The 72,089-nt window shown below is 37.7% G+C and overlaps 2 protein-coding genes and 1 pseudogene across 2 annotated transcripts; 2 read left to right on the forward strand and 1 right to left on the reverse strand.

Annotated features, from left to right (window-relative positions):
* Positions 1 to 18,498: 18,498 nt before the first annotated feature.
* On the reverse strand, positions 18,499 to 19,750 carry LOC136827919 (rhodopsin-like; annotated as a pseudogene).
* Positions 19,751 to 28,366: 8,616 nt separating this feature from the next.
* On the forward strand, positions 28,367 to 29,565 carry LOC136827610 (rhodopsin-like). The gene has a single exon (XM_067085086.1). The coding sequence runs from the start codon at positions 28,483 to 28,485 to the stop codon at positions 29,452 to 29,454; it is 972 nt and encodes a 323-aa protein (XP_066941187.1). The 5' UTR covers positions 28,367 to 28,482; the 3' UTR covers positions 29,455 to 29,565.
* Positions 29,566 to 69,490: 39,925 nt separating this feature from the next.
* LOC136827729 (uncharacterized) lies at positions 69,491 to 70,451 on the forward strand. The gene is made up of 2 exons (XM_067085192.1): positions 69,491 to 69,962; positions 70,117 to 70,451. The coding sequence occupies exons 1-2, from the start codon at positions 69,491 to 69,493 to the stop codon at positions 70,449 to 70,451; spliced, it is 807 nt and encodes a 268-aa protein (XP_066941293.1).
* The last annotated feature ends 1,638 nt before the right edge of the window (positions 70,452 to 72,089 follow it).

Raw genomic sequence — 72,089 nt, forward strand, 5'->3', positions numbered from 1 at the left:
ATGTTTGCTCTTCTTGAAGAAGAGGAACAGTTTCAGATAAACTTGATCACTTTACCTGAGACAGCCTCATCTGAAGAAGTAGACATCCAACAGATAGAAATGGAATATAATGCTAACCCCCGGGTAGGACAGTGTGTAGAAATTCAATGATAGAAGAAATAGGAGAAGATAGTCAAACTGCTTTTCAAAGCCTAGAAGCCACTCAGGATGAATTCTCAGATAGCAGGTATGAACCTGATGACTCAAGTGCACAACAAGTAGATACCTCCGAAGAACTGGAGTTCTTTTTTCCCAACCTGATGATCCTGACACGCTAATAGAAGGTAGTCACCTAATAATAAGAGAAGATACAGAAGAGAAGTATCTCAATGAGGTGTTCTGTTAGGCAACCTGAAAATGACAGAGATAAGTTCTGTGATACCACAAGATGAAAGTTCAGATGATACTGATGTCTGTTACACTGCCGATGTACAGAATGCAGAAGAAATCTGCTTAGTTAGTACTGCCGATGATAATCTTGTAAAATTTAGATTAAATAATAGCGTTATGCTGCATCCACAAGGTCTGACAAAGGTTTGTCTTAGAATTGTAACAGATAAAAACCTAGGTGATACAGATGTGTTATTAGTTAATGAAGACTTACCAGACTTTGTGAAAATGGACAATTCCCCAGTAAGACTTAATGGTGGAAATTGCACGACTTATGTGTATAATTATTCTGACAAGAGACTAGAATTGCATGCCGGCATAGAATTCTGTAAGGAAATTGTGATTACTAACCCTTTACTAACCCTAAGTGAAAAAGCATTTGTCTCTGTAGCTGACACAAGAGTTAGATTAGAAGGGAAGTAAATAATACAGATTTTCCTCATTGTAGGGACAGGTTAATACAGATATTAGAGAAATATAGGAGTGTTGTAGCGGTAACAGGAGATAAGTTAGGAAGGACAGATGTCCTGCAGCACAAAATAGTCATAGAAGAAGGTGCTAGACCCTTTTATGTACCTAACTACAAACTTCCAATAAGTCAAAGACCCATCATAGACGAGATGGTTGAAGAGATGAAGGAAGATGGAGTCGTAATTCCTTCTAAGTCACCTTATAATTCACCTTTACTGCTAGTTCCAAAGAAAGACGGTAGTTGGAGGATGGTAATAGATTACCGGAAATTGAATTCCCACACCGTCCCTGATCGAATGCCAATGCCAGTCATTAATGACATATTAGCTCAATTAGGAGGTGCCAAGGTATTTTCTAGCCTCGATCTACTAAGTGGATATTGGCAAGTTCCTCTCGATGAAGAATCCAAGCATCTCACGGCATTCAGTACTCACAAAGAACATTTGCAATTCGAGGTAATGCCGTTTGGTCTTACTTCGGCTCCTATAACGTTTGTACGTTTAATGCTGCAAATCTTAGGAGATGTTGAAGACGTATCGGTTTATCTTGATGATGTAATAATTGCTAGTAAGGATGTAGAGAGTCATTTCAAGACAATAGAATTAGTATTAGATAGGCTCAGAAAGGCCGGTTTAAAGGTAAAAATTAAGAAATGTCAGTTCATGAAGAAATCTTTAGAATATCTAGGACATGTTATCAGTAAACATGGTTTGAAAATGCAAGAAGGAACGATTAAGGCTATTGTAGACTATCCAGCCCCAAGAAATTTGAAGGCACTAAGAAGATTCCTAGGTATGGTAGGATATTATCGACCTTTCATAAAGGGATTTGCTACCATAGCAAAACCATTAACTGAGTTAACTAGGAAAGATGCTAACTATGAGTGGAAAGATGAACAGGAAACAGCGTTCAAAACACTAAAGGATATGTTGATAACAGATCCTATCCTAGTTTATCCAGACTTCGAGGAGGAATTCTACTTAGCCTGTGATGCTTCAAGTACAGGACTAGGTACCGTCTTGATGCAAAAGGATAAAACAAGGATGAGGACTGTATACTATGCCAGTAGAGTTTTGAATGCAGCTGAAAGAAATTACAGTACAACAGAAAGAGAATGTTTAGCCTTAGTCTGGGGATTACAGAAATTTAGGCACATTTTGCTAGGACATAAAATTAATGTTCTTACAGATAATAAACCCATTTGTGATCTTTTCAAAACAAGGGCTTTTACCAATAATATGAAGTTCAATAGATGGTTCGTTAGCGTATTAGAATTTGCCCCAGAATTTAGATATATACCTGGTAGATATAACACATTAGCTGACGCCTTATCTAGATCACAAGAAGAGAACGAGAAACAAATTACCACTCATAATTTCGCCTTCAGTTGTCAAATCACAGACTTAGATTTAGACAAAGTTCGTCAGGAACAACAAAAGGATTCTAGAATAAGGGAAGTAATTGGTAACCTCTTGCAAGATGAGAAAATTCAGAGTTTCAATTGATAGATGGATTATTGTACAAAACTTCAGACAAACCAAATGCTTGTTCACGTTTGTACATTCCTAATACACTAATACAAGACGTTTTAGAACTAACCCATTCATACAAGTTATCAGGACATCCTGGAATTAAGAAAACATGTAGAACAATCACTAGAAACTATTTTTGGCCTCGATGTAGTGAAGATGCTAGTCGATTTGTTCAGAACTGTACCATATGTAATATACATAAAAAAGAATGTCAACGTCAAGGCTCCTCTGGAAATGTATCCTTCAGAATTAAATCCTTTTCAAGTAGTCACAATGGATTTCTTAGGTCCATTCCTGAACACCATCAGAGGAAATAAACAGATTTTAGTTTTCATTGACTATTTGACCAGATACGTAGAAATTGTTCCAACCAGAAACAGAGAAGCATCGACGGTGGCAGAAGCCTTTAAGTCTAGAATCATAACCAGACATTCATGTCCTCAAGTTTTGCTCTCAGACAATGCTGCTGAATTTACTGGTGCCATTCTAAAGAAACTGTGTGACTTTTATGAGATACAGAAATGTCAAATAACAGCACATAAGCCAAGCTCAAATGGAGCATTAGAAAGAACAAATCGCAAAATAAAGGATGTTCTGAAAACATTGGTAACCCCAAACACTGAAGACTGGGACTTGACTCTCGAAGACATACAATTTACTCTAAACAACACAGTAAATGAATCAATAGGAGAAACTCCTCATTTCCTATTGTATGGCTACCAAAAGAGAATGCCAAATTCACTTTTGGATGATGCTAGACCACCCAGACGTACGTACAACTATGAGGATTATATTGCTTGGAAGACAAGACGTACGTATGAGACTATAAAGGTTACCAGGACTAGATTAAAGGAGTTACATAAAAAATCTAGTAAGTATTACAATAACAGGTCCACCATACCCTCGTTAAAGGTAGGACAACAAGTTTATGTACTCAATCATGTTCTTGAAGGACCTAATACTAAAATATCACCTAAATTCCGAGGTCCATATAGAGTTTTAGAAGTTTTGAAGTTGAATAAATTCAAGTTAATGCATGAGATTACCTTGAGAGAATCTATTGTACATTGGAACCACATTAAAGTAGTTCATTCAGAACCTTGGTCGTCTACCCAGTTGACAGATTTGTCTAATAAAGATAAGATAGATAATAAAATAGAATCTTCAATGACCCCAAGGTATAATTTGAGAAGAAGGTAATGGCAAGTGCAATGGTAAACAAATGTAGTTGATAAGATTTTTACTGCTTAATAACATTATTTCAGCAAATGGATTGTTTGGTGGTTGGCAGTGAGTAAAATTGTCAACTCACTCGTACAACTGAGGAAGGGAGCCATCATCAAGGAACATGGCAAGGTTAAGATGATACAGGACCTAGCCATTGTTAAGATCCAGACGGAGTCCATTATCGATCAGAGAGAGCAGTTAGTCCAGCTGAGCAATCAGATATAGGCAGGATTACACAGTGTCCAAGATAGAAATTTGTACGACATGCTCTCCAAGTTGCAGAGTGACATTGATAGTGTTATGCCAAGGAAAGTAGTAAAGCGATCACTCATACCCTTTATAGGCGTCGCTTTACATAATCTCTTTGGAGTGGCGACCGATGGTAATGTTGAAAGGCTAAAGGAAAGAGTGGCTCAACTTGAAAATTGGGCTTCTGAGCAGGGCACTGTCTATAATAAAGTAATAGGAAATGTCAATCAAAATCAGAAAATGATCACAGTGCTGAAAGAATTTGTGAATAGTGCACTCCATAATGTTTCATCAGAAATTGCTAGAATCCATCAAACAGAAATGATGGAGCAACTGCTCATAGAAACAAGTAATTTCCTTCTGGAATACAAAAGAATTACTCAATGCAATCATGATGGCAGGTAAAACCTGCTGTCGCCTTTTCTGATAACCCTACTGAAATTGAAGCCATTATTCAGAAGTGTGTTGTGAACAACCATTTGAAGCCACTAGTAGAAAATATAGTGGACTATTATGGCATGATCACAGTGAAAGTGATAGCCAATCAAATCATACTAGTGATCCCTTTCAACAATCCAGACATCAAATCATTGATGTCAGTTTATCCATTCCCAATGGTAGTAGATAATAAGTCCATTGTACTAGAAGGAACAGTTCGACACTTTGCCTTGCAGCATGATTCGTTCCTAGTGACAGAAATTCCCGAACATAAATTCAGGGAATGTGTCATGCTTAACGATGGTGTATATGTTTGTAACATTGTGAATTTCTATGAACCCTTGAGTGCTCTTCATTGTCTAGATGATCTTGTAAACAACAAGAATGGTAAGAACCATTGTAAATATATACCGTTTACAGAAACTTTCAAGGCTCAAATCATTGATGATGAAATTTTTGTGTTCTCAGCAAACAGATTGAATGCTAAGATTGACTGTAAGTCAAACAAAACAGAAGTAGTTTTCAATAATGTACACTCATTTTCATCTGCTTGTGAATTGGTCATTCTACATAATTTGTATTACAAACCTACAGTCTTCACGACATACAGTTTGAATTTCACTAAAAGTGTACATCAGTTTGAAGTTATTAACGAATTTCAACTTTCAGAACTGGAATTGGAGACATTCACAAAGCTAGAAGAGATTCATACTTTCTTTCATACATATAAGACAGAGATTTCTCCTATCATGTCATTCATAAATGTCATTCTTTTGGTACTGTTTGCTTTCATTTCCTTTATAATTGTCAGGAAATTAATATTGAATAAGCTTACCATAATCAAAGACATGATGGACAGAATCCTTCCTAGAGAGTGATAGCGTTTACTATTGACTTGCACTTGAACATTTTGATGATTTTTTTTTATTCACAATCTATGATTTCTTTTAATAACAATCAGATATGTTTATGATGTGTGAATTTTTTACCAAGTTATCATGATTGATAACCAGAGAGTAATAAGCATTTGATATATTTACTTTGCCATAATTTTCTGCATTTAGTTTGAGTATTTGATATATAAACTCATACTTGTCTTGTTTGTGTTTAGCACTATGATGCATTATATTTCTTGCATTTATTGCTTATTAATGGAAATTATTGACATTGAAGTAATTGACTATAGTCAAGTTTTTTCTTTGAATGCATATTATAGGCATTCATATGATTTTATTTCCATGCACCTGCTTACATGACTACTTTATTCATTTTTTTTGCATTACATTATTATTGCTGGGTTTACCTTAGTTGGTTGGCTTAGAGTTAAATTTTGTAATGGTTTTGTATAGTGTTGAGATGGTTAATCCTCTTACATTAGTTGACTCAATTTATAATTTTGTACATTGTAGTCAATGTAGGTATGTGGCAGTGATGTTATGCAATGAGTTTGAAAGTATTTCTACAGTGAATAAGTTGAAATTCACTGATCGGGATTATGAGAAGAGAGAGCTAGAAGAGAGAGAGACAGTGTTGATAATTTGAAATGATGAGCCATGAGATCAAGTAAATTTGAGTTGAATAAACAACCAACCTCAAGATATGGGAAAGTAAGGAGGAGCTAAAGGAATGATTATGAAGTGAAAAGGTCAGCAAAATTGACCCCTGATTTGTCCTTGCCAAAAGTGGGAGTTGAAATTGAACCATTAAGAATAGAGTACACTTCCTCAAAGAGGCGGAGTTTTATTCAACATAGGTCCAGAGTTCATTCTGATCAATTTTTAGTTAGAGTTAACTTGAATCCCTTTAGGGTAAGATCTGTGTCACTCTCCTCTCTGACATCAAGAGAAATTTCTAAGTCCAGTGTGGCTGGCCGTGTGAACGATTAGTGTTATAAGAATAAAAATGTAGAAAGTGCCCGGTGAAATCACTAACCCCCTCCTGAAATTAGATAAACAGTGTGAGAAGAATTATTTACCAAGTATCCTGCGTTCCTATGAGTAATGGAGTTCTCGGCTATTGCAGAACATCAACACAATAAAAAAGAAGCAGAGTCATTCAAACATTGGGAACGCACAACACAACATAAAAAGTGCATATGCATAATATACTATCTGTCACAGTTAACCAGTATTACTGTTCTATCTGTCCCTTTTATTGAAGTATTACTGTGGTGACTGTCCCTTTTATCCAGGTATTGCTATACTAGGTATTACTGTGCTGTCTGTCACCTTTAATCAGGTATTACTGTGCTGTCTGCCCCTTTTATCAAGGTATTACTGTGGTGTGAGGTATGATAAACACAGAGTTTATTTACAAAAAGGAAGAGGGGAAGGGCGATGAGGGAAGGGGAAGGGGGTTGTTATGGGTTTGAAACTTGTCCTGTTATCTAAGTTGGGTCAAATGACAGCCATGTGCCCAATTTTGTCTACATCAGTCAAGCAGTTCAATTACTACAGAGCACTAAGTTAATAGCTTATATACAAATATACAAATACTCACTTTTATATATAAGATATATATATGTATATATATATATATATATATATATATATATATATATATATATATATATATATATATATATATATATATATATATATATTTAGGTTAAAATACTAAAGAATGTGTGAGTGTGTGAGTACCATTCCATTGTCATTTCTCATAACATAGTTTAGCTGTCAAAACAAGAAAGGAAAGATAATGATAACTACTACATTCACAGCTAAAAGTAATGTATCATGGATGAATCAAATGAAAATTACACCATTTTTGTTGAGTCTTGCCGTGCCATGAATAGACCTTACCTTCCGAGAGAAATTAAAATAATTCCTTGAAGAGGAACCTTGAAGGAATTAATCAGCCTTATCTGTGGTGAACTGTTTCATCAAGCTTTTGAAGTGAAGCAATCAGCTGCAGAGATACCTCTGCCTGATACTTGACATCCTGAAACTCTTCTTATTCAAAATTTTCTTAATATCCCAGAGAAAAACTGTCTGGGAATATTAAGAAAACTCTTGAAAATCTGGATAGCGGGGGGTGGAGAACACCTTGATGGTTTCTTCCCTTTGTTTTTTAAAAAAAATTCTAGTACGCTGTTTCTCAAGATTAGTAGATTCTTAAGGTTTTTATGACAATGTAGTATCTTTGCAGATTAGGTAAGTTTAGTAATACAGTACCTGTTACAAAGAGTGGCATACCCGCAAACTGCAGTACCTGAAGACCAATCTCTACTCTCTCTGTGCTCTCCAAAGTTGCTGAAAGGCTTGTTTTTAAACAACTATATAGTATGTTGAATCTAATGTATTGTTAGCTGATAGTCAATATTCATATAGGAAGCAGCTAGGTACTATGCGATGCTCTTTCAGACTTGAAATGCCATTTGCAAGGGATCCTTGGTAAGGGTTTTGAGTGGAGAGTAATTTAGTGCTGCTTTCGATTTAGTAATTCACGAGGCATTTATTGTAAACTTCAGAATCTTGGAGCGAGTGAATATGTTTTAAGATTACTTCAAGATTTCCTTACAGGTAGGCAGCAGTGAGTTGCTGTGGAAAGGATCTTTAGTGAACCAAGGGAGTGTTCTTGATCCACCATTATTTTTAGCGTATACAAGTGGCATGGTTGTTGGCTTGGAAACTAAGATAGTTCAGTAAGCTTATGATAAACACTTGTGGGTGTAATAAAGTCCCCACTTTTGAGAAATGAAGCTGCCCTCGGCCTCAGTCGGGACATGGACTGGATCAGGGATTGGTGTATTCGGTAGGGTATGAGGCTGAACTCCAGTAAAACGAAAACATTATTGATTAACAGATCTCATACAGATTACCCACCCCATCCTCCCCTTCAGTAAAGAATTTGAGATGTTAAGAGGGCATTATAGTAATTACAGTTACATATGCATCTGGTAAAAATGACCAGAAGATTCTACAATTAATACATACACACACATATATGTATGTATACACACACACACACAAATGTATATATATATATATATATAATTATATATATATATATATATATATATATATATATATATATATATATATATATATATACACCCACACCCACACACACACACACACACACACACACACACATATATATATATATATATATATATATATATATATATGTAACGAGGACAGAATTAACACCCTTTTGAAGGTGTACGTAACGTGCTCCAACGATCTTTAATCATGAAACGGAGGCGTATGAACGTTCGCTCACGGCAACACTTACATCTATTTTTCTCCTCTTTCTCTCTCTTTTCTCTCTCTCTCTCTCTCTCTCTCTCTCTCTCTCTCTCTCACCGTGTATCACCTCTCTCTCTCTCTCTCTGTATCGCCTCTCTCTCTCTCTCTCATCGTTTTCCGAAGTTCACCCACCCGAATCGCACTCATTCTCACCAAAACAACTAAATGGACCATTTAAAGAAACGCAATAGTTTCTACAAAAATAGGTTTATTATTCAAATAACCCAACAAGAAATGAATAAAACAAAGCAAAAGATTAAAATGCATAATAAATGAAATATCGAGTTAGATAACTAAACTCTGAACTGCAAAACACTTCTGATTAAAGAAGTCTCACTATGGCTAATAGCCTGAAAATATCCAAACTCACACATACTCCCCAAATCAATAATTAGTCATGTCAAAACCAGTCTACCACATGTTATTCAAACCAGTCCACACTGTCCACCGACATCTGTCCACAGACATCTGTCGGAAGAATCAAACATGATAGAAAACTCCCAAAAACATATGAAATGCAAAACACAATAATGGAAAGTGTAAAATGCATAGCCAAGATATGGCAAACGTAACATGACAAAACAATAATATGAAAGAGGTATGAATATTCATATTAAATCTCCCACACCAGTTCAAAAGTTCATAATGATTATAAAATCATGGTAAAAAAATCACAAGTTCAATTTCCTCCCATAAAAACAGAGATTTCAAACTCTACCTTATCTGCCGTTCAAAGCCTGGATCCTCTCCAAAGCTACGTCTAGACAACTGCAGGTCTATCACGTTAATGAACGATCAAACTCACTTTTAGGGCAGATTTTGGCGTAATCTAGATCAAATTAACGCACGTACTCACGAATATACATAACACTTCGGAAGATCACCTGACTGACAATATTGCTGAGGAATCAAACTATTTGTTGAACACAAAGATTTTACCTCGAGTCTCTCGACCTACTTCCATCTGACTCCATAAATTCTTTCATCACATCTTAAAGCATTGAAGCTATGAAATGCATATATGTGTCCTTTAAAACTTTAGCAGCCATCTTTTCTGAAATAGAGCTCACCACCACATAAGAGCGTCTCGCTCTCCTTAACGGCAAACTAAAACAAAAGCATATGTATAAAACATAACAGAATAGAGCTATGCTCAATTAGCAATGTCTACTGCACTGCAGCTTTAAGGACTGCTCTCATGACGCACTTCCAAAGTCACTGGGGTTGAGTTCTTAGAGCCTTTACATGTAATCTTACAAACACGAATAAGCTTTACTACCCCCACAACAAGAATTATCAGTAAAATAGCTATTAAGACAATTAAAATTGTCGGCATAATATATTCCTGATACTGGAACATCACGGAATCGTCAATGTCTTCCAACGGTGGAACCGTCATTGGCACCTTGGTTGTAGGTACCTCCACTGCAAATGCTCGTTCTGCGTATGACGCATAATTATCTTCTCGGAACTGTTGAATACAGCACGGCTAAGTACGAAAATTCCGTAGACAGGATTCTGCAGGATGAATCAAACAGTTTGGATCCTCGAGAACGAATGATGTCGACTTGTTGCTCTGGCACATCATTGTAACTGCATACTCCTTGTAAAAACACAGCAGGAAGAGTACTGGTGGACTCAATGTGGTAATCTCGCAGGAACTGTCTAAAGTCACATTCTGTCGGAGTCTGTCTATGAACTAATGATAACTCACAACCACCCACAGACACAACTCGCAACTGGAAAATACCACTGTCGCACACATACTTCTCTCTAACCAAAGCACAACTTGTCTTATAATCAACTCCCGAACCTCGACATCGATCTCCCAAAATGAACATGGTCTCTAATCTATCCCATGTCACTACTGAGTCTCCCAAAAAACACTCGAAAAAGGTCTAATAACAAAAAGGTTTCATGTTACTGAACCAAACCAAAACTACTAATGCAAAAACCAAACACTCACAATGTGAACTAATTCCAAGTTTGTATCTCAGAATAATCAGTCAACTCACCACTAAACACAACAACTCTACGGAACTCACTCACAAAAAAAAATTCTATCCAAACACTAAAAGGTATCATATCTCGTAAAAGACATGAAAGTTCTACTCTGGTTAGCAAATATTTCGCAACACCTAACTAACTCTCAACAAAATAGCAATTGACGTAATGGCAATCGCTCCCATGATCATAACAATTACAATTACTCACAATACAGCTCCCTTTATTTAAAAAAAAGAAACTGAAAAAAAAATCCAAACACTCAAACACGATCTCCCAACCCGGAAAAAAAGGATCAGACTTGTTCGGTCCGATATACTAAGTATCTCCCAAAAAAAAAATCCTAAACAACAAAGATATTGCGTCAGATGACGAAATACATCATAACACAACAACACACTAACACACGAGTCAAATCTCGTATGAAACCAGCCCATGTCTCAACTTCTAAAATCATTCGAAAGCAAATGACTAAGAACTTCAACATCTAAAATGAACAAGAGACAAAAAAAAATAAAAAAATATCATATATATACAAATATTAACCCATCTATCCCTCTAACTATATACAAACGTTCCATTACATCCCAACTTTCTTTAACTTCGAAATATGGGTCAATTTCGTCACTCCAGTGTTTACATCTTTAACTACAAATCTATTCCCTCTTTTGATCTCTACAATCTCAAAAGGTCCGTGGAACTTCGGACTTAATTTATAATTCAGATCATTCCGAACATTCACTTTAACAAACACTCTATCACCCATCGAAAAAGCCACTCCCCTCGATTTCGCGTTACTTTTCTCTACCATTGCACGCGAACTAAGTTCAAGTTCTTTACTGATACGTGCAAATCTTTCTCTCGCTGTATTTATCAATGAAGTGACCGTAACATCACCCTGAACACACTCTGGTAACAAATCAAAAGGTCCTTTCAACTTGTATCCATACAAAGCTTCTGCTGGAGATATCTTAATTGTGTCATTCATCATAGTATTGATACTATATCGCACTTCATCCAAAGATCTGTCCCAATGTGTATCGGAACCTCCCACCGTCATGCGCAAAGCTTCGATTACTTTCCGATTCGCCCTCTCACACAACCCATTCGCTTCAGGTCTATACGGGATTATAGATACTTTCTTTATCCCCAACAAATTAGCAAGACCGTCTAAAGTCTTATTAATAAACTCCCTACCATTGTCTGTGATCAGACATTCAGGAACACCATATCGACAAATTATCCCCTTAAAAACGCTATAGCAACTTCCTCAGCTGATTTGTATTTCAGTGGGAAAATCTCGACAAAGCGAGTCAACTCATCAACAACTACTAATAAATGTCTATAACCATAAGCGGACTCTGAGAAGTTACCCAGAATATCCATATGCACTCTCTGAAACGGCCTATGTGGTATGGGATATGAACCCAAACGACACGACACTGTCGTCGCGCTGGCTTATTCGCATTGCAAATAGCGCACTTCTTCACAAAGGCTTCTACTGCGGAAAACATATTTTTCCAAAAGAACTTTGACCTGACGTTTTCATACGTCTTGTCTACACCCAAATGAGGAGAACCAAATTTACAATGTACAATGTCTAGAACTTGTGGTACTAGACTCTCTGGCACGATGATTTGTGTAATCTCACCCATGCTTCAGTACTTCGCAAGTTATACTTAACTTTTCTCACCAATAAATTATTCTCCAACTCTAGACCAGAAAAAGGCAACTTATACCCTTTCTTCGGTGAAACTCCCTTAAGAAATGCCTTAGCATCTGACAACAATTTATCTTCATCTTGCTTTTGTTCCAGCAAGCCTATGTCCCAAGTGACATTTTCACCCGTAATATAACACACTGCGTTACTCTCACTATCACGAATAACAATCTCTCCCGAGACTGCCGACTCACTATTTCTCCCGAAGTATGCACTGTAGGAACGTGTATGTCCTCTACATGCGATCTCTCAGAACTACTAATATCAGAGACATTAGACACCAAATATTTACTCTCTTCTCCCACACAGGATTCGGTGTGTATTTCCTCATCCTCGACCGGAAAATATCTGCTCAATGCATCTGCAACTACATTATGCTTACCTTCAATGTATTTGAGGTTTGCATCAAAATCTCTCAATGTTAGGAACCAACGTGCTCTCTTGGGCGACAAATTTGGCTTATTAAAAGCTCTAACAACGGTTGATGATCTGTAAAAATCTCAACTTTATTTCCCAACAACAACATCTTAAAATGAACAAGGCTAGAGACGACTGCGAAAGCCTCCTTGTCCACAACTGACATCAGCCTTTCGTTACTACCACGTGTTTTGAACTTTCTGCTATAAAAAGCAATTGGGTGTAATTTCCCCTCAAATTTCTGCATCAAACACGCACCTATACCTTCCTGACTCGCGTCAGTCACTAAGGTGAACGGTTGACTAAAATCTGGAAACTTCAAAACTGGTGGGTTCACCAAAGCGTTCTTAAGCTTCTCAAAAGCTAATTGTTGACTATCACCCCAAACAAACTTAACGTCTTCTCGTAACAAATCTGTCAATGGAGACGCTATTGTAGAAAAATTCCGCACAAAACGGCGAAAGAAACCCGACATACCTAGGAACGAACGAATCTGTTTCCTGGTTTTGGGAACTGGAAAATTCACAATGGCTTTAACTTTCTCATCATTCACTCTAACTCCCTCTTTAGAGATAACATGTCCTAAATAGACAATTTTTCTCTTCAGAAACTCACATTTGGCCAATTTGACTTTTAACCCAGCGAACCGTAATCGCTTGAGGACTTCTTTAACACCTTTAGATGTTCTTCAATTGTATCTGTGCATATGAGAATGTCATCCATGTACACAAACACCGACTTTCCTAACAAGCCATGAAGTACTGTGTTAACCAGTCTAGTAAATGTTATTGGGACCCTTGTAATCCAAAAAGGCATCCTATTAAACTCGTAATGTCCCTTTGGTACCGAAAATGCTGTATATTTACGGCTTCTCTCACAAAGGGGAACCTGTAAAAACCCTTGCATAAGATCTATAGATGAATATATATTCTTGCCACCGATTTCAACAAACAAATCAGGCAAACAAGCTACCGGATATCTATCTGGGCATGTTTTTTCATTCAATTTACGAAAATCTACACAAACTCTGATACTACCGTCTTTCTTAGGAACTGCAAGCAAAGGAAAATTAAACGGAGAATTGGACGGTCTAATAATGCCTTCCGACTCCCACTTCTGAACTTCTTTTTTCTACTTCTTCCTGATCTTAAAAGGAATTCGATATGCTGGAATATATATGGGATTTGTACCCTTTTCTAGGCGGATTGAATGTTCTAAAACATCTGTAACTCCTAATTTATCTCCCTTCAAAGCAATGATATCTAGATATTCTTTCAACACTTTCTCTACTTTATCTGAATATTCAGGATAATCAACTTTAGCCAAATGTTCATGTAGAACCTGACTTCGGAACTGTTGCTCCTCGTTAGGAAACATATTCCCGTCTCCACAAAAACTCACTAATTTATGCTCTTCATTAAACTCTTCAAAATCAATTACATAAGTACCCTTGTGATATTTTTCACTGAGTCTTGATAGCTAACTAATTCTACTGAAGTCACGCCTGCGACTGAAATTTCATTCACTGACACCGTACTCACAACGTTTTTGAATTTCTCGGTTCCCTCAACAACGCACACTTGAGAAGGAAAATTTTTCTCTTTCAGCGACACTTTAACCAATGTAGGAACTCGCGGTTGCAATTCAATATCTTCCAACAAAAATCCTTTGAAAGATCTCTGCGGAATATCTTCACTCTCTAATGACTGTGTTACACATGTCTCAGACTGTGTCTTAGGTTTCTCACAAGTTTTTTTCCTGTGTATATATGGAACAAAACAACCCGACTCACCTATTGTAATCCCCTGAACTCCCGTAAGAATGTTGATGTTATGTCGCATACAAGAAGGGTGTCCTAGCAAAACCATTTCACCTAAGGCTAATCCTTCTATGACCAAAAATGATTCTACTATTGTCTTTCCACCGATACAAAGCGTAAGAAATGACGAACCTAAAATATTCAGTTTCCTCGCTTGTACATCACACACTGTCTCACTAGAAGGGACTAATTTGCACTCTGGAAACCTCGAGTGAAAAAGGTCAGCATTTACTAAGTTAACTGAGCTACCAGAATCAATGAAAATAGAAATTTCATTGCCATTAGAGAATCCACGTACAATCGGCCTAGGTTCTAGTGACTCTAAGACCTGATTAGTCATTATCCTGTGTCTGTTTTCGAACTTATCTTGTGAAAATTCTGCTGTTCCTTTGTGTATCTAGAACTTGCATCATGTGGAATTCTCCTGTCATATCTAGAAAAACCTCCCCGGGACTTCCTGAATAATCTCTACTCTTTTTGTGGCTGGGCAAAATCTCCATCCATGATCTGAAGATTTGCAAACTGAACAATATCTCACTCTGCAATTTGATTTACTATGGCCTATTTTATCACAATTAAAACAACGTATCGTTGTGACTGATCTCTCTGGAATTTTCTTCGATTCTACTCGTGCACATGTCTTCGCTGTTGCATCATTTCCCGAATGCGAGCGACTATCATTATTCTGTGGTTTGGAAACCGCAGCTGACATCTTTGCACCTCCTGTACAAAACTACTGTCCAGTGTCGGGCATTTTGCTAGATTTTTGTTAATCTGTGCAAACAAAAAGGATTCGTCTGTATCCTGATCAATTTTCTTATCAAAACTATCTACAATTACATCTGGGACTGACGTTAAAAGGCAAGCAAAGTGTAACAATCTTTCAAAATTATCTAAGGAGATATTATTTCCAGTTACCCATGGAGAACCTGTTATAGATTTCTTTAACTCAACTACTGCATCAAATAAATTCGCACTGTATGTGACTAGTGAATCATTGCCCTTCTTTATTTTGAGAAACTCTCGCAAATTCCGAACTGCGCATTCACGTTGAACTCCGCCATAAGTAGCTCGTAGAAATTTCTGCAGTTCATTCCAAGTTTTACACCTTCTGAACCCGAAACTGCGTGCTCGTTTCCCAATATCTCCTTTATCTAAATCCAGAAATGATTTAGCCTCTGTTAAAGCTTCAGCGCCATTCGTAATTTTCTTGGAATTCAGATAATTGTTCACTGACTCAATGAAAGTTTCTATATTTTGGGTTGGCTTTCCATCAACTAACCCCTTTAAAATTTGTAATTCCCGCGCAAATGTTCGTCACTTTATGCACCACAATTGATTGGGATGTGCTTGCTGCATCGTCCGGCATTTTGTGAGTAATCACACGCCCTGAGCGTAACAACATAAAAAGAGAAACCAAAAAGAACACTAGAGAAAGGCACAAGTTACCCCCTCTAAAAGAAGAACAGAAAACGGCGTTCTGCGCAACTTACGAGAATGGGGTACTTACCAATTTTGAAACAGAAAACGAAGTACCTATCTCTCAACAGAGCTGTGTGCAGCCTGTGACGTCACCCACTCGACGGCGAAGCAAAAAAAAACACCCAGCGCGTTTCTAGTTGAATCATCACTTTGCGTAATTAACTCACAATCGCCACTATTCACACTTATTTGGGTATTTTGTTAACCCCAAAATTGCTCTAGAGATCATCCAGATCTATTTCACAACTCCCACTCCCAGTACTCGAATAGAAACGGAAAAAAAAGGAAAGGTTCCCCGTGTTTCACACAGTAATCACGACCTACTATGAACTCATTCAACACTGACCCGTCGCCTTAGCTCTTAGGTGAAGTCGCCTATGCCTTGGGCATCAACGTTACCAATTAGTCTATTAGCAATCTCCTTCTTTCGCCATCACTAAAGACGTTAAAATCATGCTGCCACCAATTTTTCTGTAACCCGCTGGACAGAATTAACACCCTTTGAATTGTACAGACACCGCTCCAACGATCTTTAATCTGAAACGGAGGCAGAATTAACGTTTTTTGAAAGTGTACGGCAACACTTAACTATTTTCTTCTCCTCTTTCTCTCCTCTCTCTCTCTTTCTCTCTCTCTCTCTCTCTCTCTCTCTCTCTCTCACCGTGTATCACCTCTCTCTCTCTCTCTCTGTATCGCCTCTCTCTCTCTCTCTCATCGTTTTCCAAGTTCACCCACCCGAATCGCACTCATTCTCACCAAAACAATTAAATGGACCATTTAAAGAAACGCAATAGTTTCTACAAAAATAGGTTTATTATTCAAATAACCCAACAAGAAATGAATAAAACAAAGCAAAAGATTAAAATGCATAATAAATGAAATATCGAGTTAGATAACTAAACTCTGAACTGCAAAACACTTCTGATTAAAGAAGTCTCACTATGGCTAATAGCCTGAAAATATCCAAACTCACACATACTCCCAAATCAATAATTAGTCATGTCAAAACCAGTCTACCACATGTTATTCAAACCAGTCCACACTGTCCACCGATATCTGTCCACAGACATCTGTCGGAAGAATCAAACATGATAGAAAACTCCCAAAAATATATGAAATGCAAAACACAATAATGGAAAGTGTAAAATGCATAGCCAAGATATGGCAAACGTAACATGACAAAACAATAATATGAAAGAGGTATGAATATTCATATTAAATCTCCCACACCAGTTCAAAAGTTCATAATGATTATAAAATCATGGTAAAAAATCACAAGTTCAATTTCCTCCCCATAAAAACAGAGATTTCAAACTCTACCTTATCTGCCGTTCAAAGCCTGGATCCTCTCCAAAGCTACGTCTAGACAACTGCAGGTCTGTCACGTTAATGAACGATCAAACTCACTTTTTAGGGCAGATTTTGGCGTAATCTAGATCAAATTAACGCACGTACTCACGAATATACATAACACTTCGGAAGATCACCTGACTGACAATATTGCTGAGGAATCAAACTATTTGTTGAACACAAAGATTTTACCTCGAGTCTCTCGACCTACTTCCATCTGACTCCATAAATTCTTTCATCACATCTTAAAGCATTGAAGCTATGAAATGCATATATGTGTCCTTTAAAACTTTAGCGGCCATCTTTTCTGAAATATATATATATATATATATATATATATATATATATGTATGTATATATATATATATATATATATATATATGTGTGTGTGTGTGTGTGTGTGTGTGTGTGTGTATGTATATATATATATATATAAGGTATTTTGTTATATGGTTTCTGTAGCACTGAATTTATGCAATAAATAAACTTTTCCGAATGAGTTATTTATTTGAAGAAAGTAATACTATGAGGTATCTGTATTATATCAGCTTGTGATTAGTAATATTTGAAGTCAAAGGAACATGTGAAAAACATGTTTACAAGAAGGGAAGCAGCAAGTGTACATGTTTCGAGTGGGGTGTGGTACAAATTTCGGATATAACATCTGGAAAAAGTGCGGGCAACTTTATGATACTCTCAGGTATTTATCAAATCATTGCTTTTAAGCTTATGTTGTATTTATTTAAAGTATATTTAAGTCACCAGAGCTCATACATTTTTCTCTTAGCTTTGTAGAAATAAGAGTAATAACTATGCTTTCAATGGCAATACAAGAAAATAATTTTTCTGTTATGCTCTGTCATGAACCACTTCTCCAACTTGTGCGTGACGTCTCTTTCCATATAACATCTTATAACTATTTTTTTATATTTATAATGTGTGAGTATAAATAATTGCATATGCTTATTTACTGTATATCCAAGCTCGTTTATATTTAATCAAACAAAATAATAAACAATATTACTTCGTTGCAGTTATGTGTATTGTGAAAAATACAAATACAAGAAGATAAATCTTATAAATGAAAGGTTCTAATAAAAGAATATAATAATGCAAAGGATTTATTCAGAGGAATTATTTGAGAAAGTTCAGAAAAATATTTCGAAGGATAAGTTAGGTCTCGTCAAGTTCTGTTTACAGTCTGCCACATTCCATAAAGTATTTAGCACTTCTCATTGGGTTCAGTGGTTGATGCATTCTCAGACACAGCTGAGTCCTCATCCCTCTCAGTCTGGCAAGAAAGGCATGGCAGTTTCTTCTCCATAGCAGCTCGGTACTTGGGATGACTGATGGCATAAACGATGGGGTTGTACACAGCATTGGCCTTGGCGAAAAAAAAGAACCCCAGATGGTGAAGAGAGGGGTGATGAAAGGCTTGTGATTCATGCCTACCATATTGATGACAAAGTAAGGAGTCCATGCCATGAACCACAGTGAAACAGTCATGAGAGCAACTTTAGCAAGGCGGCATTCATTAGATGTCTTTCTGGCTTCTGGGTCATTTCTCAGGGACTTCACTCCCATCTTCTTGGCCTGTTCACGCATCTGTTTCTCGTGAGTAGCAACAGCCTTCAAGATGAATGTGTAACAATAAATGATGATGAAGAGTGGAAGGACATAGCAATCAAGAGCATAGAAATACAGGTAAAGGTGGCCCGTCAGATCATCACTGAGGTAGTCGGTACCACAGGCAGTCATGTTGCCTTCAGGGACATATCTGTTGATTCCAAACAATGGAAGAGCGCACCAAATGATAGTTTGAGTCCAAGCAAACAAAATTCTCATCAAAGCACCATTAGTTGTTAAAGGCTTTGCTGCAATACCCTTCACAATGACGTTGTAACGATCGAGAGTAATGAAAACCATGGACCAAATAGAAGCGCATCCACAGACAGAACCTACGGCAGCGTAGATTTCGCAGAAGAAACCGCTGAAGGCCCACATCTGATAGTAACAGTTCACCAAAGTTGGGGCAACATGAATGACATCATGATGAAATCTGAGAAGGCCAGACTTACAACAAACATATTTGATGGGGTCCTGAGAGACTTGGTGTTCATGAAGACCCAGATAACAACAAAGTTACCACAAACAGAAAGCATTCCCATTACAAACATCCAGAAACCAACTAAGCTATACCAAAGTGGGTTCATGGGAGGGTACTGGTACCAGTGTTCGTGGATGTAACTTAGAAGCTCTCTTTGGGAACCCTGTCGACAACAGTGTAGTTACCGTATGGGTTCGTAGAGGAAAGGAGGTCACTGCCACCCATGTTAGAAGGATCTTCCCAGTAACCCATCTGCAAGAAACCAAGAGTGCAAAGTTCCAGTGATGCTGAGGTTTATTGGTTACTACTTCTGATACAGCTTTATAATCTATCGTGGAAAAAAAATGTCATGTTCTTTGTTGTTAGCATTGATATTCATCTACATATATTTTTAATGACCACCCCTAAATATTTTCCTAATTTTGAATGGTAACGAGCATATTATCTGCTATTAATATTGATAAAAAAAAAATAAGTTAGACCTGTGATTGCCTCAGTCTTTTAAGGAATATCTTAATATCTTCCTAGAAACCAAACGACTGGTTGTAGAAATTAATGGAATTCTCGCTTGTGTCAGTCATTCAAGGATTAGGAAAAGTGTAGAGTGATTGGATTGTTTTTCACCAATATCAGGCAAATTATTTTGAAAACTTCAGATTACCAAGCAGGTCTTCAGTGGTCTTCATTCAGTTAGCTTAAATATTATTTATCAACTAGTTTTAGTTTTATGATATTTCTGAAATTTACTCTTCACTGTTTTACATGTTCATTTCCCAAATGCGTTTCACTATTGTATAAAAATGTAATTCAAATCTTTGGTAGAAATATAAAAAACATGAGGTCAACATTTTTCAATTTATATTTATGAATTACGAGTGACTAATCCTAAGACGCAAGGGAACATGGTTAAACTAAGTAATTTTTCAACTTCTTAACGAATACACTTTGAAGTTAAAAGTGACGCGAGTGAAATAATACAGAAGTCAGAATATGATATACAATATTTGAGTAATAATAATAATAATAATAATAATAATAATAATTTCTATACTTGAGGTACCTTCGTTGAGGAAGTTTTTCGAGACGATAGACAAAGCAGCAGCCGTCAGGAACAGATGTCCGGGATTCCGTTCCTCGCGCTGCCGAAGCTGGAATGCCTCTCTCCGCCAAGGAAGCACTTTATATACCTCACTTGCATGGTTGGCTGACTCAACTATAGAGTTAATTGTATTTGAGGATCAGCGACGGTAAGTACGTTTACCTACAAGTTTAATGAAAATGTTTAAGCCTTCTTTTACAAATAGAAATTGGAATCCATAAGTCCTTTTAAACTCACTGAAGCAACATAAATAGACATGGTTTTTATCAGTTGAGGATAATCGTCAATCTCTGTAAAAATGAATTGTTAAAAGAATATATATATGTATATAGATATATATATATATATATATATATATATATATATATATATATATATATATATATATATAAATATATATTATATATATATATATATATATACATATATATATATATATATATATATATATATATATATATATATATATATATATATATATATATATATATATATATATATATATATATATATATATATATATATATATATATATATATATATATATATATATATATATATATATATATATATATATATATATATATATATATATATATATATATATATATATATATATATATATATATACAGTATATATATATATATATATATATATATATATATATATATATATATATATATATATATATATTACTAAAAGGACTTCATTCAAACTGGATGGTATCTAATGGAGTATTTATTCAGAAAAATTTGCAAGTTTGGATGTAACTTCCTGTTCACTAACGTACCAGTCAAGACAACGATGGAAATAATAAGAAAGAATATGGAGGAGGGGGTTTATACATCCTACATAGATCAAGACGTTTTAATAAAACTGCTAACAGCGGCGCTAAGCGTTAATGTTTTTAAGCAAGGGCGAAAACCATTATATACAAAAAAATGGCGTGGCCATGGGTTCAAGTCTTTCACCAATTCTAGCTAATATCTTTATGGAATGGTTTGAAAAGGAAGAGGTGGGCAAAGTAAATAAAGGGAACTTAAATATCGTAAAATGGGTAAGATACATGGATGGCATCTTGATTATTTACAAGGGAGAAAGGGAAGATATACAAAAGTTCCTAGGAAACATAAATAAACTAAATGAACAAATCAAGTTCACAATAGAAGAAGAGAAGAAGGGAGAAATTCCTTTATTGGATGTCCTGGTTAAGAGGGAAGGGGAAAATTTATAATTCAAGGTATATAGGAAGAAGTCACACACAATTCATACATACATAGGTTCTCCAGTCATAGGAAAGAAATAAAAATAGGAGTAATGACAGGGTTGGCCATCAGGGCTTATAGGATTTTCAGTCCCGAATTTTTAGACGAAGAGCTGGATTACCTGAGGGAGAGTTTTAGGAGATTAGGCTACCCTAAGTATTGGTGGGAGTGGGCACACATCAAAGCAAGGAAAAACTATTTTGGGGAGAGGCAAAGGATAGAAAAGGAACATTTGGTAGGGAAGAAAATAATTACAGTCCCGGACAACAACTCTATTGCACCCATCAACAGAAAGCTAGATAATTTCAAATTGATAGGCAGCTACAAAAACACCATTAGGAATAAAATAGAAACAAAAAGTCGGTAGAGGGGGAAAAGATTAGAGGGGGGTTATATATGGCAGCATGTCTAGACTGTGAAGAAGGGTACTATGGCGAAACTGACAAATCATGCAAAGAGCAAAGCAAACAACATCTGCAGAACATAAGGCATTATAATCAGAAGTCGGCAGTTGCCAAACACTGTTGGGAAAATGATCATAATATAGACTGGGAAAATATGAGTTTTCTGTACAGGAACACCAACAAAACGGCTAGACTGGTTGTAGAGAACGCCTTCATAACTTGCGGCAACAATACAATGGCAGGGAGCACCTGAAACGGCTTTGAAGAGAGCATATCTAGAAAAATCGTATACTCCACAGTACCAAGGAAACGAAGGAAAAATGCAAGAGAACGCACGGAAAACGGACGCCTGAAAGAAGGGAGCAAAGAAAGACCAAGATCACGTGCGGGTGGGGATCACACAGGAGGAGCTAGGCAATTATAGGATTAAAAGTACCCAGCACACAGATATAAATACAGATCATTGTACGGATACTTGATAATGTGGACTGTTTGTCAAAGAAAGTTTGTAGCTCTTTCTTAATAAATACTCCATTAGATACCATCCAGTTTGAATGAGGTCCTTTTAGTAATTCTACTAATGCACAGAACAATTGTGTATGAGATAAAGTTTATATATATATATATATATATATATATATATATATATATATATATATATATATATATATATATATATATATATATATATTACAGTATATATATTGCACACATATATTGGTAATAATAATGTCCTGCTCATTCAATAACCCATCCTAAATATATGAATAAACAGTGGTCATAAGTAAATTACATTAGATGTAACAGATGTTAAATCTGGCTCTTCACTTTGCTACTTGGTGAGGAGTCCAGTATACTGATAATCTTTTCCATTCCAATTACCCAGAGTCAGGTTGGATCAGTGAACGGGCTAAGTGGCTTTTCTCGTTGGAAGCATATTCTTGTTGCTATGTAAACACCTACTGTAGATGCCGAATAAATATAACCTTATTGTGGAGTATGATCTATATTACAACGGAGGGCTAATTTATGTTGTATTCTTGATTGTTATTATCATCGAATACATATTACAAGTTTATACTACTGCTATTATTATTATTATTATTATTATTATTATTATTATTATTATTATTATTATTATTATTATTAAAAACAAACATACACATGAAAGAAAATCAAAGGATAATAACTTTCAAACCAGAATTCCACAGAATACGTTATGGTTTTTGTATAAAATAAAAAGTATCGAATATAATTACAAAAGGTAACAATAGAGGTATCGAAAGATACTTAAATTTATGCATGTGTAAAAAAACATAAAGATCGGAAAAACTAGTTTGACGATGCATAGCCTTTAAAAGTAGCATTACTGATCACTGCCGGATCTAGGAGGTGAGGGGCCCGGATCTAGGAATTGGGGCTTGGAGGTTTTCATAGCCAAATTTTATTTTTTCTTACAACTGTGCCATATTTACCTTACAATTTTACGGGCTTTGCTAAAAGTACATACTATGACAGAATATAATGAAAAAAATTTACCCATATATCGGATCTTTATGATTTCTTGCGCAAAAAATTATATAAAATATTTTCATTTCTCCGTACAGCAAGTATTAACCCATGGCTTATAATTTTCCCCATGCTTAATTAGCTGTTTTGAATCAGCCATAAACAACTGTTCTTCAAATGGGCACAGTAGGATGGAAGAGTTGCAGGTAATCCTACAGAAAGTTAAAAGGAGTCTCCGTGCTAATGGCTGACGCCAGGCTGCAGAATGGTTGGTTTGATGACTAGATATCACCACTCCCTTTCCTCAAACTCTTATCTATTACCGGGTAGCAACTGAAGAAACATGCAGTTATAGAGCGAACAGTTGCTGCTGACTCATCCACGATCATACCCAAAATAAATAGACCGTACTATTATTCTACGCAAATATAAGTATCGTTTTAATTTGGAAAGTCTATAACTTTGTAAGGGAATATATTGTTTTATGTAATGATTCAAAACTACTTTTACCAACTCAACCCTGATTCTTCTTTTTGGTCTCTAAGTAACAGCAGTGGTATCTTATCAAAGGCACCAAATTAAGATATGATCTTAAACACATGCTTACACAGATCAAGTAGACAACAAATAAATAAATAAGTAACCCACAACTATTCCCACCTCCCTCATAGTGCAAGTCTCAGGAACGTAACAATAGTAACAACGATAAAAGAATATGCCGTAGCTCAAGCTTAAAACCCTTGGAAATACCTGGAATTACCTGTAAGAGGGTCTTACTCTCTGATTCTACAAAAATAAGTTATTTAATTTTGAAGTGGAAACACGGGCCATACAAACATCAAACATTTTACAATTAGAATTATATGAGTTTTCCAGTATTTTACTTATAAAACAAGAAACAACATAAGCTTATGAGCACCCTCACCACTTGCTAAGATACTGTACTTAGGTAATCCATTTTCTTGCTCAGATAATTACAAGTATGGTGCGCAGCCTCTGGGCATGAATGTTTGTCGAATGAAGTGAATAGTTCAGGTACTTTTCTTGACTTTCTAAATGTAAAGTCCCTTATTACGTCCTTAATACGTAATAAGTATAGGATATCTAATTCAGTGCTCATGATGGTGAAATTTAAAGTTGCTCCTGTATCAAGCTTGTTCATAAGGCAATTCTCAAATCGATTTCAACTTGGAAAGCGAATGTTCGGTACTGTAATTGCTCATCATTGCAACCAGGTACATCCTCAAGGCTGCTTCCAAGTTCGAAAAAATATCAATCATATTTTCATCGTGGAAAAGTTTGTAAAGGAAAAGATCAGTGCTAAAGTTATTTGGCTCTTTGTCAGCATAACACTTAAAAAAAATTGGATGACCCCATCAGGGAGTGAAGTTTCCATATTTTTGGGATAAACATCCAATAATTTCTTTTCTGCTTTAGACAGCTCTTCAGAGGACAGCTTCATTAGTCGTCTAAAGCAGTCGAACCGACCTGACTTCAGTCATATACCCTCATGTGTTCCTCAAGGGAAGTGATGATGACAGGAATGCAACATTCTGCTTTAGATTTTTCAGATCGGCTGAGCTGTGCTCTTTTTGTCTGGTCATAGGCCAGTGCATTCAAACAAATATTGCGCTGCCACTTTCGAGTGTGAACATATTCTGCAGAATCTGAAAGTTTTTGACCTTGCTCCTCCTAACTGTCGAAAGAATAGAGCTGAGATGCCAAGAGGTCTTTCAGGCTGGCCAGTGATGTAACAGCGACATTCAGACCAAGATTTTGACTTTGAGACATTCGTTGATTGCACTGACTCTCTGAAGAACATCATCCATGAAGGCAATGTAAGTGCCTGTCTCCAGTAAACAGATATTCGATGCCAGCCATTGTGCCTCACAGCATACACAAGACCTTTCATTTGGAGTCACTTCTAATATCCTGCAATATATTCATGATTTCACTGTAGCTTGACTTGAGTGCTTTTGTAGCATCAGCTCTAGAAGGCTAGTGCAGTATGGTGATGCACTTCATCACCCCTCTCTTCACCATCTGGGGTTCCGTTTTCGCCAAGGCCAATGCTGTGTACAACCCAATCGTTTATGCCATCAGTCATCCCAAGTACCGAACTGCTATGGAGAAGAAACTGCCATGCCTTTCTTGCCAGACTGGGAGGGATGAGGACTCAGCTGTGTCTGAGAATGCATCAACCACTGAAACCAATGAGAAGTGCTAAATACTTTATGGCGGCAGACTGTAAACAGAACTTGACGAGACCTAACTTATCCTTCAAAATATTTTTCTGAACTTTCTCAAATAATTCCTCTGAATAAATCCTTTGCATTATTATATTTTTTTATTAGAACCTTTTATTTATAAGATTTATCTTCTTGTATTTGTATTTTTCACAATACACATAACTGCAACAAGTAATATTGTTTATTATTTTGTTTGATTAAATATAAACGAGCATGGTTACAAATAAGCATATGCAAGTATTTAAACACACATTATATATATATATATATATATATATATATATATATATATATATATATATATATATATATATATATATATATATATATATATATATATATATATTAAATCAATTATAAGATGATATATACATAGAGACATCATGCAAATGTTGGAGAAGTGGTTCATGACAGAGCATAACAGAAAAATTATTTTCTTGTATTGCCATTGAAAGCATAGTTATTACTCTTATTTCTACAAAGCTAGGAGAAAAATGTATGAGCTCTGGTGACTTAAATATACTTTAAATAAATACTACATAAACTTAAAAGCAATGATATGATAAATACCTGAGAGTATCGTAAAGTTAGCCCGCACTTTTTCCAGATGTTATATCCGAAATTTGTACCAGACCCCACTTGAAACATGTACACTTGCTGCTTCCCTTCTTCTAAACATGTTTTTCACTAGTTCCTATGTATAATATATATATCCATATATATATATATATATATATATATATATATATATATATATATATATATATATATATATATATATATATATATATATATATATATATATATATATATATATATATATATGTATGTATATATATATATATATATATATATATATATATATATATATATATATATATATATATATATATATATATATATATATATATATATATATATATATATATATATATATATATATATATATATATATATATATACATATATATATATATATATATATATATATATATATATATACATGTGTGTGTGTACAGTATATATCTATCTATCTATATATATACATATATATATATATATATATATATATATATATATATATATATATATATATATATGTGTGTGTGTGTATATGTGTTGTTACAGTTATATCTATCTATCTATATATATACATACATATATATATATATATATATATATATATATATATATATATATATATATTTTATATAACTCCATATATATATATATATATATATATATATATATATATATATATATATATATATATATATATGTATACAGACATTCTTTTAGTAATTAATTATTACAAACAGATGAGTATCCTGAATACATAAAAACCATATGTCTATCTAAGGGCGTTTGCAAGATTTTAGGGATTTAGGGATTCCAATTCCTGTATGTAGAAGATGGCTTTAACATTTTCATTAAACTTGAAGGTAGAAGACCAACGTACTTGCTGTTGCTACTCTCAAATACAATTAACTCTATCGTCTCGAAAAACTTCCTCAACGAAGGTACCTCAAGCATAGAAATTATTATTATTATTATTATTATTATTATTATTATTATTATTATTATTATTATTATTATTATTATTATTATTATTATTATTATTATTATTATTATTACTCAAATGTTGTATATCATATTCTGACTTCTGTATTATTTCACTCGTGTCACTTTTAACTTCAAAATATATTCGTTAAGAAGTTGAAAAATGACTTAGTTTAACCATGTTCCCTTGCGTCTTAGGATTAGAGTCACTCGTAATTTATAAATATAAATTGAAAAATGTTCACCTCATGTTTTTTTATATTTTTACCAAAGATTTGAATTACATTTTTATACTATAGTGAAAGGCATTTGGGAAATGAACATGTAAAACAGTGAAGAGTAAGTTTCAGAAATATCATAAAACTAAAACTAATTGATAAATAATATTTAAGCTAACTGAATGAAGCCCACTGAAGACCTGCGGTAATCTGAAGTTTTCAAAATAATTTGCCTGATATTGGTGAAAAACAATCCAATCACTCTACACTTTTCCTAATCCTTGAATGACTGACACAAGCGAGAATTCCATTAATTTCTGCAACCATTCGTTTGGTTTCTAGGAAGATATTAAGATATTCCTTAAAAGACTGAGGCAATCACAGGTCTAAGTTATTTTTTTTTTCATCAATATTAATAGCAGATAATATGCTCGTTACCATTCATAATTAGGAAAATATTTAGGGGTGGTCGTTAAAAAATATATGTAGGTGAATATCAATGCTAACAACAAAGAACATGACATATTTTTTTTCCACGATAGTTCATAAAGCTGTATCTAACATGGGTGGCAGTGACCTCCTGCCCTCTACGAACCCATACGGTAACTACACTGTTGTCGACAGGGTTCCCCGAGAGCTTCTAAGTTACATCCACGAACACTGGTACCAGTACCCTCCCATGAACCCACTTTGGTATAGCTTAGTTGGTTTCTGGTTGTTTGTAATGGGGATGCTTTCTGTTTGTGGTAACTTTGTTGTCATCTGGGTCTTCATGAACACAAAGTCTCTCAGGACCCCATCAAATATGTTTGTTGTAAGTCTGGCCTTCTCAGATTTCATCATGATGTCTTTGGTGAACTGTTACTATCAGATGTGGGCCTTCAGCGGTTTCTTCTGCGAAATCTACGCTGCCGTAGGTTCTGCCTGTGGATGCGCTTCTATTTGGTCCATGATTTTCATTACTCTCGATCGTTACAACGTCATTGTGAAGGGTATTGCAGCAAAGCCTTTAACAACTAATGGTGCTTTGATGAGAATTTTGTTTGCTTGGACTCAAACTATCATTTGGTGCGCTCTTCCATTGTTTGGAATCAACAGATATGTCCCTGAAGGCAACATGACTGCCTGTGGTACCGACTACCTCAGTGATGATCTGACGGGCCACCTTTACCTGTATTTCTATGCTCTTGATTGCTATGTCCTTCCACTCTTCATCATCATTTATTGTTACACATTCATCTTGAAGGCTGTTGCTACTCACGAGAAACAGATGCGTGAACAGGCCAAGAAGATGGGAGTCAAGTCCCTGAGAAATTACCCAGAAGCCAGAAAGACATCTAATGTATGCCGCCTTGCTAAAGTTGCTCTCATGACTGTTTCACTGTGGTTCATGGCATGGACTCCTTACTTTGTCATCAATATGGTAGGCATGAATCACAAGCCTTTCATCACCCCTCTCTTCACCATCTGGGGTTCCGTTTTCACCAAGGCCAATGCTGTGTACAACCTCATCGTTTATGCCATCAGTCATCCCAAGTACCGAGCTGCTATGGAGAAGAAAATGCCATGCCTTTCTTGCCAGACTGAGAGGGATGGTGACTCAGCTGTGTCTGAGAATGCATCAACCACTGAACCCAATGAGAAGTGCTAAATACTTTATGGCGGCAGACTGTAAACAGAACTTGACGAGACCTAACTTATCCTTCGAAATATTTTTCTGAACTTTCTCAAATAATTCCTCTGAATAAATCCTTTGCATTATTATATTCTTTTATTAGAACCCTTCATTTATAAGATTTATCTTCTTGTATTTGTATTTTTTACAATACACATAACTGCAACGAAGTAATATTGTTTATTATTTTGTTTGATTAAATATAAACGAGCGTGGATACAAATAAGCATATGCAAGTATTTAAACACACACATTGTAGATATATTAAATAAATTATAAGATGATATATACATAGAGACATCATGCAAATGTTGGAGAAGTGGTTCATGACAGAGCATAATAGAAAAATTATTTTCTTGTATTGCCATTGAAAGAATAGTTATTACTCTTATTTCTACAAAGCTAAGAGAGAAATGTATGAGCTCTGGTGAGATGAATACTTTATATAAATACAGCATAAGCTTAAAAGCAATGGTATGATAAATACCTGAGAATATTGTAATGAACTTTTCCGTCGAAATAATTTTCTTAACTTTCCCAAATAATTCCTCTGAATAAACCCCTTGCATTATTATATTCTTTTATTAGAACCTTTCAAGTATAACATTTGTCTTTTTGTACCTATATTTTGCTCTATATACATTAAATGCACGTGCATACAAATAAGCATACGCATGTATTTATACACACATACACTCACTGCAGGTATATTAAATCAAATATGTGATTGTATATACAGAGACATCATTCACAATGTGGAGTTGGTGGTTTTTGAATAAGTACTGTACAAAAAAAACTAAATATTTTCGTGTACTGCCACTAAAAGCGTAGGTAGTACTTATATATCTACAAAGCTAAGAGCAAAAAGGAACGACCTTTAGTGACATACATATATATACTATCAATAATTGCGGGAAGAGCGTAAGTAATGGTATGATAAATACCAGAGAGTATCACAATGTTATCCCTTTTTCCAAATGCTGAATCCAAAATTCGTACCACACCCCATATGAAATATGTAAATTATTTTTTTCTTATAAAATTTTCAACAGTATATTGAATCACAAATAAACATTCTGCTTCTATTCTTGCAAAACATATTTATCGTAATGGTTCTTTGAAGACGTGATACTGACGGCTAGCTGATAAAACAGGTTTTTTTAAATTTAACTTTTTTATAACGAATTATTATTAGTACTTTTGCAAAATAATTTCATAAAGTTACATGAACCATATAACAAAATACCATACACATACTCATAAACATAATATATATATATATATATATATATATATATATATATATATATATATATATATATATATATATATATATATATATATATATATATATAATATATATATATAATATATATATATATATATATATATATATATATATATATATATATAAAGTTTCAGTAAAAGGCCGACTACCTGGAAATCTTAATTTCATTTTGAATAATACTGCCAATGCTAGGTAGTACCGCACATTTCATGGTGCTGCCTTTCGAGGTATATAGCTTCAGCATCAGGCTGAAATTATGATAAAGCATGAAATATTTGAAAGTGCAATAAAATTTATTGTCTAAATAAAATTTAATATCGGTAAATTAAATAAAAACAGCTACAAGAACTTAGAATATAAATGGAACCTAAAGTTAAAAAGTTACTAAACCACAAAAAAAGGAGAAAATACAATCTAACAATACAAACATAATGATACAAACATAAAAAGACGAGAAAATGCAAAATAAAACTAAAAAATACAGAGTAAAATGGCTGTTGACCTGTTGCCTACCTTTTAAAATCAAATTATAAGATTGCTGATTGCATACTTGATAAGTGGTTGCTCTGTTCCTGTTTTGTATTGATGAGTAAAGACTGAAATTAGGAGTACTGTCTGGTTGAACAGAAAGACCCTACTTTAAAGTACAGGTTAGTGAACGAATGGCCTTGTGCTAAATTGTACTCGCTTAAGGCTGAAAAAGATGAGAGACCTCAGTTCCAAAATTCTGTATCTGAGCAATATTTAAGAACTAGTTCTCGGTAGCTCACGCATAGAATGTTGGATCACACAGGTCTCTCTTTTAGAAAAAGATGTCCACTTTCAAAACCATCTTTTTCAGCCTTCAGAGATTACAGTTAGCACAAGGCCATCCATTCACTAGCCTGCCTTGAAAGAATGGTCTTTCTCTTCAAACAGATAGGGGCCCCTAATTTTAGTTTTTGCTCATAAAGTTGAAACTGGAACAAAATAACAACTACTCCGGTATACAATTAGCAGTCATTTAATTGTTTTTATAAGGTATGCAACAGATCAATAGATATTTTACTTTGTATTTGATAGTTTTAGTTTGTATTTCCTATTTCTTTTAATTTTGCATTTTTACGGTTAATTTTGTATGTTTTTATTTGTTTTCCTCATGTTTTAGTAGAAAATCCATTTTGTGGCACTTACAGCAGTTTTATGTTTTGTCAGTTATTGCAGCCTGTTGAGGTTATTTACCTGGAAAGCTTGCATAATATGTTCTACCTAGCCCTGGCAATATTATTCATTTTCAAGTAACATTATATATATATATATATATATATATATATATATATATATATATATATATATATATATATATATATATATATATATATATATAGTCTCAGTAGAGGGTGGCTACTTGGAATTCTTAGCCTGATGATAAATAATATTGCCAAGGACAAGTAGAACATTCTTTATTTCGCGAGCTTTCGAGGTATATAACCTCATCATCAGGCTGAAAAACTGACAGAGGTAAAAATCACTAAAATTGCAGTAAAATTAATAAATTGTCATACTAAAATCTTAGGTAAAAAGCTAACCAGAAATGGAAAGAGTAGAAGTACAAACTAAAAATGAATGATAAAAATATGAAAATAAAAAAACTCAAACATGAAAAAGATCAAAAGTCAACAAACTACCACACACAAAGTAAAATGTCTAACATCGTTGGAAATTTTACTTTGCATGTGGTAGTTTGTTTACATTTTACCTTTTTTATGTTTGAGTCTTATTTGCAATATATATACACGAAATCATTGTCATAGAATCCATATATATATATATCCATATTATCCGTATGTGTAGTAGCAGCTAGCAAGCCCAACATGCAAGGTATATGGTATTTCCCTTTTTTTTTTTTTTTTTGTTCATTCAAATGCGAATTTCTTCTTTTTACCTTTGGAATTCACTATAGCAACTGCTTTGTGACTCTACGGTAATGTATTTCTTTATAAAGTTGTTTTAAATGAGGTCTGAAATTAATTATCAGGTAGTCTGACAACACCGCCACCACGCACACCAACACTATCAAGATCGCACAACCACCACCAAACTCTCTCTCTCTCTCTCTCTCTCTCTCTCTCTCTCTCTCTCTCTCTCTCTCTCTTCAAAGCCTCACTTAAACAGTTCGTATTGAAATCTATCTACGAGGTTTTTAACTATTGCAGATAAATTCATGCTTGCAGTCTCTCTCTCTCTCTCTCTCTCTCTCTCTCTCTCTCTCTCTCTCTCTCTCTCTCTCTCTCTCATTTATGAATTTCCTTCATGAATGGGATTAAACATCAAGTCATACTAGAAAACAACCCAAGAATGTTTGCCCCTGCAAGTCAGTCTCTCTCTCTCTCTCTCTCTCTCTCTCTCTCTCTCCTTCTCACCATTTTAATCAGGTAAGTACCCAGATATATGTATATATCAAGTTTATTCAAAGCAATGAATTCAAGAGAGAATTATTAATCACATTAAAGAAAAGCATTTTCAACGATAGTACATATACTTTACATGACAAAACAATTCAAAAGAGATGTAGGAAAATTTTTCTGAGTTCTTCAAAGTTTTCCAGGGCAGAACCAGGAACTGCTCAACAGACCCAGACAAAATTTGGCGCACTGCCCCTGTGTGACCCCAGGAAGGTTATAACCCTAAAATCAAACACAGACAAATTTACTGAAATTTTTGTTCTTACCAATTCTGTTAGGATTAATGGTCACTTTTCTTCCAGGCGCTGTCAGACGTATGATTAATCAATTTTTTATCAGATATTATGTGAATTTTGATCATAATTTATGATAATTATTAATATATATATATATATATATATATATATATATATATATATATATATATATATATATATATATATCTCTCGATAAAATCAACATTTGAAAACCTATATGGACAATTTCTATAATAGACCATTCAGACTTCGGCATACACTTTCCCCGAGAAACGCCACAGGGAACTGAAACACGTTCGTTAACATGCACGGGAAACCAAAAACAGTTGCAGCTCTCTTTACAGTGATAATAATTTAACATTTTTACAGCCACTGGAGATTTTATCTTAATAACTTATGGATATTCTGAAGCTATTTGTCAAGCTGACAGCCTACCATCTTGGTTTTATGCAATAACGATGGCATACCAGTCTTGAAAACGAGATAATAATAAGGCAACTGAGCGGTCCCTGGTTAATTGAAGTTGTGGGCGTGCCCAAACCACATTTCGTCCCCATAGACCTACTGACATGTCTTTCATCAGTTGCGGTTGCTTTTTCGTTATTGCTGTGTAACCATACTGTTAAAGTCTGATCTGACTGAAAGAAGGTAGAGAGAGAGAGAGAGAGAGAGAGAGAGAGAGAGAGAGAGAGAGAGAGAGAGAGGAGGGGGTTGGGGCAGGGAGGAAGGCTAACATTATCACAGGCTTTCGTTGACGTTGAGGCAGTTCCTGTGTGATATTCGCATTTAAATATGACTTGACGCGATCACTGACGTGGCATTCTTTTGTTCATGGAGGGTATATATAACTCGTCAAAGGGTACCCTGCAACGTTTCATCTGCTATTCATTTCCATTAGTGAATCTCTTCACCTACTAACCTATCGGTATACGTGAATTTCCATTCATTGCGGAAGTCTGTATGACACTGTTACCGTTTCCCCGAGCAGTGAGTCTTCTTTAATGAATTTAAGACAGAATTATTAATCACAGGAAAGAAAAACATTTTCAATGATAGTAACATGCTTTTCACATCAAAACAATTTAAAGTTGTAGGAAAATTGTTCTTAGTCCTTCAAAGTTTTCCCAGGCAGCTCCAGGTTGATCATCTAATATATTATATATATATATATATATATACATATATATATATATATATATATATATATATATATATATATATATATATATATATATATATATATATATATATATATATATATATATATATATATATATATATATATATATATATATATATATATATGTTGCTAGAAACATCACAGAACGGTTCCTTCCCAGGCAGCCACGTGAATTGCATGCAGTGGAAACAAACAGGAATCGCCTTTGAAGAAGCAGTACACCTAAACTGCCCAAGGCAGTAAACACTGGCAGGAAACAGGGGTCATATAAGGCCGAACTTGGGTCAACAAGGACCGAAGCAAACAGACCACTGACCCCAGTGACATGCTGCTGTGTGATACCTTGTCACCGAGTAACCGCTCACCCCTCTTTGTCTGGCCAACCACCTACCATCCAAAGTGCTTCCTTAAAGTGCCATGTGTAGAAGTCCCTCATCTGAGAACCCATTGACTCTGCAACCATGGATCTTCGCTGTGTGGTTGGTGAGTATTCAGTCATTTATCTTATACTCTTATCTTATTCCGTTTCCTTTTCCCCTTGCAATATACTGAGACCCAGAATCATTGTCAGTAATCAGTTATCTGTGTTAAAGAGTAACTTACCTGATCATTTTTGACGTCAGCTCCTTAAGCCTTTGGCATTCCCTCTGTAAAGATTAGTCTGTGCTTTGGCTTAACCAGTGATTGCGTTCCTTTCTCTATATATTCCAGAAAGGGTGCGTGTACGGCTGTAGAACCGTCTGCCTCCACTATGCCCCTATGTCCATCCATCAAGCTATTCCTGAAGTGTTATTCATCATATTTCATTCCCTATTGAGTGGCACTCTTAATCTTTTCAATTGTACAATTAAGCTTGAAAGGTGCCAATAGCCCAGTGTATATGGCTCTTTGTAATTAATTCTTCTGAGTAATGTAAATACATTTAATTAATTTAGACCCAGAATTTCTCTCCTGAGTACTTCCATTGCTTACAATATAATTCTACTTAAATTATTCTTGTACATGTTGGTCCCCAGTCAGATGTATCATTGCCAAGGTGAGAACGTACAGATCAACCAACACTCGTATCAGTGCCTTGCAAACCCTTAGTATTTTTCAACATTCAGCATACTAGCGTCCAAATATTGCATATTTGCTAAACTGTTAGTTGCAGGATTAAGATGAATCCTTAGCGTAAATCCATTTACATTCTATGGGCATACAGTTGGACAGAGGTTATACAGCGTAAGTATCCATGTTAATATTTGGTGTTCATAAATCTGTGACTGGGAACTCGTAAATTCCAGAACTTCATATTGCATGCATTCATAAGAGCAGAGCGAGCCTTGAAGAGACGAATTTCCATTCATTCCGCTCTGTAGTAGTGTTGCCATTTAGGTAGATTGATCAGGAACTGCTGCTACTGCATATCGGCAAATTGCATGACTCAGCTACTCAGGAATTTAGCCAGGAAGTGAATCAGTGAAAGTAATAACTCTAGAGAAGAGTGCAAAGTTTCTCTCTATCTGTGTAGCGGAATTCGCTACATCCGCTTAGTTAGGAAAGTCATATCTGGCAACCTACTTCATTACCAAGGTAACGCTTACTTGGTAACAGCAGGGTTGTGCTCAGGTTCCGCCCACCACCAACCTGTTTTCATTACAGCCTGCTTTTGCTTGGAGGAGAATTAGCGTTACAAGTTTGCAGTTCCTAGTCCCTGTGAATTATCATTTGTGCTTTTAAGTGTTGTTACCTTTAGCCTATGCCCATGCGTCATTTCATTCAGGATAGAGTTGTAGTTCATTTTGTACCTCCTAAACAGAGAAGTGTCCGTGCATACATCTGTTTTGTTTTGACTGCTAGAGCAGCTGCTCTCTTGCCTCACACGTCACCTGTAACTTTCACTTTTCGCCACCATTTGGAGTGAATTGTCAGCTGTCAGCAGCCATTAGCTATCCCACAGCCTTGATGTATCTCATGATTACACGAACACGATCACTGTACAATTTTTACAAAGTCATTTAAACTTCCTTTGGGTCACATGCAAGCCATTTTCTTACATAACTGTCAGTAATTTATGATAGCATTGTAATTTCTACCAACCGTGGCAATTCTTTGATAAGAATCCATTCTTTAACAAGCATAATCATTCATTGATGATGCATCCCATATGTCGGAGATAAGACTTTGAACTCTTGCTTACGAGTAACATTGTCAGTGTAAACATTTATTTGTGATCATTGTTATTGGTATACAAACTATAGCTTTACAACTTGCTTAGTACAAGAACAAATCCTAACTTATGAGTATACGCCACTAAACACTGGAAGTCAGTTCTGCCTCACCAACCACGGCAATATTTTTGCAAACCAATTAATGCTTATACTCCATTAAAAATCCGCGCTCACACGTTTTTATTCCATGTTACCATCCATAGCCAAGCTACTTGAATAGTGGGTATCAAGAGCACATTTTTACTCAATTCTCCGGAATGAGTCCACACTCCTAAATGTCACAAACACAGTTTATTGAACTCATCCACACCAGCATACTATTATTTGTGGTGTCTTGTTTATGTTCTTCAGAACAAACCTTAACTTTTGCACTATAACCAGTCCCATCCATGTGCAGGTAACCTAGCCATTCTTCAGAGCAAACCAACTGTTCTTCAGAGCAAACAAACCTTTCTTCAGAACAAACACACCATTCTTCGGAACAACCCAACAGTTCTTTGAACAACCTACCATTCTTCAGAACTGCACCTCTGCACTCAGGGAAATGAGTGAACTTTACATGCCTTGCTCAAGTTTTTTTACTCTGCCTAACTTCACCTGTGAGCTCACTACACATTGAGTACCTGCTCCAAGTCTGCGTCATTTGCGTAACTTGGGCAGTGTTATCGCAACCTGCGAACCTCTTGTGCACACAACTACTTCCTCTCTTTCTCAATCCTCAGAGGATAAGATTCTGGTGGACAATTCTCTAGCATCTCAGCTGGTCGTAGAGATCAAGGAACTGCAACGGTATATGGTAGAAATTGTTGGCGCCACCCTTGTTTCAGTTGTCACAGCAGCCAGAGTAGGAGCATGCCAGCGCCTTCCCCAACTCTGTTTCACTGACTCTTCCTATAACATCGAACCATCAACCTAACAGAAATTTGAGGAAGAAAAGTCAGCAGCGTAGAATGTCCACCAGAGCCACCAAGCTCCCCTGGCACTCATGCCCATATGGAACAGTGCCCCACTTTAATTGAGTAATTTGGCACCCAACCAGAGTAGGATGCCAGGTTACTTTCTTACTATCACTCCTTTGCAAACTTACAAATTGCTTTCTCCTTGTAGCTTTAATCATTAATATCCTCATTTTGCACCTTATAATGGCTCACTTTTTACTCTGCACCACCGTTTTACTTTGCGACACACTCTGCCTAATGCATAGTGCCATCTGCCAGATCTCCTGGCCCTATGAGTTATTGACTTTCCTTTCCAGGCAATTGCTTGCACGGTAAATCTGAACCCTTGCAAAAGGAATTTAATTGTATGTTACAGAGCCACTGGGCCCATACAACACAAGTGCCAGAGTTGGTCCAGTGCTACCACCTTAGCAAACCATCATGGCACTCACCAACTGAATAGTCACATGAATAACTATGATGCAGAACGTTATAAAGGCATTTAGATTTGTATCAAATTGTACCCCTTTTAGCTAAATCTGGCAGAAACCAGTCCTAGTCTATATGCATGTGTCCTCACATTTAACATACCTTAAGTATACCTGTTGTATAATTTACAATATTACTTGAGAGCAAATTTAAATCGGTTCATATTCAAATTACTCAAAGTAAAAAAAAAATTGAGGGTGCCACGTAACTAACTCATGCAAGCTAACTCTGAAACCTTGAAAACTCTTAAAAGCGGACTCCTTAGTATAAAATTATTCTAACACATTTTGCAAAGTCTTGAGGCGAGAGACAGCAAATTGTAAGCATTTGGGCTGATTTGCAGACATTCACGCCCGAAAGGGGGAGCTGCTAGAGGTATCACTACTTCACAGCCTTCTATGCTAGCTTTTAGGAAGCCCACACAGGGTGCCGGGGAGACACACCTTTACGTGCTCCCTGTTAATTAAATTTTGACTATTAATTCATCAGGGTCTCGGTACTCTCACTCATTAAGCCTCTCCAAAGAGTCTATCTTAATCTGCTTTTCTGCTGGCCAAAAAACTCCTCCTTCCAGGCAGAACCCTTCCTTCCTGGCCACCACGTGAATTACCTGCAGCGGAAACTAATGGGAATCGCCCTTGAAGAAGCAGTACACCTGAACTGCCCAGGGCAGCAAATACTGGCAGGAAACAGAGGTAATATAAGGCCGAACCTGGGTCAACAAGGACAGAAGTAGACAGACCACTGGTCCAGTGACACGCCGTAGTATGATACCTTGTCGCCGAACAACTATTAATCCCTCTTTGTCTGGCCAACCACCTACCATCTAAAGTGCTGTGTTAAAGTGCCAAGTGTAGAAGTCCCATTCGTCCGAGAATCCATCGACTCTGCAACCATGGATCTTCGCTTAAGGAATTAACGTACTGTGTGGTTGGGGAGTGTTCGGTCATTTGTCTTATACTCTTATTTCACTCTGTTTCCTTTTCCCCTTGCGTTATACTTAGACCCAGAATCGTTGTCGGTAATTAGTTATCAGTGTTACACGTCTCGAACTGTCGGCCTAAACAGCTCACGTCTCTTCGCTGCTGGGAGAAAGGGAGCTGGGAATCTGGCACGATACATATACAAGTGCTACCAGGGTCTAAGCGATGTCAGGCAGGGCAGCCAATCGAGGTTACGGTCTACCCCAACGCCAAATCAAAGTCCTTCAAAACAAGTCATCGTGCTTACCCCATATGAAAAATGGGAAAAAAGCACGTTAAACGAAGAAGAAGAAAAAGTTAAAGAGTTACATACCTGATCATATTTGACATCAGCTCCTTAAGCCTTCAGCATTCCCTGTGTAAAGATTAGTGTGTGTTTTGGCTTAACCAGTGATCGTGTTCCTTTCTCTATATATTGCAGAAAGTGTTTGTGTACTGCTGTAGAACCATCTGCCTCCAATGCGCCCCTGTGTCCATCAGTCAAGCTATTTCTATTGTGTTATCCATCATATTGCATTCCCTATTGAGTGGCACTCTTAATCTTTTCAATTGTACATTTTAGCTTGAAAGGTGTCATTGCCAAGGTAAGAACGTACAAATCAACCAACACTTATCAATATATATATACATATATATATATATATATATATATATATATATATATATATATATATATATATATATATATATATATATATATATATATATATATATATATATATATATATATATATAGTATATATATATATATATATATATATATATATGTGTGTGTGTGTGTGTGTGTGTGTATGTATATATATATATATATATATATATATATATATATATATATATATATATATATATATATATATATATATATATATATATATATTACAAATGAAATCATTGTCGTAGAATCCATACCATACCACAGATTGGTATATCTTTTAGCAGGATCTATGCGTCTATGAGACAGCATTGTTCATAAATGAATTACATTTAGAGATGTTAATCATTTACTTATTATTGCAGTTTTTCTAAGTTTTCTAAGAGTTCCCGTTTTTTCTTTAAAATTTGACAATAAACAGAATAGTGGGTAATCTTTGTACAGACAGACGTCAAAGTAAATATCAGTTACCGCCACGCTCGTTAAGAATATCTACTGTCACTGAGACGCTGAATATGTCTATCCAGCTTCATAAAGGCAAAAAAAAAAAACCTATCTTTCTGAATTGATTGTCTTTGATGAAAATTGTACATGTTTAGAGATGTTAAGGAAAAATAGCATAATTTTTTTTTTTATAGAAGCTATATTTTCTGTTGCGTACTTTCAACATCTTTCACACTAGTCTTCTTTAACGCTGTTGGAGCATTTTCTATCAAATCATACTTTCGTCGAAGAAGACGTCAAGGCCACTGCTGCTACTTACACAGTAATGCATTGAGATCGAAAGTCGCTGGAAAAATAACCGCCGGTCGTTAAGAGGTCAACATGACACAATGTTTACCAAGGTTCCTATCGGTTGTTTTGATATCAGATGCGTTCGTTGAGAAGTCTATTAAAAACACTTGAAAGAAAACAAGAACGAAATAAAATTGCAGCTTGAACTAAATCCACGCATAAATTTATATGCAAAGGAAAAGGGAAAATAATTGCTCAGGGAAGCGTTTTCTTTTTCATCGGTGACAGTAAAATGTTTCAACTTACTCAGCGCCACGTTACAATTTTATATGTGATATTTCATGAAATTCGAAATGTCCTTTGCACTGGATCTTTTTGATAAGAATCCTAAGTATTAGTATTCAATATACTTCCGATTCATAAATCAAGTTCTTTTCTTTTTGTGGATTTGAAGGCACCATTTTAGACGTGTGAAGTCTCATAGTATTTTACCATTAGTTAGACCGTTAGAATTTATCTACCCAGAAGAATGGGCTTAACTCTCCCTCTCTCTCTCTCTCTCTCTCTCTCTGATACTAAAGAATGTTGATACAGATCCTTAGCTTTCGCGCAAGGTAACTTGGGACGCTTACAAAGATTCAAGACTTCACGATCATAGTGGAGTCTTGTCAAGAACCTTTACTTCACTCCTCCAGTTCCTTTAGCTAAGCACTTTCATGGATTGTCTCTCCAAATCTGAGTCTTTAAGATGCTTAACTGATTTATGAACTTAGATAATACTCAAAGAAGATTGCTTGGCCACTCCAATACTTCTTTTACATCTTGCCATATCCTGAAGTAACGATTGAAACACCTTCTTACACTGCTCTTTGTCAGTTTTTTTTTTTTTTATTGTGAAATTATCTAATATGAAGTTTTACTTTCACGTCACTCCTTGAACTTCATACATACAGCAAAAAATTAGAATGAGGGTGAAAGAGTACATAGGTTGTCACGATAGATAATCATAAATAAACAAAATGATGAACATTAAATCACAGAAAATTCTAATTAGATTCTTAGAATGCCAATCTCAAGAAAAAGAGCGAAATTCTATTCAGAAGAAACTATCTTGTCGTAACAGAATGTAAGGATATTGTTTTCCATTGCCTACAATACAAACACCATGAGTATCACAGCATGACATTGAAATATGGAGCGTTATTGGGTAATGTAAGAAAGTTTTCTTTTTTCAAGAAAATACTAGTTATCCGTCAATTGAAATATTGTGTGGGAATGGTATACCTAAGTTTACTTCTAGGAGCGAGTGAATTTTTTTCCTCGGCTTTGCTAATTCATGAAGAGTTAGGTATTCTGATAACATTCTCCACTCCATCCACCTGGAACCAGGTTAGATCAGTGAGCGAGCTAATTGGCTTTTCCCGTTGGAAGCATATTCTTGATGCCATGTTATAACCTACGTGGCGAGGAAATTGTGGCCCAGTTTATGGATAATGATATATATAATAATTGAGAATTTCATTATTATCATCGAATAAATGTTACAAGTATATACTTCTGTTTACGGGCAGTTTTGTTTAAGCAGACGATTATTATTGTTAGCTGAAAATCATATATATATGGCAGGAACAAAGGGTCAACTAAAAGCTTCCACTTCCTAGCTGATCTGAACAATGTCTGGATCTGGCTGCTGCACCTTTATAAGGGCTCCTCTGTGTATTATGTTTGAGTCTTTGAAGCACAAATAGTATATTAAAATGTGTACGACATTTTTTGCAAGTTTTCCATTTGTTTCTCAGTGTGAGTGTGTGTTTGTGTGTGTTTGTTTGTTTGGTGTCTAGTATTAGGGCGTGATTAGCAACACATTTAAGGAAGGGAATAAAGCAATAATATTTAAAGACCTTTTTGTATTCAGAGGAACTGTGATAAGCAAGCCAGCTTGAGCGTGTATGGGGATAGTTTGTACTGAAAGACTGGCCTGTAGTGTGAAATGACGGACTTACGTGATTACCGAAAAACAAGACTTCAGTACTGTAGTACTGACAACCTTTTTCATTGTGTGTGGGGAGGCGTGAACTTGTGAAGTATTTTGTCAGTTTGGCCTAGCATTTCGAGAGTGCGGTTGTCTGTGAACTGACTACTGATGTCGACTTCACGGGAAGAGAAGACCTTTTGGTTGGAGTCTATTGAACTTTATGGAGGACAACCTTCATTATGGAAAATAAAGTGCTGACTATTCTGACAGACGTAAAAAGGCAGCGTCTTGTGATATTTTAGTTTCAAAATTACAACAGAAAGATAGCTCAGCTACTAAAGATACAGTAGCCAAGAAAATTAACAGCATGCGTTCTGCTTTTCGTAAAGAGTATAAAAAAAGTAATCAGCTCGCAGAGATCAGACGCCAACAGCGAGGATTTGTACCATCCAATATTATGGTACTTTCAATCGCTGATGTTCCTCAAGGACCGGGAAACTCCAAGAGAATCCGTGAATAATATTGATGAGGTAAGGAAAATTTTCCATTCCATATAGTCATGTTCATTACAATAAAACAATCATTTCCATATTTTCAAATAGTAAACGCATAAATAAAAACAATCTTTGTAATATTGTAAATCAAAATATAAATACAATTAGTTCCATAAAGAAATGTTTATAAAACGTACATAGCTCAAAACAGTGTTGTATAAAGAATGAATGGAGCAATTTATATATAGCCTATATTATATATATATATATATATATATATATATATATATATATATATATATATATATATATATATATATATATATATATATATATATACTAATGGATGTATACACATATGATTATGAGAAGCTTAATGATACAAAATTGTTGGTCAGCTATTATTATACATGTTCTACAGTATATGTAGTTCTTCAATTGAAAATAAATATTTGTTTTTGGTTTGAAACTTGTTTACCTTCAAATATTCCTTTGGCAGTGAAGTCCATATTGCTTTGGACACTTCAGGTATAATTTTTCCTAGTGACTGGGCAGAAATGATGGTGGTGAACTTTAAATCCTCGTAACTTCGTCCAGTTGCGACGAATCTCAGTGTGGCTATCAACCTTTCATGGGCTGATATGGATTTTCTCATACAGGTATCTTGTTCTTTTATGAAGGGTTTTATTATGGAGAGCAATTCCAAAAAAGTCTCGTAGTCCATTCTAAGATAATTAAACTAGTCGCGTAGGACACCTTGACCTGGTGAGGGGCTAAGGGACCCCTGGCCTTTGGGCCCGCGTCCTGACGAATCATCCTACGTAGTTTTTGGTTTAAATGCCGTGGACATTTCCACATTCGCAAAATTTTACTGCTTAGGTGAGTCTGAGAAGGGATCGTTTTTTGGAAGGGGTTCGCATTCGAAGTTAACTGTGGGAGTTGTGGTGGTTAAGTCGCCACCTGAGACAGTTTGGACCTAAGAGATGGTGATGGGATTTTTCCTATTGCTATCTTGAGGGTGGAACCATCTCCGGGGATCAGCCCATCGGAATCCAGGGGGGAGGGGGCGGTTGGGCTGGTGTTTGGAGGTGGGACTCCTGGCTTTTGTCCAGAAGCCCACCAATATGGTTGGAGTGGGGAGTCAGCCCCCACTAGTGGGGGCAGGACTCCCAGCAGGCGGATTGGCTTATACCTGGGCCACAGCAAGCATACTGGTGCTATCCTGAAAGGGTAGGGCATGGGGTGGACTGTTGGGAATCAACTTTCACTTGTGCCATTGGTGGAGAATGCGAATACCTGACTGATCCACAATACTTTCTTGATATAACCAAGCAGTTTTGGGTGGCTGGATGGGCCAGTTTGAGTGTGGTGGTCTGATGTGCGCATGCTTGGCAGCTTGGTGTCTCTTCGTGGGCTTTGGCAGGATGTTTTTGGTGGGGAAGTTGGGCAGTAGAAGCTGCCCGGTTTTCCATTTTTTTTTTTGTGCTGTCAGGATCCGTGCTGGGGCTCTTGGGTGTCGGGTGTGCACTTTTTGGACTTCTGCATGTGGACTGGTTTAAATTTATGGATTTAGCTATTAGTTCTCCCTCCCCTGGATCCGGTGACTTAACGGCACTGGCAACGACTTCTGGCATGAACATGGATACAAGCTTGGCTGTTGGACAGAACCAAACACTGAGACACCAGGGCGTTAGTAAATTTGGTGGATTTGATCCAAATAATAGGGTCCTTTGCTGATCTAATGTAGGCTTGTCATTAGATTATGAATGTTTATAGTGTAGTAAAGCAATCTGGCAAAGTGGAAAGAATTAAATTAATTCTAGAAAAAGATAAGCAGTCATTTTCTGCTTTTGTTAAATTTTCCTCTCCCTTGGAAGCTGGCGAGGCACAACAAAGACTCCATGGCCACATTCTAAATGACTCAGTTCTCAGCACGAAAGTGTTTTCAGTGAAAACTTAAATAATGAGCCATTTGATTTTATTCCTAAGACTGAAGAACATGGACCAGCCCCATGTACCAGAGATCTTCCTCCCCATTTATGGCATGTTGCTATCTACAAGGAGGTAGGGAAAAATTTAATAAAAGCTGCTGAATGTATTAAGAGCAAGGTTGGTTCCATTCCCATTGGAAATTTAAAACGCTATGGAAAGAACCTTCTAATAAAAGCTGGTAATGAGACTCAAGCAGTTCTGCTATCAAATTTTAAACCTACTGAAAGTGGAAATATTGAATGTATTTCATCTCACAGATTCTTTAACACACTGAAAGAGGTAGTTTACTCAAAAGACTTGCATGTTTTTGAAGAGGAAGAGATTCTCCATCGATGTCCTCCTTGTGTATCTCATGTAAAAAAACTGGAAGGGGATGCAGCTATCCTTTTAACCTCCTCCTCCAATTACCTACCTGATACCATCATTGTTGGCCATGAGAGGATGCAGGTTAAAAAATATAAAAGAAATCCCAAACAGTGTCGTAAATGCTTTGAATATGGCCACGGTCAAAGCTCTTGTGATAACAATAAAAGATGTCCTGTGTGCTCCCCAGAGCACGATAATTTTGATAAGTGCGAAGCAGCCTGATACTGTTTCCTATGGAAGGGTAATCACGCTCCAAATTCTAGGGCTTGCCTCAGATATAGATTTGAACAAGAAGTGTTGGCAGTGGTTGATAACGAACATGTCAGCATTGGCAAAGCAAGGCACATGGTAATGGGGGCAAACAAAAGACTATACCTGCAAGCCGAAGTGAATAGTGTGTGGATAGGACTGCAGTTCTTCAGTCTTTAATTCACGCCAACTGACTGTTTGGAGTGAGCGTGTATGGGGGCCTTACGGGCAGCTTTAGGGAAAAGATAAGAATGAGTTAGCTCTATCAGAAAATTAGAAAACTTGTTAAACTTAAGTTTGGCTTCCAACACTATTTCATGTGAATTTTTTCAATGACAACAAATTTGCAGAAACCTTTCCTTGAGAAGCAGCAACTGACTGTTAACAAAGGTCTTCAATTCGTCTCCTGCTTTCTTTACATGTAATTAATTTTTCATTGTGTCAAGAATTAAATTGGTTGTTTGGATACAATTTTGTGTTTCCTTAGCAAATATTTTAGATGTTTGTCTTAACAATTCTTCTTGTGCAATTAGTACAATCAAAGCTTGTTGTGTATCTCTTAAGTGGGTCTTTATGTCTAGTATTTCCAAATTTACCTTTATCAATTCGTTTTCTGAGGTACAGATTTTTCCTCAGAAAAAAGTTAGACTGGTACGATCTCCCAGAAATCACCGGTAGACCTCCTGAAGTGATAGTTGGTATTATAACAGCTAGTGGTTGTTCCATCGCACAGATTTCTTCTAGATCCTGAAGATCATATTCCTTAGTGTTTATTCTGTTCCCTCATTACATAACTTTGGCTTTGGATCTAGTGTCAACTAGATCAATAAGACATTTAAATGTGTCCTGTTTGATGGCTGAGATCTTGAATATCACTGTAATCTATTGTAACTCCTGCATATTCATTAATCAGACTGACTTGTCCCTTATCGTGTATGATACTTCCTGTAGTGATTGTAGCTTCGACTATTGGTATTTGCTTGTAATTCATTCACAGAATGAATATCATCAATACTTGTATTTCCATTTTAGGTTACCTGAAAGGGTAATTTGATTTCAGTATTTACTTCTCGGTTATTAGTACCCTAACTATTCAAACATTAGTCAAAGAAAAATTAAAAGTGAAGTTGGTGCGGCCTTTAACTCCAGACTCTTTATTTTGAAACAGACTGGTTAGTGTAGGTAATGCAACAATGAAAAAATATCCACTACCAAGTCAGCCCATTAAAGCTAAACTCAGCGATAAAGAAAATCAAATATTGGGAATATTAATGGACTGTAAATAATAGCATAAAGAAATTTACTGAAATCTAACTCAGCTTGTTCTTAGATTGTAGCTTGTTCTATCTTCCAAGTCTTCTTTGTTTCATTTATCCCATTCTTCTGTTATTAGTAGCTTCTTGACTTCTTTTAACTTTTTCCTTATGTATACAAATCTCTTCTAGGGAATCTGCATATGTAGAAGGGTCAGAGTTACTCATTCTTCTTACCTTCAGTTTAGTTTCTAGTACTTCTGTTACTCAACATGGGCCTGTAAACCTTGTAGCTAACATAATTTATTCTGCTTTTCACTTCTCTTTTTATGTGTACTGTATCTCCAATTTCATAATTTGCGTGTTTCAAATCTTCTTGGTGTCTTTCTGTCATAGTCTTCCGTGCTTCCTCAAGATGTTTTGGTATAGCTTTAAAGTTATTCATTCGTATTTTCATAATCTCCTGTATAATTAGAGAGAATTGGTTGATTTAAAGCTTTCATAGGTTTTGCTTGAATACTGATATATCTTTCATTCAACGACAATTGTGCTATGGGTAGATTAATGCCCTAGTCTGGTTCCTGTCTAACTATATGTCTCAATGTCTAAAACTGCTGTTATATCTTGCTACTAGTCCATTGCTTGCAGGATGATGATGTTGCATGTTTACCTTCTCTACACATTTTTAAATCATAGAATTATTAAATTCTAATTCGTTATCTAAGCTCATCAGTGTGGAGCTCAGTGATGGCAGAATACCTTGTCAAAGAGAACAATAGCACAATCTCTAGCAAGCTTAGATGTTAATGGCACAACTCTGTATATCTGGTAAGTGCACCAATACATACATACCAATATGCTTTCATTTCACCTGCTTTTGTGTAAATTGGTGATTAAATCTATTGCTACTCTCTCCAATGGAGTCTGTCGGGTAGGAAATTTTCCCATAGGACTTCCTTATCTGTCGTTCCCTTGTAACTGTTGCAAATATATTTAATGAGATCCTTATAGAGTTCTTTTATATATTTATAGACATCCTTATAGTCTTATTCATGAAAAAGTTCCTTGATATGTCATTTTTTTTTTTTCATTTCGACCAGAGTGAGTCTTACCAGATTGCCATGTAAATTCTTTTTGACTACTATTATATGCAATGTTTGAAAATGATTGACACCCCGAGTTAACCGACATAATACTTCATTTATAGTTCTTAATTCACCCAGTGGGCATCCAATCTTCTTACTTGATACCGTCTCTCTGGCTGAGGTACTAGTGGTATCAAACTGTCCAACTGCTTTATTATTTGCTTCAAATCTTTCTTATCTTTGTTCCTTCACAAAGTAGGCTTAAGATAATTCTTCTGTATAATTCATCATGAATATCCAATTCATGGCTTCCCTAAACTGCGATTCTTGGTTAATCATACATCTGCTATCATCTTCAGGGACATGTCTCAGTAATGCATTTTCAGCTTTACTTGCCTTACCATGTAAATAATTTAATTCTATTTTATCATCTTGTGCAGTCATGAACCAGTGTGCTCTTTGCCCAGAAAAATTTGGATTCTTCAACATCCTTACGACAGCTGTGTTATCAGTGAGGATTGTTATGTTGTATCAAAGATAATCGAATACTTGGGACAAGCTTTAAGTGAAAGAGGTGTCAACATAAAAGATTTACAGATAAAGGCCATTATCTCTACAACACAAACCTTTAATTCTGAGTAACACCATCACAGACGTCAGGTGAAATATACCCAGATTTGGAATTAAAATAAAACGAACTTACATTCAAGGACTCTATAACAGCTAAGGATTCCTTGTCAGTTACCAAATAGTTAACTTCTGTAGGCTTCAGCTTCCTGCTGTTACTGATATTTGTTACCTGTTTTTTGCATAAGGCACAATCCTTTTCCTGTGGAACTTGCGTCTGTTTCTAAAAAAATCAGTAAAGTTTGGGAAGGGCAGCATAGGGGTTTTGATAACCTCTCTTCCAGTTCATCAAAAGCTCCTTGGTGACTTGACTTCCATTTAGATTCCACATCCTCCCATAATAGATATGTTAATGGAGCAAATACAATTGCAAAATTCTTCATGAACTTGCAATAGAATCCTGCTTAACCTAAAAATGACTTCACATCCTTCTTACACTGAGGTCTGGGATACTCCTTAATGGCCTTTACCTGTAAATCGTTTACATTGGCACCTTTTCACTGAAAGTGTGTCCCAAGTGTTCGATTTTCGTCTTTAGGAAAGGACATATTTTAAATTTTAATTTCCAATTTGCTTTCCTAAGTCTCTTCAAGACTTCTCTAATTAGTCTTATATGCTCCTCTATAGTATCTGTTGCTATTATCTGATCGTCAGTGAAACAGTGGAAACCTTAGTTCTTCCAATACTCTATCCATTAATCAGACTAAAGAGACTGGGCCAGACTTTAGACCAAAGAGCATTCTTAAATCTTGATTTCTACCATTACCAGTGTAAAAGGTAGTTAATTGTGAACTTTTTTCATCTAAATGAATTTGTAAGAAACTCTGGAGTAGGTATATAGTTATTAAGTATCTTTTGGATCCTACGAATTTGATGAGATCTCTCACTGGATAAGGATCTGTTACAGTGATCTTATTTAATTACCTAAAGTCTACCATCACTCTGTAATATTTCTCTCTTGGGTACCAATAAAAAGGGAAAGACAAAGTATATTTAGAAGGTCCTATTATTCCTTTATTTTTCATTCATTCTCTGGAGTTCCCTTTCAATAATTTCATTTTGCGAGTGAGCCACTCAATAAGAAGAAATATAAATGGGTTTGGTGTCGGAAGTCATGCCATTCCAATGTGAAATGATATCTGTTTCCTAAAGTATCCCCTTCTATAGCAACATGTCTGTATTTGCTCAGTGGTTCTAAAAGTTTTTCCTATGCGCACTTATCTGCTACCTCTTTCAAATGATTTCATATTTTGATTCTACTTAAATCTAATTTATAGGCTGAAGTTTCGCTTTCATTGTTAATCTGTGCTATTGGCTTATTTGAGTCACAGATTTCTTCCCAGCTTCTAACATGTTTCTTAGTTAAATTCCAAAAATGTAATTTGTTCGGCACTGGTATGGATCATTTTATAATACTTTCCTGTTTCTTTTTTCTTCGGGGTCCCTTTTCAATAAGGGTCATATGCACTCTAATTATTCTACAGATGGGAAATCCGGAATTCAGATGATCCTTTCTTATACAAAGTTGTCCTTTTGGAGAGTCAAAATTGATTCCTTCCTGGGCCATAGTTGGATAACCAGCCAAGAAATGTGCAAACATATCTACCCCTTTTGCAGTTATGGCCATATTCTTAAGTAAGATTTTTCCCGGTTAAAACGGAAAATCAATTTTTCACAGTATTCTTACATTATTTTCGTGTATATCTGTGATTCTGCAGTCCGAAACAGGCTTTAAATTTACTGCTCATTATATTCTCTGGAGATCCTGTGTCAAAGAATATTGCTATGGGTTTACTTAAATCAGCATGAGTGGGAAATATCGGCCTATAATCAGATTCCTCTTCCATGGGTATTTCATTAACGTTGATTATTTGACAACACATCTTTGAGGGTTTTTTTATATTTCCTCTTTCTAGTCTTCATCTAGGTAGGCATATCCATTATCATGGTCTGGGAAAAATGTACTAATAGATTACATGATGGATTGCCAATTGTCTGGTCCTGATTGTATGCCAGGTTCGTTGCGGTGTTCAAGTTCCTATTCTTGTTTCTTTTGTGATGGGATCTGTCTCATTCCAGCTTTGCTATCCCGGACACTGTGTCCCGTTTTTCTTTGGGAGGTGCAGTATGCCGTGCCACGCCAATCACTTGCAGAGTGGCCACGTATCTGGCTGTTACAAATAATATTCCAGAATGTATTAGCATCTCCATGCTGACTCCTGACTGGTGTCATGGATCAGATATGTTTGTTATCTCCCCTTCTTTCTTGCTCTGTGGTAGCCAGTGATCTATATATGTCATTTGTTCCTTGCTTCATTTCGATGTCAAGTACATCATCCACAATATTTGTGAGTTATCTCCTCCAGGATATATGTTGGCAATGTGTCCAAAAGCATTGCCAGCCTGATAAGGTTTTTACTGCCGTTTACTCGTTGCTCCGATGCATCTTTAGATGTCCAAGATGAGGTAGAAATCGAATTTCTCCGCGCATTTAGCCAATTATATATCTGTGGACTCATTTGAGGTCATTTTTATTATTTGTTTTCCAACTCTGCATTAATTTTGCCAGATTCATCACTGGAGCTGTCTCCCCTACGGTTGAATAAATCCTCATTAAGTATTCTCGCAGTGCTTCTCGCGTCTCATGTCTCCGATAAGCTTCAGCTTCGGAGTGGACGTCAGCACTCAGTCGCCTGAAGACGGGTCTAAAAATGTCTTTGCTTCATTTAATTTATCTTCGTCGTTTCCTGTTAATGACTTTAAATGAGATTCATCATGGTCGATCTAGGTCTCTAAATTATAGGCATCCCCACCGTTTTTCCTTTCCCAAAATTTAATTATGCTAGGCTGCATCTGGGTTATCTTATGCGTAACCACAGTATATTGAGAGTCAGCTGTATTTTCTGCCATAGTTCATTTGTGGACTTGATTTCTTGTAACTAATGTGTTTAAACCACTTAGCCTTCGGGTTTTCCGTCTTGGCATAAAAAAAAATATTCAAATAGCTAGTAACCAATCATTTGATCTAATTTAGTCGAATAAAACACTGCCAGAAGAATCAAGTTACCACATACAACACAGAAAACATCAATGGCATCAAGAAATAAAATCAGCCCCCAAAGACATAAATCTTAGAATTAAATACGACAAAAGAGGGGAAAAAATAAGATAAACTTGGATATCTCAAAATAAATTCATCACCACTGGTTAATAGAATTGTTAGTAATGGTTAAACAAGCAAAAGGGAGGAAGTTATAGAGCAGAAAAAATCAGTTATTCCAAATAACTAAGGTGAAGTAAATTTGTTTATTAATAATGACAGACTAAATTTTGTGTTCATCTTACATTAGAAATATTTGAAGGTGTGCTGTTGTGTGTACGTATTCTTTACATTAACACACACACACACACACAAATATATATATATATATATATATATATATATATATATATATATATATATATATATATATATGTGTGTGTGTGTGTGTGTGTGTGTGTGTACCTATTGCTTTTCTATGGAGGGCAACTGATTTAAAAGCAAAAGGAGAAATGATTTCCCGGTCTTCTCGCTGCCCTGTTTATCATTAAACTTAGTCTTGCAGTGAGCGAAAATCTTGCAAGATTATATATATATATATATATATATATATATATATATATATATATATATATATATATATATATATATATATATATATATATATATATATACATTCATACATACATTCATACATACATATGAAGTTATTTGTGTGTGCCTATGAGAATGCATAGATAAGTAACTGCTGAAGATATAAGCATGGCAGTTAAGAGATTGAGGAGCAGGAAAGTACCAGTAGTTGATGAGATTGTCAGTGATATGCTGCAATATGGGGACGGAAGTTTATTTGAGTTAGTGACTTATATGTAAGGTGCTGAAGAAAGGCCCTTAAGAAATGGCTAAGACGAACAACTGTTCCTTTTCATAAGGGTAAAGGCGTTAAAGGAGGCTGTAATACCTAAATGCGCTTAACAGTTCTGACTCTAATAGGAAAGGTTGCGTGACAGAAGTTTGGTTTAGAAAATAAGACGGTTGTTGATAAAAAAAAAATACGGATTGTTTAAGGCGTGTGGAATGGTTGGTGTTTGCGGATGATATAATACCGAATACAGACATTGAAGATAACCGCCTAAAGTTTTGAAAAAGATTGAAAACCTTTGCTAAAGAAGAAAGCTGGTAGTCAGTATGATCAATGTTAAGGTTATGAAGGGTAAATTACAACCAGAAAAATTGAGCAATGAATCTTAAATTGGAATGTGGGAGGATGATTAGCAGTTGATCAGAAAAGGAATTGGCAGTTTCACACTGGCCAGTACCTTTTCTGATGAACTGCTTATCATCCTCCCACATTCTATGTTAATATTCACTACTCCACCTCCTGGTTTTAATTTACCCTCATAACCTTAGCCTTGCTTGTATTGATTCCCAACCTTTTTCAAAACTTAAGGCAGTTCTCTTCACTGTCTTTATTGAGTATTATACCATCTGCTAACACCAGCCAAGAAGGAAATATATGAAGGGAATGCAAAGAATGAAAAGGAAAGAAAAAGATGAAAGTTAAATCGAGATATGCTTGTGTAGCATATGTGACGTAAGAGCTGATAGAGCTAAAATGGTTTGTGTTTATGAAATATTTGATCAGACTGTTCAGAGAGTGTTTGGTCATGTAAAAGGAATGGAGAACAACAGATTGGGGAAATGAGTATATACCTCAGAAGCGTTAGCAGAAAGGAGGAGAGGAGCGCATAGAAAGTGCTGGACAGACTCAATAAAAATGGTACGGTCTAGGCAAGACTTTAATGTCAAAGAAGTGAATGCAAGGTAGAGGTAAGCGGTACATTGTTTGTAGGGCTGCGATCTGCTGATGATAAGCCTTCTGCATGGATTTATAGTGGGACAGATAACAGAAAAATCGTGCAAATGATGATACAAACATCAAATTTGGCACAATTGTCCTCCAAGGTATACTAATCAAATCTGCCCGATTGGCCAGTTGAAAACCCAAGATGGCAGCCATTTTCAAGATGGCCGCCAAAATAACCACCCAAAGTAGATGTTTTGCTTAGAAATATTTGTAGTTGTCTGATTTGCATGATCTAAGTGTAGATTCCTATGTTTTGAAGCCTGCTGAACTATATTTCCCTGTTTAAAAAGCACTCTGAGACATATTTCTCAAGATGACCACCAAGATGTTTGTCTTTCTTTACATAAGTTTTGTCCTGGCTAGTACATTTCAAAGTTATGCATACAGTGCTGCTGTTTCTCGATCTGCTACTGTTCACATATGCAGCTGCAGAGTGATGTGCAGGGAAGCTCTGCCTGAGAGCACTTGCATCTTCCTTTGCAAACCTTCTTACAGGAGCACTTTGTCAATTCTTGACAGCTCGCTGCAATCGATGGTAGTGTTGTCCAATGTATCTGCCATGCTTCTCTTTTCTGTGTCCACCCTCATTCAGCTGGACTGCTCATGTGTGGATTATAGTGGGTTGCCTGGCCCCAGGTGATCCCAGCCTGGTAGGCTGCACGCTTTGCATGTTCTCTGAGGGCTGCCTGTGTTGGTGGAATTGAGTTGTACGACCTCTGCTTGCGGGCAAACAGATCTAGTCTTGCTTCATCCACACCAGTGGCTGCGCTTGATCTGTTGTACATGAGGACAACGAATCTTTCCAGCCTCTGCATGTCAAGATCACGAATCAATGTTGGATGCTGGCTGAGATTGATGAATGTTTCAGTAATATCATCAAATACATTCCAAGTCTGCCATGCAGATTTCTTCGCTTTCCCACAGAAGGCAGACACAATGTCACATCCAGTGAATGCGTGAAAGTAGGGGATCCCTCTAGCTTTCTCAAGCCCAATTGCAGAAACTACCTCATGGGCTGGAATCCATCACATATGGGCTCCTTGGCCAAAGGCAATCCACATTTCCTGAAGACCTAGTTTCTGGAAGGATAGCAGTACAGATATTGCTATGACTAGCACATCTGTGTCATTAGCCTTGATGATTATAGACTTGCATCCCTAGCATAGAAGTTGTGATATAGCAAAATCTGATTTCGATGCTCCATGATGGAGTTAGGACTTGATGTCTGCACCATGTTCGATCATGCATACAAACTGAAGCAGTGATGGTGGCACAGCCTGTTCTAAGTCTTTGTCATGAAAATAGCTGCTGAAATTCGACTTCTGACGGAGCATGTCTTGTCTTATTATCCCAGCGGCTTTTGCTAGATGGATCGCTTCACCATAATGAGATGCTTCTGATAGGTTTGAACCTACATCAGTTTCATCAGCCAACAGAACTTTTCGTCCTTGGTGATTAGCTTGCAGCTGTGGAATGTGCAAAAGCAGCTGATCCTTGAGTCGAGTAGGATGAACATCAGGCGAGTCAACACCAAGCTGTTCCATCCTCTGCTTGTAAAGCTTGGTCAAATCAGCAAGCTTGAAAATCGGTGGCCTCTCACTGGCATTTTTCATATCGCAGATGTAGATGACTAGTTCAGAGAAAGCAATTGGATATGCATCCTTCCAGTGTTTCTGTGCTTTTTCTTGCTCCCGCACCTTTAGGTATGCCCGTTCTCGGTTATACAATGCCACCAAACAGCCAGGGTGATATTTCACTTCTTGGGCTACGACATCTCCTGCACTTAGTTTGGCGAGAAGTTTTGTATCACTGAGTGTTTTGGCACATTCATTTATTCGCCTATTCACTTGCATTGTCATTGCTTCTCTAAGCTCCCCTCCTTCAGTTTCGCAGAAGAAGCATTCTTTTGTTTTAGTTTCTTGGAGATTTCGTGGAATCTTACTTCTACTGCCATCATCACTAGCACCTACATGACTTGCTCTTTTTTCAGCTCAGTTTAACTTTGTGTTGTTGAACAGAAGCCTGCAACTCTCATGATATTGTGCCTTATTTTTTCTCAACGTTTTCTCTATCCCAGAACCTTCGTCAAATCTTGCAGGGTCTAGCTTGATTGGTAGCGCATTGAGTGAGTGAAACAGAGGAATATTCTTTTCCAGGTTCGTATATTCATCATCCCCTCTTCAGGCAGGATTGGCCCTGGGGAGATTTTAGATCTTCTTTCTTAACCTCCTGACATAGACAACACTTGTTCCAGTCTGTTTTCCATGATCGTCCAGTAGAGTTCGCATCCATGATTATGATGACGTTCAGGGTCGAGCGTTTATCCTTTTACCACCCTGTACATGTAATAGTATAATAGGCCTCTTATGTCCTGTAATATACAATAGGCACTTTCCTGTATGGGATACAACTAGGTTCTTGCACTGTGCCATACACCTAGTCCGATCGTTCATCCAGTGTCATAAGTCCCGTGTGATCTGTACACCGTCCAGATAACTAAAACCCTGTTATCCTTAGTTCGGGTCTCCTGCGCTGGCACGTCCTGTCCATTCAGGTGCGGCTGCCTAATTGATTTGGGGTTTATTAGGCAGCATTTGGGATACTAGTAGGTTGTTGCAGTATGATGCCAACATAAATTTCCTACTTAGCTGACACTGAACCCCATGCTGAGTTTCACAGCAGTGATGCCACCAATGTACCTTGGTAGTGCGCGACAATCACTCCTTTAATACAGTACTTTAACCATGTTATAAACTAGAAAATATACATCAGCCGGCTTAAAAACATAGGCATCCACACTTAGATCATGCAATTCGGACAGCTACAAATATTTCTAAGCAAAACTTCAACTTCGGGTGGTTATTTTGGCGGCCATCTCGAAAAATGGCTGCCATTTTGATTTTCAATTGGCCAATCAGGCAGATTTGATTATTATCCCTTGGAGAACAATTGTGTCAAATTTGATGCTTGTATCATCATTTGCACGATTCTTCTAAAAAATTACTCTTATCTGCCCCACTATTAAATTTATGAGCGGCTAACATTGTGAAAAATATCTCTACAGGGCTCTCCCAAGATTCAGAAGCTTAAGTATGAACTTGGCAGTGAATGCAATGTTGTATTGTTCTTTTCTGGTGCCACACCATCTAATGTAAAATGTCTTAATTATCAGTATGTATATATATATATATATATATATATATATATATATATATATATATATATATATATATATATATAGAGAGAGAGAGAGAGAGAGAGAGAGAGAGAGAGAGAGAGAGAGAGAGAGAGAGAGAGAGAGAGAGCAAGCAGATGGAAAGGCACACGAACAATCAATGTCATTTATTGTGGCCGACGGCGTTTCACAACAATCCATTGCATTTTCAAAGCTGCAGTGACACATATAATTTTAATAGAAAGGAACGTCACTACATAAAATTTTAAAGATAAAAGCACATTTCTTAAATACTCCAATAAAACCCTACCCAATACATGGCTAAAAAGTGACTAAATATAAAAAGGTAAAACTGGTTGGAAGTAAACAGAACAGCAGAAAAATTACATAATAAATAAAGATGTGGAAGACGTCTGGGCATTTAATGAGGGAACGAGTGTTTTTATGAAAATTGACTCTCAAGTCATAAGCTCGTACTCGTGTTGAGCTAAGGCTATTATTTCGAAGTTTTTCATATCAATCTGCACTATGTAGATTGCAGAGTGATTTCTTATATTTGATCATTCGGGCCTGGACAGTTTGCATCCCGTCCTATATCTGATGCCCTGTTGGCGACAGACGCAGACTTTCAGTAACCGTCTCGTACATCCAACGTAGGTTCCCAGCACGCACTTGGGATAAGTATATTTATGAATGATGCTAGCGTTAGAGACGGACACATTCTATCCTTAGATCTGAGCGTTAGAGGGTTTATCGGAATAACTTGACATTTACAAAAGGAAATTCTTTGCTAATGAGCTGTATAACTTTTTTGCGGAAATCATTGAAAAATAAGAGAAATTTACAGTAAATTTCTATTTACGAACATTATAAATGATGTGTGGCTCATTAAAATGCATAACCAACAACTTTCTCAAAATTCTGTAAAAATGTTTAAAAGGAAAACAAATATTTCTAAAAAAAAAAAAAAAGTCAGAAACTCAATTTCGCTGTGGAATGCTTGCCAAGACAAAGTCAGAGTAAGGCTCTGTGGAGGAGTGTAAAAAAAGCATTTAATTTAAAATCAAAATGGCACGCGCTGTAAAAATTAGTACCCATCTCACTAAAGATGCTCTTTTTGTATATATTGGTGTGGAAACCTTCCATGTCCCTCGAAATATGTAGGTTCAGGAAAGGGAGGGATTTGCATACTTCATTCTCCATAGTAATCTTAACATTGGAGTGCTGGAGGAACAGATGAGGGCTTACCGGACGCTGAATGATATGTTGAATGATTCCTAGAGGAAGAGATGAGGACTTACCGGATACTAAATCCTCCAGATGCCATAGATGATGATGACGATATTGATATATGGAATGGCTCCCTGGAGGAAGAGATGAGGGCTTACCAGACGCCGAATCCTCCCCATACTGCAGATGATGATGATGATCTGTTGAATGACTCCTTAGAGGAAGAGATAACGGCTTACCGGACACCGAATCCTCCCTATACTGTAGATGATGATGATGATGATGATGATATGTTAAACGACTCCCTAGAGGAAGAGATGATGGCTTACCAGACACCGAATCATCCCGATGCCGTAGATGGTGATGATGATTTGTTGAATGACTCCCTAGCCTAGAGGAAGAGATGATGGCTTACCGTACACCGAATCCTCCAAATGCCGTAGATGATGATGGTGATATGTTGAATGACTCCTTAGAGGAAGAGATGATGGCTTACCAGATACCGAATCCTCCAGATGCCGTAGATGATGATGATGATATGTTGAATGACTCCCTGGAGGAAGAGATGATGGTTTACTGTATACCAAATCCTTCAGATGCCGTAGATGATGATGATGATGATGACGTTGAATGACTCCTTAGGGAAAGAGATGATGGCTTACCAGACGCCTCCAGATGCCGTAAATGATTGATGATATATGGTGAATGACTCCCTGGAGGAAGAGATGAGGGCTTAGCAGACACTGAATCCTCCAGATGCCATAGATGATGATGATATGTTGAAGTACTCCCGGGAGGAAAAGATGAAAAATTATTCAACATCGAATCATCATGATGCCGTAGATGATGATGATGATGATATGTTGAATGACTCCATGGAGGAAAAGATGAGGGCTCACCAGTCGGACGCTGGATCCTCCAGATGCTGTACATGATGATGAAGATGCGTTGAATAACTCCCTGGAGGAAAATATGAGGGCTTATCGGACACCAAATCCTCCACATGCAGTATATAGTGATGATGATATGTTGAATTACTCCCTGGAGGTAGAGATGATGGCTTACCGGACGCCGAATCCTCCAGATGCCGTAAATGATTATGATGATATGTTGAATGACTCCATGGAGGAAAAGATGAGGGCTTACTGGACACCAAATCCTCCACATGCTTCAGATGATGATGATGATATGTTGAATGGCTCCCATGGGGAAAAGGTGAGGGCTTACCAGACACCAAATCCTCCACATCCTTTAGATAATGATGATGATATGTTGAATGACCCCCTGGGGGAAGAGATGATGGCTTACCGGACCCCAAATCCTCCAGATGCCCTAGATGATGATGATGATATGTCGGATAACTCCCTGGATTAAAAGATGAAGGCTTACCGGACACCAAATCCTTCACATCCTGTAGATAATGATGCTGATATGTCGAATGACTCTCTGGAGGAAGAGATGATGGCTTACCGGACACCGAATCCTCCAGATGCCATAGATGATGATGATGATATGTTGAATTACTTCCAAGAGGAAAATATAAGGGCTTACTGGACACCAAATCCTCCACATACTGTAGATGATAATGATGATAATTATGTTGAATGACTCCCTGGAGGAAGAGATGATGGCTTACTGGATGCCAAATCCTCCAGATGCCATGTATGATGATGATGATGGAGGAAAAATGAGGGCTTAGAGGACACTTCCTTAGGAGATGAAAATTATATGGGTTTGACTGGAAGAAGGGATGATGGCCTCCACAATACTGTAGATGATAAGGTGATGATAATGATATGTTGAATGATTCCCTGGAGGAAGAGATGGTGGCTTACCAGATGCCGAATACTCAATATGTCATAGATGATGAGGATATGTTGAATAACTCCCAGGAGGAAAAGATGAGGACTTACAGGTCACCAAATCTTCCACATGATCTAGATGATGAAGATGATATGTTGAATGACTCCCTGGAGGAGGAGATGATGGCTTACCGGACCCCAAATCCTCCAGGTGCCATAGATGATGATTGATGATATGTTGAATGACTCCCAGGAGGAAAAGATGAGGGCTAACCAAACACCAAATCCTTCACATGCTGTAGATGGTGATAATCATATTTGGAATAACTCCCTGGAGGAAGAGATGATGGCTTACCGGACACCGAATCCTCGAGATACCGTAGATGATGATTATGATATGTTGTATGGCTCCCTGGAGGAAAAGATGAGGGCTTACCAATCACCAAATCCTCCACTTGCTGTAGATTATGATGTTGATATGTTGAATGACTCCCTGGAGGAAGAGATGAGGGCTGACTGGACACCAAATCCTCCAGATCCCGTGGATGACAATGATATGTTGAATGCCTCCCTGAAGGAAGAGATGAAGGCTTGCCGTACGCCAGAACCTCCAGATGCCATAGATGATGATGATGATATGTTGGATGACTCCTTGGAGGAAGAGATGTGGGCTTCCCGGAAGCTGAATCCTCCCGATGCCGTAGATGATGATGATGATATGGTGAATGCCTCCCTGGAGGAAAAGATGATGGCTTACTGGACACAAAATCCTCCACATGCTGTAGATGATGATGATGATATGTTGAATGACTCACAGGAGGAAGAGATGATGGGTTACCATACGCCAAATCCTGCAGATGCCGTACATGATGATGATGATATGTTGAATGACTCCCTGGAGGAAAATATGAGGGCTTACCGGACATGAAATCCTCCAGATGACATAGGTGATGATGATGATAATGGTAACTGACTCCCTGTAGGAAGAGATGGTGGCTTACCAGATGCCGAAACTTCCAGATGCCGTAGATGATGATGTGATGATATGTTGAATGACTCCTTGAGGGAAGAAATGAGGGCCTACTGGACACCGAATCCTCCATATGCCATAGATTACGATGATGATGATATGTTCAATAACTCCATGGAGGAAGAGATGTTGGCTTACCTGATGCTAAATCCTCCAGATGCCGTAGATGATAATGATGATATGTTGAGTGGCTCCTTGGAGGAAGAGATGTGGGCTTACCAAATGCCGAGTCCCCCATATGGCATAGATTATGATGATGATGATATATTGAATGACGCCGTGGAGGAAGAGATGATGGCTTACCAGATGCTAAATCCTCCAGATGCCGTAGATGATGATGATGATGACATGTTGAATGACTCCCTGGAGGAAGAGATGTTGGCTTAATGAATGCCAAATCCTCCAGATGCCATAGATGATGATGATGATAACATGTTGAGTGATTCCAAGGGGAAAGAGGTATGGGCTTACCGGATACCAAATCCTCCAGATGCCATAGATGATAATGATAATGATATGTTGAGTGACTCCCTGCAGGAAGAGATGGTGGCTTACCAGACTCCGAATACTCCAGATCTCGTAGACAGTGATGATGATATGTTGAATGACTCCCTGGAAGAAGAGATGTGGGCTTACTGGCCGCCGAATCCTCCACATGCCATGGATGAGCATGGCGATATGTTCAAGAAATCACTGGAGTAGGAGATGTGGGCTTACCGGATGCCAAATCCTCCAGATGCCGCAGATGATGATGATGATGATTATGTGTTGAATAACTCCCTGAAGGAAGAGATGAGGGCTTACTGGACACCGAATCCTCCATATGCCATAGATGATGATGATAATGATGTATTGAGTGACTCCCTGCAGGAAGAGATGATGGCTTACTGGACGCCGAACCCTCCAAATGCTGTAGAAGATGATGGTGAAGATATGTTGAATGACTCCCTGGGGAAAGAGATGTGGGCTTACTGGATGCAGAATCCTCTTTATGCCATAAATGATGATGATGATGATATGTTGAATGACTCCCTGGAGGAAGAGATGTAGGCTTACCGGATGCCAAATACTGCAGATGCCGTAGATGATAATGATGATGATTGTCTCTCTGGAGGAAGAGATGATGGCTTACTGGAAGCCAGAACCTCCATATGCCGTAGATGATGATGATGGTATGTTGAATGACTCCCTGGAGGAAGAGATGAGGGCTTACTGAACGCCGAATTATCCATATACCATAGATGATGATGATGATGATGATATGTTGAATGATCCCCTGGAGGAAGAAATGTGGCTTACCAGATGCTAAATCCTCCACATTCCTCTGTATGCCATAGGTAATTATGATGATGATGATGATGATGATGTTGTGTGTAATGACTCCCTGGAGGAAGACATGAGGGCTTACTGGATGCCGAATAGTCCATATTCCATAGATGATGATGATGATATGTTGAATGACTCCCTGGAGGAAGAGATGATGACTTACCTGACGCCAAATCCTCCAGATGCCATAAGTGATGATGATGATGATGATGATATGTTGAATGACTCCCTGAAGGAAGAGATGAGGGCTCACCAGAAGCTGAATCCTCCATATGGCATAGATGATGACGATGATGATGATTAAATGTTCAGTGACTCCCCGTAGGAAGAGATAATGGCTTACCGGTTGCCAAAGCCTCCAGTTACCATAGATGATGATGATAATGATATGTTGAGTGACTCCCTGGAGGAAGAGATGATGGCTTACTTGATGCTGAATCCTCCAGATGCCACAGATGATGACGATGCTGGTATTTTGAATGACTCCCTTGAGTATGAGTTGTGGGCTTACTGGACGCCGAATCCTCCATATGCCATATATGATGATGATGATAATATGTTGAATGACTCCCTGGAGGAAGAGATGTGGGCTTACCAGATGCCAAATCCTCCAAGTGCCATAGATGACGATGATGAATATATGTTGAGTGACTCCATGGAGGAAGAGATGAGGACTTACCATATGCCGTAGATGATGATGGTGATGATTTGTTCAATGACTCCCTGGAGGATGAGATGTGGGCTTACTGGAGCTGAATCCTCTATATGCCATAGATGATGATGATGATGATGATATATTGAATGACTCCCTGGAGGAAGAGATGTAGGCTTACTGGGTGCCAAATCCTCTAGATCCCATAGATAATGATGATAATGATATGTTAAATAACTCCCCGGAGGAAGAGATGAGGGCTCACCAGAAGCCAAATCCCCTTTATGCCATAGATGATAATGATTATGATGATATGTTGAATGACTCCCTGGAGAAACAGATAAGGGCTTATTGGGTGCCGAATCCTCCACATGCCAAAGATGATGATGATGATGATGATGATGATGCATGACTCCCTGGAGGAAGAGATGTAGGCTTACCGGATGCAAATCTTCCAGATGCTGTAGATGAAGATGATGATGATATTATGTTCAGTGACTCCCTGGAGGAAAAGATGTGGGCTTACCGGACGCCGATTCCTCCAAATGCCGTAGATGATGATGATATGTTGAATGACTCCCTGGAGCAAGAGACAAGAGTTCACTGGATGCCGAATAATTCATATGCCATAGATGATGATGATGATGAATGATATGTTAAATAACTCCTTGGAGAAGAGATGATGGTTTACTGGACGCCAAATCCTCCATATGCCATAACACCCCCTGGAGGAAGAGATGTGGGCTTACCAGATACCAAATCCTCCAGATGCCGCAGGTGATGATGATGATGATATGTTGACTGACTCCCTTCAGGAAAGATGAGGGCTTATTAGATGCCGAATCCTCCATATGCCATAGATGATGATGATGATGATGATATGTTGAATAACTCCCTGGAGGAAGAGACGAGGGTTTAGTGGATGCCTAATAATCCATAGGCCATAGATGATGATGATGATATGTTAAATGTCTCCCTGGAGGAAGACATGATGGCCTACTGGACGCCAAATCCTCCTGATGCCGTATATGATGATGATAAAATGTTGAATGACTCCCTGGGGGAAGAGATGGTGGCTTAACGGTTGCTAAATCCTCCAGATGCCGTAGATGATGATGATAATTATATGTTGAGTGACTCCCTGAGGGAAGAAATAATGTCTTACCGCAAGCCAAATCCTCCTGATGCAGTAGATGATGATGATGCTTGTATTTTGAATGACTCCATGAAGGAAGAGATGTGGGCTTACTGGATGCCTAATCCTACATATGCCATAGATAATGATGAAAATAATATGTTGAATGACTCCCCAGGAGGAAGAGATGTGGACTTACCAGAGAAGAAATCCTACAGGTGCCATAGATGATGATGATGACAATATTTTGAATGACTCCCTGGAGGAAGAGATGATGGCTTACCAGACACAAAATCCTCCTTATGCCATAGTTTATGATGATGATGACATGTTGAATGACTCCCTGAAGGAAGAGATAAAGGCTTACCAGAAGCCAAATCCCCCATATGCTGTAGATGAGATGATGATGATGATGATGATGATCTGTTGAATGACTCCCTTTCGGAAGAGATGAGGGCATACCAGAAGCCAAATCCCTTATATGCCGTAGATGATGGTGATGATATGTTGAATGACTCCTTGGAGGAAGAGATCAGGGTTTACCAGAAACCAAATCCCCCATATGCCGAAGATGATGATGATGATGATATGCTGAATGACTTCCTGGAGGAAGAGGTGAGTGCTTACCAGAAGCCGAATCCCCCATATGCCGTAGATTATGATGATGATGATACGTTGAGTGACTCCCTGGAGGAAGAGATGATGGCTTACCTGATGCCAAATCCTCCAGATGCCGTAGATGATGATGATGATGATGATATGTTGAATGACTCCCTGGAGCAAGAGACGAGGGTTCATTGGATGCCAAACCCTCCATATGCCGTAGATGATGATGATGAAATGTTGAATGACTCCCCGGGGGAAGAGATGCTGGCTTAACAGAGGAAGAGATGTGGGCTTACTGGACGCAGAATACTTATTGTGTCATAGATGATGATGCTCATGATATGTTGAATGACTCCCTGGAGGAAGAGATGTGGGCCTACTGGATGCCAAATCCTCCAGATGTCGTAGATGATGATGATATGTTCAGTGACTCCCTGGAGGAAGAGATGTGGGCTTACCAGAAGGCGAACCCCCATATGCTGTAGATGATGATGATCATGATATGTTGAATGATTCCCTGGAGGAAGAGATGATAGCTTACTGGACGCTGAATCCTCCATATGCCATACCACACACCGGAGGAAGAGATGAGGGCTTACCAGAAGCCAAATCCCCCATATGCCGTAGATGATGATGATGATGATACGTTGAGTGATTCCCTGGAGGAAGAAATGTGGTCTTACCAAATACCAAATCCTCCAGATGCTGCAGATGATGATGATGATGATGATATGTTGAATGACTCCCCTGAGGAAAGATGAGGGTTTATTAGATGCCGAATCCTGCATATGCCATAGATGATGATAATAATGATGATATGTTGAATGACTCCCTGGAAGAAGAGATGATGGTTTACTGGATGCCGAATAATCCGTATGCCATAGATGATGATGATGATGATGTTATGTTAAATGACTCCCTGGAGGAAGATATGATGGCCTACCAGACGCTGAATCCTCCAGATGCCGTATGTGATAATGATGAAATGTTGAATGATTGGGGGAAGAGATGGTGGCTTAAAGGTTGCCAAATCCTACAGATGCCGTAGATGATGATGATAACTATATGTTGAGTGACACCCTGTAGGGAAGAAATGATGTCTTACCGCAAATCCTCCAGATGCCGTCCCTATATTTTGATGACTCCATGGAGGAAGGGATGTGTGATTACTGGATGCCTAATCCTCCATATGCCATAGATTGATGATGATAATATGTTGAATGACTCCCTGGAGGAAGGATGTGGATGAAATCCTACAGGTGCCATAGATGATGATGATGACGATATTTTGAATGACTTCCTGGAGGAAGAGATGGTGGCTTACCAGATGCCGAATCCTCCAGATGCCGTAGATGATGATGATGATATGTTGAATGATTCCCTGGAGGAAGAGATGTGGGCTCAGTGGACACCGAATCCTCCTTATGCCATAGTTAATGATGATGATGACATATTGAACGACTCCCTGGAGGAAGACATGAGGGGATACCAGAAGCCAAATCCCCCATATGTCGTAGATGATGATGATGATGATCTGTTGAACGACTCCCTTTAGGAAGAGATGAGGGCTTACCAGAACCCAAATCCCCCATATGCTGTAGATGATGATGTTGATGATGATATGTGAATGACTCCCTGGAGGAAGGGATGAGGGTTTACCAGAAGCCAAATCCCCCGTATGCCGTAGATGATGATGATGATGATCTGTTGAATGACTCCCTGGAGGAAGAGATGAGGGCTTACTGGACGCCGAATCCTCCATATAACATAGATGATTGTGATGATGATATGTTGAAAGACTCCCTGAAGGAAGAGATGTGGGCTTACGGGATGCCAAATCCCCCAGATGATGTAGATAATGATGATGATGATGATGATGATATGCTGAATGACTCCCTAGAGGAAGAGATGAGGGTTTACCAGAAGCTGAATCCCCCATATGCCGTAGATGATGAGGATGATATGTTGAATGACTTGCTGGAGGAAGAGGTGAGGGCTTACTGGATGCTGAATCCTCCATATGTCATAGATGATGATGATGATCTTATGTTGAATGACTCCCTGGATGAAGAGACGTGGGCTTACTGAATGCCAAATCCTCAACATGCCATAGATAACGATGATGATGATATGTTGAGTTACTCCCTGGAGGAAGAGATATGGGCTTAACAGAAGTTGAATCCCCCATATACTGTAGATGATGATTATGATGGTATGTTGAGTGACTCCTTGGAGAAAGAGATGTGGGCTATTTGGAGGCAGAATCCCCCATATGCCGTAGATGATGATGATGATGATAAGTTGAATGACTCCCTGGAGGAAGAGATAAAGGCTTACCATAAGCCAAATCCCCCATATGCTGTAGATGATGATGATGATGATGATGATCTGTTGAATGACTCCCTTTCGGAAGAGATGAGGGCATACCAGAAGCCAAATCCCTTATTTGCCGTAGATTATGATGATGATATGTTGAATGACTCCTTGGAGGAAGAGATCAGGGTTTACCAGAAACCAAATCCCCCATATGCCGAAGATGATGATGATCATGATATGCTGAATGACTTCCTGGAGGAAGAGGTGAGTGCTTACCAGAAGCCGAATCCCCCATATCCCGTAGATGGTGATGATGACGATATGTTGAGTGACTCCCTGGAGGAAGAAATGATGGCTTACTGGACACCGAATCCTCCAGATGCCGTAAATGATGATGATGATGATAATGATATGTTGAATGACTCCCTGGAGGAAGAGATGTGGGCTTACCAGAAGCCGAATCCCCCATATGCCGTAGATTATGATGATGATGATACGTTGAGTGACTCCCTGGAGGAAGAGATGATGGCTTACCTGATGCCAAATCCTCCAGATGCCGTAGATGATGATGATGATGATGATGATATGTTGAATGACTCCCTGGAGCAAGAGACGAGGGTTCATTGGATGCCAAATCCTCCATATGCCGTAGATGATGATGATGAAATGTTGAATGACTCCCCGGGGGAAGAGATGCTGGCTTAACAGAGGAAGAGATGTGGGCTTACTGGACGCAGAATACTTATTGTGTCATAGATGATGATGCTCATGATATGTTGAATGACTCCCTGGAGGAAGAGATGTGGGCCTACTGGATGCCAAATCCTCCAGATGCCGTAGATGATGATGATATGTTCAGTGACTCCCTGGAGGAAGAGATGTGGGCTTACCAGAAGGCGAATCCCCCATATGCTGTAGATGATGATGATCATGATATGTTGAATGATTCCCTGGAGGAAGAGATGATAGCTTACTGGACGCTGAATCCTCCATATGCCATACCACACACTGGAGAAAGAGATGAGGGCTTACCAGAAGCCAAATCCCCCATATGCCGTAGATGATGATGATGATGATGATACGTTGAGTGACTCCCTGGAGGAAGAAATGTGGTCTTACCAAATACCAAATCCTCCAGATGCTGCAGATTATGATGATGATGATATGTTGAATGACTCCCTTGAGGAAAGATGAGGGTTTATTAGATGCCGAATCCTGCATTTGCCATAGATGATGATAATGATGATGATATGTTGAATGACTCCCTGGAGGAAGAGATGATGGTTTACTGGATGCCGAATAATCCGTATGCCATAGATGATGATGATGATGATGTTATGTTAAATGACTCCCTGGAGGAAGAGATGATGGCCTACCAGACGCTGAATCCTCCAGATGCCGTATGTGATAATGATGAAATGTTGAATGATTGGGGGAAGAGATGGTGGCTTAAAGGTTGCCAAATCCTCCAGATGCCGTAGATGATGATGATAACTATATGTTGAGTGACTCCCTGTAGGAAGAAATGATGTCTTACCGCACGCCAAATCCTCCAGATGCCGTAGATAATGATGATCCCTATATTTTGAATGACTCCATGGAGGAAGGGATGTGTGATTACTGGATGCCTAATCCTCCATATGCCATAGATGATGATGATGATAATATGTTGAATGACTCCCTGGAGGAAGAGATGTGGGCTTACCAGAGATGAAATCCTACAGGTGCCATAGATGATGATGATGACGATATTTTGAATGACTTCCTGGAGGAAGAGATGGTGGCTTACCAGATGCCGAATCCTCCAGATGCCGTAGATGACGATGATGATATGTTGAATGATTCCCTGGAGGAAGAGATGTGGGCTCAGTGGACACCGAATCCTCCTTATGCCATAGTTAATGATGATGATGACATATTGAACGACTCCTTGGAGGAAGACATAAGGGGATACCAGAAGCCAAATCCCCCATATGTCGTAGATGATGATGATGATGATCTGTTGAACGACTCCCTTTAGGAAGAGATGAGGGCTTACAGAACCCAAATCCCCATATGCTGTAGATGATGATGTTGATGATGATATGTGAATGACTCCCTGGAGGAAGGGATGAGGGTTTACCAGAAGCCAAATCCCCCGTATGCCGTAGATGATGATGATGATGATCTGTTGAATGACTCCCTGGAGGAAGAGATGAGGGCTTACTGGACGCCGAATCCTCCATATAACATAGAAGATTGTGATGATGATATGTTGAAAGACTCCCTGAAGGAAGAGATGTGGGCTTACAGGGATGCCAAATCCCCAGATGATGTAGATAATGATGATGATGATGATGATGATATGAATGACTCCCTAGAGGAAGAGATGAGGGTTTACCAAAGCTGAATCCCCATATGCCGTAGATGATGAGGATGATATGTTGAATGACTTGCTGGAGGAAGAGGTGAGGGCTTACTGGATGCTGAATCCTCCATATGCCATAGATGATAATGATGATCTTATGTTGAATGACTCCCTGGATGAAGAGACGTGGGCTTACTGAATGCCAAATCCTCAACATGCCATAGATAACGATGATGATATGTTGAGTTACTCCTGGAGGAAGAGATATGGGCTTAACAGAAGTTGAATCCCCATATACTGTAGATGATGATTATGATGGTATGTTGAGTGACTCCTTGGAGAAAGAGATGTGGGCTATTTGGAGGCAGAATCCCCCATATGCCGTAGATGATGATGATGATGATAAGTTGAATGACTCCCTGGAGGAAGAGATGAGGGCTTACTGGACGCAGAATCCTCCATATACCATAGATGATGGTGATGATATGTTGAATGACTCCCTGGAGGAAAAGATGAAGGCTCACTGGACGCAGAATCCTCCATATGCCATAGATGATGATCATGATGATATGTTGTATGACTCCCTGGAGGAAGAGATGAGGGCTTCCTGGACGCCGAATTCTCCACATGCCGTAGATGATGATGATGATGATATTTTGAATGACTCCCTGGACGAAAAGATGTGGGCTTACCGGATGCCAAATCCTCCACATGCCGTACATGATGATGATGATGATGGTATGTTGAATCATTCCCTTTAGGAAATGATGAGGGCTTGCTGGACGCCGAATCCTCCATATGCTATAGATGAAGATGATATATGATATGTTGAATGACTCCCTGGAGGAAGAGATGAGGGCTTTCCAGTAGCCGAATCCCCCATATGCCATAGATGATGATGATGAAATGTTGAATGACTCCCTGGAGGAAGAGATGTGGGCTTACTGGATGCCAAATCCTCCAGATGACTTAGATTATGATGATGATGATATGTTGAGTGACTCCCTGGAGGTAGAGGTGAGGGCTTACTGGATGCCGAATCCTCCATATGACATAGATAATGATGATGATGATCTGTTGGGTGACTCCCTGGAGGAAGAGATGTGGCCTTATCGGATGCCAAATTCTCCAGATGCCGTAGATGATGATGATGATGAGAATATGTTGAATGACTCCCTGGAGGAAGGGATGAGGACTTACCAGAGCCCAATCCCCCATATGCCATAGATGATGATGATGATGATATGTTGAATGACTCCCTTGATGAAGAGATGAGGGCTTACTGGACACTGAATCCTCTATCTGCCATAGATGATAATGATGATCATATGTTGAATGACTCCTTGGAGGAAGAGACGTGGGCTTACTGGATGCCAAATCTTTCACATCCCGTAGATGATGATGATATGGTGAGTGACTCCCTGGAGGAAGAGATGTGGGCTTACCAGAAGCCGAATCCCCCATATGCCGGAGATTATGATGATGATATGTTGAATGACTTCTTGGAGGAAGAAATGAGGGTTTACTAGAAGCCAAATCCCCCATATGCCGTAGGTGATGATGGTGATATCTTGAATGACTCCTTGAAAGAAAAGATGATGGCGCACAGGACGCCCAATCCTCCATATGCCGTAGATGATGATGATGATATGTTGAATAACTCCCTAGATGAAGAGATGTGGGCTTACCGAATGCCAAATCCTCCAGATGCCGTTGATGATGATGATGATGATATGTTGAGTGACTGAAGATGATGATGATATGTTGAATGACTCCCTGGAGGAAGAGATGAGGGCTTACCGGATGCCAAATCTCCAGATGCCATAGACGATGATGATGATGAAGTGTTGAATGACTGCAGATGATGATGATATGTTGAATGACTCCTGATATTACCAGACTCCCCATGGTGATGATGATGATATGTTGAATTACTCCTGAGGAAGAGATGACGGCTTACCAAGCTGAATCCCCATATGCTGATGGTTATATGTTGAATGACTTCTTGAGGAAGAGATGAGGCTTACCGGATCCCCCATATGCAGGTTCTTTAACATAGCTGTCATGACTGACGGCAGATGCAACAAACAAAGGAGGAGAAAACAACAAAAACAATAAAATGAGCTTAATATTAATTTATTTTTTAATTTACAAGTGAGTCAGGTCTGGTAAAAGATAAAAACCATAAATACAAAAAAAGCCAAAAGGCAGCACTAAACAAAATCAAGTTAAATAAACAAAAAGTAGCTTTAAGAAAAAAAAGGCAAAATAAACAACAGCAGGCAGAAAAAAAATACCAAACATACGTCCTCCATCGGGGCACCAAGACAGCCCTCAGCTGCACAACAGGGACAAGAACCACAAACCAGAAAACCCCGATGGAGACTCAGGACAGCCTCCCCATCATGCAGCTCGTGGTCACACGACTATCATGGTTACCTCTACGTCGCGCTCCACTTCGTATGCTCCAATTTGTTGAATGACTTCTTGGAGGAAGCCCTAGATGACTGGCGACAGAAAACGGATGCATCAAAACAAAAAACTTGAAGGTCAGCAATCCACAAAGGGAACGAGCGGGAACCAGCAGTTCCCGCAAAACCATCACTTAACGTGACACCATAGATGATGATAATGGTGATGATATGCTGAAAGAACAGATGATGTCTTACAGGACGTCCAATCCCCCATATGCCACAGATGATGATGATGATATGTTGAATGACTCTTGCAGGAAGAGATGAGGGCTTACCGGATGCTAAATCCTCCACATTTCATAGATGATGATGATGATGATATGCTGAATGTCTCTCTGAAGGAAGAGATAATGGCTTACAGGACGCTGAATCCTCCATATGCCGTAGATGA

Source organism: Macrobrachium rosenbergii, chromosome 42 (genome assembly GCF_040412425.1).
Source record: "Macrobrachium rosenbergii isolate ZJJX-2024 chromosome 42, ASM4041242v1, whole genome shotgun sequence".
NCBI classification, from domain to species: Eukaryota; Metazoa; Arthropoda; class Malacostraca; order Decapoda; family Palaemonidae; genus Macrobrachium; species Macrobrachium rosenbergii.

Bases quoted from the DNA above. Each gene is read 5' to 3' on its own strand.
- LOC136827610 (XM_067085086.1), top strand. From the start codon at position 28,483: ATGAACCCACTTTGGTATAGCTTAGTTGGTTTCTGGTTGTTTGTAATG.
- LOC136827729 (XM_067085192.1), top strand. From the start codon at position 69,491: ATGGGCTTAACAGAAGTTGAATCCCCATATACTGTAGATGATGATTAT. The intron at 69,963-70,116 runs GTATGTTGAATC...CATATGCCATAG, and splicing joins ACATGATGATGATGATGATG to ATGATGATGATGAAATGTTG.